At 40.7% G+C, this 63,666-nt stretch overlaps 2 protein-coding genes and 1 non-coding gene across 4 annotated transcripts; 1 reads left to right on the top strand and 2 right to left on the bottom strand.

Annotated features, from left to right (window-relative positions):
• Positions 1 to 15,732: 15,732 nt before the first annotated feature.
• On the bottom strand, positions 15,733 to 37,671 carry CDNF (cerebral dopamine neurotrophic factor). The gene is made up of 4 exons (XM_055429094.2): positions 37,297 to 37,671; positions 24,671 to 24,798; positions 23,440 to 23,581; positions 15,733 to 17,078 (listed from the first exon to the last, which is right to left on the bottom strand). The coding sequence occupies exons 1-4, from the start codon at positions 37,409 to 37,411 to the stop codon at positions 16,900 to 16,902; spliced, it is 564 nt and encodes a 187-aa protein (XP_055285069.2). The 5' UTR covers positions 37,412 to 37,671; the 3' UTR covers positions 15,733 to 16,899.
• Positions 37,672 to 37,781: 110 nt separating this feature from the next.
• Positions 37,782 to 63,362, top strand: LOC129558191 (heat shock 70 kDa protein 14). 2 transcript variants are annotated; one of them, XM_055429084.1, is made up of 14 exons: positions 37,782 to 37,940; positions 39,039 to 39,119; positions 39,195 to 39,277; positions 47,701 to 47,749; positions 47,869 to 47,974; positions 49,005 to 49,095; positions 50,030 to 50,134; positions 51,188 to 51,349; positions 52,922 to 53,077; positions 54,903 to 55,005; positions 59,494 to 59,706; positions 60,111 to 60,284; positions 62,221 to 62,291; positions 63,148 to 63,362. In XM_055429084.1, the coding sequence occupies exons 1-14, from the start codon at positions 37,884 to 37,886 to the stop codon at positions 63,224 to 63,226; spliced, it is 1,530 nt and encodes a 509-aa protein (XP_055285059.1). In that variant the 5' UTR covers positions 37,782 to 37,883; the 3' UTR covers positions 63,227 to 63,362. The 2 variants fall into 2 exon arrangements, with proteins under 2 accessions (XP_055285059.1, XP_055285050.2); XM_055429075.2 differs by lacking the exons at positions 37,782 to 37,940; positions 39,039 to 39,119 and adding exons at positions 41,343 to 42,067; positions 42,544 to 43,045 and having other exon boundaries at positions 39,196 to 39,277.
• LOC129535629 (small nucleolar RNA SNORD22) lies at positions 60,583 to 60,706 on the bottom strand. Its single transcript, XR_008681694.1, has one exon. It is a non-coding gene; the product is annotated as a small nucleolar RNA SNORD22 (small nucleolar RNA).
• Positions 63,363 to 63,666: the final 304 nt, after the last annotated feature.

The following is a 63,666-nucleotide window of genomic DNA, read 5'->3' as shown; positions in this document are numbered from 1 at the left end:
TTTCTAAGATGGGAAAGCCCATGTCTATCTTCTCTTCTGCAGATAAAGAAACTGAGGCCCTGACTTTACATCATTCTTCTCTGGGTTATAGCTATCTCAAGTGGACGGATGCCATAGGCAAGCCCCCTTTATGATACCCTGCGCCCCGCCGCCCACACCTGGCTGGTATGGCCACCCGCACCTCTGAAGCCATCTCCCACGTTCCACCTTTTGCAGCCTGCTGAAGGCTGCTGCTCAGTATTCAGTCAGTGGCTACTAGAGCAGAGAAGGAAGAAGCCTTTATTTTGAGACTCAAGATCTGTCCCCAAGGCAGCAAGAAGTAGCGGAGGGGCCTGCTGTCTCCTGCTATGGCTTCTCTTTGAAGAGAGAAATCTTAGGGACTAGAAGAGCTTGCCTAGTTTGCCCGGGATCACACAGCTAGCAAAAGGCACAGCTGTTATATACACCTAACATTCTGGCTGTAGAGAGCTCCCACTCAGCCACTAGATGATAGCCCCTCACAGATTCATTCAAAACAATGCGGAGGAAGCACTCTCAGCCAGCATGCCACCAAGGCTCAGGGAACCTCTTACCTCTTGACCTGCACTGGTCCATGTGAATCAGAAGCACTGGAGATGAGAAGATGCCCAGGAAGAACAGGAGATGGGTTACGTCTGAAAGAATTAATCAGATACATTGAGGATAATGGGACCCGGGCTTCCCACTGTTCGAGAGGAGAAACCTGGGAAAAGGGAAGACTAGGAGCCTGGTAGGCTGAAATCCATGGGGTCGCTAAGAGTCGGACACGACTGAGTGACTTCACTTTCCCTTTTCACTTTCATGCATTGGAAAAGGAAATGGCAACCCACTCCAGTGTTCTTGCCTGGAGAATCCCAGGGACGGGGGAGCCTCGTGGGCTGCCGTCTGTGGGGTCGCACAGAGTCGGACACGACTGAAGCGACTTAGCAGCAGCAGCAGAATAACTCAAGTGATGTTGGATTATAACTGAAGCCATTGACATGAACACAAGATTTCCAGAATACATAGATAAAGATAATTTATGTGTATGCTAAGTTGCTCTTCATGATCTAATGGATTGTAGCCCGCAAGGCTCCTCTGTCCATGGGATTCTTCAATTAAGAATACTGTAGTGGGTTGCCATGTCCTCCTCCAGGGGATCTCCCAAACCCAGGGATTGAACCTGTGTCTCTTACATCTCCGACATCAGAAGACGGGTTCTCTACCACTAGCATGACCTGGGAGTCCCATAGATAATGTATATGTGTGTATATAGCTCTACCCACAGAGAAGACATGGAATTGATGACACCCTGGTAGCAATGAGCACGTTCAATGTCTAAATCTTGATTTCTAAGTACCATTCTCAGCTAAAAATTAACTAGGGCTTCTTACAGAAATGGATGACTCCAAGGCTGAGGCAGCAAAAGTATCAGACATGCTTGAATTTCTTCTGTGAGGAATAAGAAGTTCTCCAAGAATGATGGGGACTGTCAAAGGTCACAGGACCTTGAAAAGGCTCTCACTGGCGAAATCTGGGCCAGCTTAAGCATCATAATAAATAATACCAGTAGAGGATGATAACTCATTCGATAAAATAGGAATCCATGAAGCCATACTGACATAGATAAATAAGAGAAAGCTCTGCCTTATATTAATAGTAGGATGCCAACGAATGTGTATAGAAGGAATGGTAGCATATATAATTAATAAAAATTAATTCTCAGCCACCTTAATAATAATTGGGTCAAGTAAGAAGCACTTGTAGATGTCACAATTAATGGATAAAGGTTTAATGAGGGATTCAATATTTATATGGTTTTAAACTGAACTGAACTGAACATTGTAATGAATACTTCCGTTCCGTTCCATCGCTCAGTCGTGTCCGACTCTATGTGACCCCATGGACTGTAGCCTACCAGGCTTCTCCATCCATGGGATTCTCCAGGCAAGAAAACTGGAGTGGGTTACCGTTTCCTTCTCCAGGGGATCTTCCCAACCCAGGGATCGAACCCGGGTCTCCCGCATTGGAGGCAGAAACTTTAACCTCTGAGCCACCAGGGAATGAATACTTATCAATATTTATTAATACCCCACCACAAATTACTTATTAACTTTACTGTGGAAACTAACGCAACATTTAAAATCTACTATACTCTAATGAGAAACCACTTCACTGTGAAGAAACCCAAAAGACACCATCTTAACCAAATGATAAAAATCAACATCACCACAGAGGAGAAATGTAGTATGACATCCCTTATAGGTGGAACCTAAAAAGAAATTATATAAATGAACTTGCAAAACAGATTCACAGACTTAGAGATCGAACTTATGATTGCTGCGGGGGAGAATGGTGGAAAGGGATAGTTTGGGAGTTTGGAATCGACAAGTACACACTGGTATATTTAAAATGGATAACCAACAAGGACCTACTGTACAGCTCATGGAACTCTGCTCAATGTTATGTGGCAACCTGGAGGGGAGGCAGTTTGGGGGAGAATGATGCATGTGTATTTATGGCTGAGTCCCCTTCGCTGTTCACCTGAAATTATCACAACATTGTTAATCAGCTATACCCCAATACAAAATAAAAAGTTTTAAAAAATCAACATCATCACCAGTAATAGTTTAAATCAACATCACGTACCTGCTGATAATATGTACTGAGAATACAGAGCCATTTCTGTGATATTCCTGTGATATACTCGAATCTAATGATAACTTGTTCAATCAATGTGCTGACAAAACATCAGACAACCCCAAACTGAGGGACATTCTTCAAAGTAACTGGCTTGAACACGTCAGAAATGTTAAGATAACAGAAGATAGTGAAGTGTGAAAGTCTCTTAGCTGTGTCCAGCTCTTTGTGACCCCACAGAGACTGTAGCCCACCAAGCTTCTCTGTCCATGGGGATTCTCCATGCAAGGATACTGGAGTGCGCTGCCATGCCCTCCCCCAGGGGATCTTCCAAACCCAGGGATGGACCAGGTCTCCAATGTTGCAGGCTGATTCTTTACCAACTGAGCCACCAGGGAATAAGAGGAGACTAATCAACGGATTCCAAATTTAAGACGACTAAAGAGACATGCCAGCAGATGAATGGATAAGAAAGCTTTGGTATATATACACAATGGAGTATTTTTCAGCCATCCAAAAGAATGCATTTGAATCAGTTCTAATGAGGTGGATGAAATTGGAGCCTATTTGGGCTTCCCTGGTAGCTCAGCTGGTAAAGAAGCCGCCTGCAATGTGGGAGACCTGGGTTCGATCCCTCGGTCGGGAAGATCCCCTGGAGAAGGTAATGGCTACCCACTCCAGTATTCTGGCCTGGAGAATTCCATGGACTGTATAGTCCATGGGGTCACAAAGAGTCGGACATGACTGAGTGACTTTCATTTCATACAGAGTGAAGTAAGCCAGAAAGAAAAACATCAATACAGTATACTAACGCATATATATGGAATTTAGAAAGATGGTAACCTTAACCCTGTATACGAGACTGCAAAAGAGACATAGGTGTATAGAACAGTCTTTAGGACTCTGTGGGAGAGGGTGAAGGTGAGATGATTTGGGAGAATGGCATTGTAGCATGTATATTATCATATGTGAAATGAATCACCAGTCCAGGTTCGACGCATGATACAGGATGCTTGGGGCTGGTGCACGGGGATGGCCTGGAGGGAGGATATGAGGAAGAGGGAGAGAGAGCCCCCATCAGGGCTGCATTGTTAGGGAGGCACTGGGGAAAAATGCACTTTGCACCTATTCATGTTGTTGGCCCAATTTGGTTCCTTGAGGTTGTAGGACTGAGGTCTCCATTTCCTTGCTGACCATCAAGTGGGGGCTTCCTTTGCTCTTGGAAGCTTCTCTGGGCTCTGCATGTAATCTACTGTTTTTCAGAACCAGCAATAGCCTATCAAATCCTTCTCATACTTGGACTCTCTCTGACTTCCCCTCCTGCTGCAACTTTCTGACTCCAGCCAAAGAAAGTTCTCTGCTGTTAAAGGCTCATGTGAATAGACTGAGACCACATGGATAATTGGGTATAATCTATTTTGAAATCCCTAATCTCAATTATGTCTGTAAAATCCCTTCACAATCATAAAAAAAAAAAAAAAAAAAAAAGGAAGAGGGAGGTGGGGGGGTTCAAGAAAGGGAACACATGTACACCTGGGGTGGATTTGCGTCAATGTATGGCAAAACCAACCAATATATTAATGTAAAAAGCAGAGACATTACTTTGCCAACCAAGGTCCGTCTAGTCAAGGCAATGGTTTTTCCCGTGGTCATGTATGGGTGTGAGAGTTGGACTGTGAAGAAAGCTGATCGCCGAAGAATCGATGCTTTTGAACTGTGGTGTTGGAGAAGACTCTTGAGAGTCCCTTATACTGCAAGGAGATCCAACCAGTCCATTCTAAAGGAGATCAATCCTGGATGTTCATTGGAGGGACTGATGCTAAAGCTGAAACTGCAATACTTTGGCCACCTCATGCGACGAGTTGACTCACTGGAAAAGACTCTGATGCTGGGAAAGGTTGGGGGCGGGAGGAGAAGGGGACGACGGAGAATGAGATGGCTGGATGGCATCGCCGACTCTGTGGACATGAGTTTGAGTGTACTCCGGGAGTTGGTGATGGACAGGGAGGCCTGGCGTGCTGTAATTCATGGGGTTGCGGAGAGTCGGACACGACTGAGCGACTGAACTGAACTGAACTGAATTTGCCTCCAATAAAAAAAAAAAAAGAGACATGCCAGCTTCCTATAATGCATATCATGAAGTCGCTCAGTCGTGCCCGACTCTTTGCAACCCCATGGACTGTAGCCTACCAGGCTCCTCCCTCCATGGGATTCTCCAGGCAAGAGTAATGGAGTGGATTGCCATTTCCTTCTCCAGGGGATCTTCCCAACCCAGGGCATTCCCAACAATGCATGCTTCTGGATATATAAGGACATCATTGGGATGATCAATGAAATTTGAGTGGGGACCTGTGAACCGAAGATTGTACAATACCAATGTTAATTTCCTGATTTGGTTGGGTGTCCTGTGGCTATGTCAGGAATCTTCTTGTTTTAAAGAAGCACACATTGACGTATTTAGAGGTAACAAGGCATCACACCTTTTGGAACTTAATTTCGAAGGGTTGAGAAAAAATAATATATGTATGTGTAGAGAGAGATGGAAAATATGGTGGAATGTTAACAATCAGTGAATCTGGGGGAGAATATTCAGGACTTCTGTGTGCTATTCTGGAAACTGAAATTTTTTCTGTTAAAAATTATTTCAAAGCAAAACCTACCCCCAAAAGTATATGCTACTGCTGCTGCTGCTAAGTTGCTTCAGTTATGTCCGACTCTGTGCGACCCCATAGACAACAGCCCACCAGGCTCCGCCGTCCCTGGGATTCTCCAGGCAAGAACACTGGAGTGGGTTGCCATTTCCTTCTCCAATGCATGAAAGTGAAAAGTGAAAGTGAAAAGTGAAAGTGAAGTCGCTCAGTCGTGTGCGACTCTTAGTGACCCCACGGACTGTAGCCTACCAGGCTCCTCCGCCCATGGGATTTTCCAGGCAAGAGTACTGCAGTGGGGTGCCATCTCCTTCTCCATATGCTACTGAATCATTCGCAAAATATTAAGTTATCGAGTCATCATCATTCTTACAGCTGGCGGAAAATTTCATCTCAGTTTTGCAATGAGTAGTGGAAGCATTTAAATGAACTTTTAAACATATATTATTTACTCGTAGAAGTCCTTGGTTTAAAATTAAGGTATAAGTAGGCTTTTAACCAAAGCATATTCATTTATTTTCTCAAGGCCTATATTACACACTTTCCCCTCCCTCTAGAAGAGATATATTATACTTTAGGGTGTGTTCCAATATGCATAGGCTAGATGAAAATAGTTGATACTACTCAGAAAATAGGAAAAGAATATCAACCCTTACATTTCTAACAATTTCAACAAGAGAAAAGCAACTTTTCAAATTAGAAGAATAAGTTATAACATTACAGTATATAATCTATTTTGCCTAGTGGAAAAAGGAAGATAGGTGGGAAAGTTACTAACAGTTTAAGTCGTTCAAATCAAGTACAGCTCACAAAGTGCTTCATTTGAGATTGCTGAGTTTCAACAGTTTTTATGGGCTTTCTAGAGACATGCTGATGAGTAAATTTTCCAGGTGTTTCCAGAGAACTGGTAGATGTGGCTGCAATAAAAAGATCCATGAACATACTCATACTTATTTGGGGCGGAGAATTGACCCAAGACAGTTGACCTATATTCTCCTGCATCCTACAAGATGCAATAGCATCATGGAAGGGTGTAACATTAAAGGATGCTCCAGAAACATCAAGTCATCTCAAATAAAAGAGACAACCCACTACTTATTATAGGTGCCATTCTCGAATACATTATGTTCATTATTTACTTGCCATATCCTTTAAGAACCCTGAGGATTGCGGTGTGAGTATTCCTACTTCCCAGTGATTAAAGCCCAGGTTTCCAAATGATCAAACTCTCTCATTCCTGAATTTCTCAGCCTGATATTTACATCCAGTCCAGAAGTCAGGTGACTGAATTCATTTCCTGGCCTCAGGAAACAACTTGCTAAGTGTCTACTTTGCCTCACTTCCTCATCTCTAAAATGTCTTCATGGGAGACACTGATGGTCCAGTGGTTGAAAATCCATGCTACCAATGCTTGGGTTTGATCCCTGGTCAAGCAACTAGGATCCCCCATGAAAAGTGAAAGTGAAAGTCGCTCAGTCATGTCTGACTCTTTGTGACCCCATGGACTATACAGTCAGTGGAATTCTCCAGGCCAGAATACTGGAGTGGGTAGCCTTTCCCTTTTCCAGGGGATCTTCCTGACCCAGGAATTGAACCAGGGTCCCTGCATTGCAGGCAGATTCTTTACCAACTGAGCTATAAGGATCCCACGTGCTGCGATATAGTCTTTTGGCATTGCACCCAGAAAAATTTTTTTAATGTGCTCATGTACAACGGTGTTACAACAAATGAAATCTTTAACAGAAAAGTGCAATTCAGATTCAGCTAGTATCTGCTGAGGTGTCCACCATTAGCTAGGCACTCTATTACATATTTTACCTATATTTATCCATTTAACCTTCCTAATAATGCAATTAAGTAGAACTGGTGCATTTTAAGATGAAAAACAGAGGCACAACCAACCATAGGCAAACTTAGAATTCAAAATCCAATTCAGTACTCTTTCCATCTTATTATTTCTATCTTACAGTCAAGATGCTATTAATAAGATTTTCCAATAGAATGAAATTTGAGGGAACCACCAATAAACTATATTAGAGAAAATAAAGGAAACTAAAGGTCATTTGCAGAGTCTGGGTCTGAACCAAGCTTTTGAGCACATACCACCGAGGGACAAGGTGCTATGACCCTAAACTTTCCAGGGAGGCAAAAACATACAAATATAACTTGAGAGGAGAAAACTCTGATTTCTTTTTTGAAAGAAACATGGAATTTACTCATTTAGAATTCAGGAAGAGTAGAGATATATGAGAAGTAAATATCTGGCTGTCAGTGGAAGACTCAGAAATGAGGAGAAATAAATTCCTGGACCAAGTACACACATTCTTAGGTCATATTGAGCAGGCCAGCAAGTTTGCTGCCCGCTTGAAATTGCATGGCCCAAAGTCCCTCAGAATGTATTTATAGCTGCTCCATCAAGAAGGCGCCAACATTTGATCTGGTCTTTCCAAAATAGGTTTTAAAAAATTCAAAAGGAAAAAAAGGCGAGAGCCCTGCAAACAACGTCTTCTGTAGCTGATTGTCAGAAAGGGCAGTGGATTGCAGCGTCTAAGCAAACTTTCAGTCTGATGAGAGAGGGGGCTTTGGGGAGAGCGAGCTGGGGGCTGCAGAAAGGAGGAACAGATACTCCTTTCAGCTTCTTGGTTACCATGACCTGAAGAGGAGAAACCACTGCTGACCTACCTGTTGGAAAGAAAGACAGCCAGTGAGCACTGGTTCCCTGAGCAGGTGTTTGGTGCTTACCATGCCCCATGCTCCTGGAAGGCATGGGGCCAGAAAAGAAAGAAATAAGGCCCCAGGAGTCCTAACTTTCTGATGCCCCCAGGTGTTTTCAGCTCCTTTATAGAAGAAAGAAGTTCTGTCTATGGGACACTAGTCTATGGGCTGTAGGGGCTTTAACAAAGAAGGCCCAAGTCTTCATTAATGATTGATAAACCCTCAATTGGAGTCACCACAGAGCCACAATCTCTCATCCAGGACCCAGAAATCAAAAAAGCTTTGAAAATACAAAGTTCTTTTTTGTAACTCATCTGACAGGCAAAACCTGGCCGGATTTCTTGTGATGACAAAACCTGACCTAGATTTATGGGAGGGTGCGGCCACAAGCCCAGAGGAAATTATGAAATATATAGTATATGAATCATGCTATCTTTTCTTTTCTTCCGAAAAATTATGAATTCTAAGAATACCCAGCTCCAAGTAGTTTCGGTGATGGATTGTGAGCCTGTATTATGTAGCTTTATGATTTCTTTTGGCTTTCTTGTTTTATTCTGTGCAGTGCCAAGTCTCTTCAGTCGTGTCCAACTCTTTGCGACCCTATGGACTGTAGCCCACCAGGCACCTCTGACCATGGGATTTTCCAGGGAAGAATACTGGAGTGGGTTGTTATTTCCTTCTCCATGTTTCATTCTAAGTGTGGGTTAATTCATCTCTGCTGCCGCTAAGTCACTTCAGTCGTGTCTGACTCTGTGTGACCCCATAGACGGCACCCCACCGGGCTCCCCCGTACCTGGGATTCTCCAGGCAAGAACACTGGAGTGGGCTGCCATTTCCTTCTCAACGCATGCAAGTGAAAAGTGAAAGTGAAGTCGCTCAGTCGTGTCCGACTCTTAGAGACCCCATGGACTGCAGCCTACCAGGCTCCTCCATCCATGGGATTTTCCAGGCAAGAGTACTGGAGTGGGTTGCCATTGCCTTCTCCGAATTCATCTCTAATACAGTATAATTGACTAGATGTCTTCATAAGCAGATATCAGTTCAGTTCAGTTCAGTCGCTCAGTCGTGTCCGACTCTTTGCGACCCCATGAATCACAGCACGCCAGGCCTCCCTGTCCATCACCAACTCCCGGAGTTCACTAAAACTCATGTCCATCGAGTCGGTGATGCCATCCAGCCATCTCATTCTCTGTTGTCCCTGTCTCCTCCCACCCCCAATCCCTCCTAGCATCAGAGTCTTTTCCAGTGAGTCAACTCGTCGCATGAGGTGGCCAAAGTATTGGAGTTTCAGCTTTAGCATCAGTCCTTCCAATGAACACCCAGGATCGATCTCCTTTAGAATGGACTGATACGTTCATAGAAAATACACAGCTTGTCAGATTATATATATTGGCTTGCAAAGTCCACCAGCAGACTAGAAAGAGACAAATGTACAGGTCACTTCCGACACCAAGGAGCTACCTCCACAGGGAGGCAGCTGTCAGAATGGTGTGCAGAGAACCTAAGACAGCCTCCCAGGGAAATCACCCGAGAAGCTTTAAAAAGTACTGTAAGTCAGAAAGAGAAAAACAAATATCGAATATTAACACATATAATATGGAATCTGGAAAATGGTTCAGATGATCCTACTTGCAGGGCAAGACCAGAGACACAGATGCAGAGAATGGACTTGGGAACACGGGGTGTCGGGGCGCGGAAGAGGCGGAGGGGAGGTCTACCATGTGTAAGATAGACGGCCAGTGGGAAGCCGCCGCATAGCACAAGGATCTAGCTCTGTGCTCTATGATGACCTGGAAAAGTGGGACAGGGGAGAGGGGAGATCCACGAGGGAGGGGATATGTATGTATACAGACGGCTGAGTCAAGCTGTTGTAACGATCTTCCTTCTCTCAACGATCACATTTAAAATTTTAATTTATCTGCCTCACACATTAAAATTTTAATTTTAATCCCAATAAACCTTAGAAATTCACCACCAGATGCGCCCGCACAATCCCAGAATCTCAAAAATTTTTGCCACTGAAAAGCATACCAAACACAAACTTAGTAACACCCACTGTTCATTCCCTTTTCTGCTTCTCCTTTGGTGGAACTGTTTTTCTTTCAAACACACTGTGTAAGAATGGGCCCTGATGGTCATTTCTCCTGGATGAGACTCAGCGGATAAAAACAGAGATATCTGCTTTAAAAAGACTCTTACCAACCTGAGCACTGCTCAAAACCACAGGTAGGGCTTCTGGGTCACAAAATGCTCTCTGCTGCTTTTATGGGATCTGATAATCAAATATTTTCTTGTCCTCATTCTATATTTAGCATTTTTTAGTGAAATGTAGATTATACATATCTGCACTCAGATGAAGAACTACAACTTTTAAGTTGTACTTTATCTAGTCTCTTATGTGTATTTAGGAGCCAAATTAAAGGGTCATTTGCTTGGAATTTCTGAAATCTAGAGTAGATTAGGGGTAATGTCTACCCTAGACTGCCACTGATTAGATGAGAGTTTTTAGCAAAGAGTTTTGTTCCTCTTTGAAGTCAGACTGTCTGACTTCTAACATGTGTGCTTATGGATTTGGGGTAAAGACATACCCAAAAAATGCACACACACACACGTGCACATGCGTGCACACACACACAAGAAAAAGAGGGAGGAAAAGCGAGAAAGCCATTTTAACTGAAAATAAAATAGAAAAACAGTAGCCACTTCTTGTCAAACAAAAAAAGAAAGACTGAGCTAAGTACATTTACAATGGAATCAAATAGCAAGGAGGGAGAAGTATTTAAGGTCTGATACAACAACAGTTATATTTGGTCTTCACTGGTGGCTCCAGGGGTAAAGAATCCACCTGCCAATGCAGGAGATGCAGGTTCGATTCTTGGGTTGGGAAGATCCCCTAGAGAAGGAAATGGCAACCCACTCCAGTATTCTTGCCTGGGAAATCCCTTGAATGGAGGAGCCTGGCTAGCTACAGTCCATGGGGTTGCAAAAGTGTCAGACACGACTTAGAAACTAAACAACACAACAACCAGGAATTATAACTAAGATTCACAGGAAGAAAAATGTGTGCTCTGTGGCAGAGAGGTCTTGTGGACACAAACTCTTTCTCCCCCTTCCTCCTCAGTTAAAAAAAAAAATCCTGATTTTATTTGGGCAGCAATAAACTCAATTAAAAGCTGTTATTTCCCAAACTCCCTTGCAGCAGGGCTCAGCATGTGATTAAGTTCTCGTCAGTGACACATAAGCAGAGTATTGAGTGGAACATGGAACTTGGGGACTGGGAGTGAAGGGAGAGGGAAGGGAAAGGCTGCCCTAAAGAACCTGGCTAAATAAAAAGGAATGAAATTGGGCCATTTGTAGTGATGTGGATGAACCTAAAATCTGTCATACAGAATAAAGTTAAGTCAGAGGGAAAAAAACAAATATCGTATACTAACACATATGTTTAGAATCTAGAAAAATGGTACTGCTGGAGCTATTTCCAGGGCAGGAATAGAGACGCAGACATAGAGAAGAGATATGTGGACAAGTGGGAAAGGGGAGAGTAAGACGGAATGGAAGATTAGGACTGATGTGTATACACTGCCATGTGTAAAACAGACAGCCAGTGGGAAGCACAAGGCACTTACAGCATAAGGAGCTCAGCTTGGTGCTCTGTGATGACCTAGAGGTGGGGATATGGCATGGGGGTGGGAGGGAGGCTCAAGAGGGAGGCCGTATATGTATCCATATAGCTGATTCACTTCGTTGAACAGCAGAAATAAACAACATTGTAAAGCAATTATACCCCAAAACAGGAACTGGCTCAGCTTAGAGACAGATCGTTTCTACCTTCTCACTCCTGGAACCAGGTGTTCCAGCAGCCAGCTTGGACTGTGGGTTAAGAAAAGAACCCACCACTAGGAAATGAAGCAGAAAGTTAAGAGCTGAGTTGCTAATAACTTTGTGGAACTGCCGTATTTACTCTGAACTGGCTACATCTGGACCTCATTTATGTTAGAGAATCAACTCTTGTGCCTTTGTTGTTGTTTGTTTTATGGTTATTCTTATATTCAGCTCTCTATCGAAAACCTTAGTGGGTTTAGCAGAAGGAAACAGATCAATCAAACTCAGGACCCATGACTTAGGCCCTTGCCACTCAAAGTGTTGTCCCTAGTAGAGCAGCCTGGGCATCACTCGGGGGCTTGTTAGAAATGCAGAGTCCCAGGTCCCACCCAGTCCTACTGAGGCAGAATCCACATTTTAACAAGATCCTCTGGTGACCTGTGGGCTTCCCTTGTGTCTCAGCTGGTAAAGAATTGCCTGCAATATGGGAGACCTGAATTCGATCCCTGGGTTGGGAAGATCCCCTGGAGAAGGGAAAGGCTACTCACTCCAGTATTCTGGCCTAGAGAATTCCGAGGACTGTATTGTCAATGGGGTCACAAAGAGTTGGACACCACTTAGTGACTTTCACTTTCACTTTCCGGTTGACCTGTATACACACCTGGAGAAGTTTGAGCGGCGCTGCCTGATAGTAAATGCCCTTCGAAATATCAGACTGAACATCATGGGTCTGAATGATCTGCTGCACAGTGCTCTTATTACCTAGATTTATATCCTAAAAAAATAAGACAGATATATGACCCAATTTTAAGACCAGATTATCTTCAAATTAGTTTCTCAAAAGGTTCAAAATGCACTAAAGAAAAACAAACATGAAGGCTGTAAAAAGCCCAAAATTAGGCTTTTATAATTAATAATAAAGTAGGGTGGTTTACACATAATGACAAAAATCCAGAAACAGTAACCATTTTGGTTATTTATCACACCAAAGCTTTTTTATTCTCATTTTTTAATTACTAGCCGCTAATCCAAAGAATTGATGCTTTTGAACCATGGTGTTGGAGAAGACTCTTGAGAGTCTCTTGGACTGCAGGGAGATCCAACCAGTCCATTCTCAAGGAGATCAGTCCTGGGTGTTCATTGGAAGGACTGATGCTGAAGCTGAAACTGCAATACTGTGGCCACCTCATGCGACAAGTTGACTCACTGGAAAAGAGTCTGATGCTGGGAGGGATTGGGGGCAGGAGAAGAAGGGGACGACAGAGAATGAGATGGCTGGATGGCATCACCGACTCGATGGACATGAGTTTGAGTGAACTCTGGGAGTTGGTGATGGACAGGGAGGCCTGGCGTGCTGTGATTCATGGGGTCGCAAAGAGTCGGACATGACTGAGCGACTGAACTGAACTGAACTGAATCTCTGACAAGTTCAGTTGTATCCTAATTGCCTAGATGAAAACACTTTTACCTGTGCAGCATTTAAAAGTGTAAATTATATTTTAATGTATTCTTATAGTCTGGAAATTTTCACTCCACTCCGCAAAAGAACTCCTAGTAAGTAAATGCAATTCATTTAAAATTTTTATTTTATTGAGGTTTAGTTGATTTAGAGTATTGTGTGAATTTCTTCTGTATAGCAGAGTGACTCAATTGTACATATATATATATTCTTTTTCATATTATTTTCCATTATGGTTTGTTACAAGATATTGAATATAGTTTCCTGTGTTATACAGTAGGACCTTGTTTATCCATTCTATATATAATAGTTTGCATCTGCTAATCCCAAACTCCCTTTCCTTCCTTCACCAATCTCCTCCCCCTTCGCAACCACAAGTCTGTCCTCTATGTCTGTGAGTCTATTTCTGTTTTTTGGATAAGTTCATTTGTGTCATATTTTAGAGTCCACGTATAAGCAATATCATATGGTATCTGTCTTTCTCTTTCTGACTTACATTACTGAGTATCATAATCTCTGGGTCCATCCATGTTGTTGTACCTGGCATTATTTCTTTCTTTTTTATGGCTAATAATGATAACCAGTAGTTTGTTCTTTATATCTGTGAGTCTGTTTCTTTTTTGTTATGTTCACTAGTTGTTTTTTTAATTTCTTAGATTACACATATAAGTGACAGCATACAGTATTTGTCTTTCTCTGACACTGTCACTGAGCATAATACTCGTGTGGTTACTAATGGCAAAAAACGTCATTCTTTTTTAGGGCTGAATAGCATTCCATTGTATATATACATACCAGATCTTCTTTATTCATTCATCTGCCAGTTGACATTTAGGTTGTTTCCACTGGCTTTTGCAAGTAGTGCTACTATGAACGCACATGTATCTTTTCAAATTATAGTTTTGTCTGGATATATGCCCAGGAGTGGAATTGCTGGATCATTTGGCAACTTGAAGCAAATGCAATCCCTAAACAAATAAGATGTTTTGAATCAGCTGACTTTAGTTAATTTTCAAATAATTTTTCTACAGCAGTATTTAAGGTATAATTTACATACAATAAATTTTACCTTAAATACTGCTGTAGAAAAAGTATTTGAAAATAAAATGCCAAGATCTTAATTATACTGCTAGATGAACTGGACAATCATATTCACCCATGTAACCATCACCCTGATCAAGATATAGGACATTTCCATACCCTAGAACGTTCCCTCTAACTGCCCTTCAGTTTCCCTCTTCCACCTGCCACACAGAGCCAGCCACGTCTACAATGGGTACCATATTCTTATGTGACCAGAAAATGGAACCAAAGATGATTTTACAATTTAAATCTGATAAAATAGCACTAAGACCCATTAAGCTCCATGTTGCCTGCAGCTGGTCTTAATAAGTTTCTATCCTTTATCAAAAACTTGTCTAGAGACTTTCTGGGTAGTCCAGTAGTTAAGAATCCATGTTCCATTGCAGGGGACGAGGGGTCGGTCCCTGGTCAGGGAACTAAGATCCCACATGCCTCTGGGCAACTAGGCCTGCATGCTACAACTGGAGAGCCTGCACACCTCAATGAAGACCCAGCACAGCCAAAATAAATAAGCTTGTCTAATATGTGATAGGAAGAAAGGCAAAGGACCTTGAGCTTGTTTCAATTAACAGTGTGAGTGTAGATGTGTGTGTGTGTGCGCTCAGTTGCTCAATCATGTTCAACTCTTGGCGACCCCATGGACTATAGCCCTCCAGGATCCTCTGTCCATGGGGTTCTCCAAACGAGAATACTGTCCATGGGATTCTCCAGGCAAGAATACTAGAGTGGTTTGCCATCTCCTACTTCAAGGGATCTTCCCAACCCAAGAATCAAACCTGTGTCTTCTCCGTCTCCTGTATTGGCAGGTGGATTCTTCATCACTGAGTCACCTGGGAAGCCCAAGGAGGTAAAGTAATTTACAGTTAAATACAAAGTTTACTGTTTAAAAAGCTTCTGATTTTACCAGGTCATCATTTGAGTTGAAGTTGGGAATTAGGTAAGCTAAACATCTTTTCTTTTGTCCTAATCCAACATTTTTTTTATTGGAGTATAGTTGTTTTGCAATGTTCTGTTAGTTTCAGGTATTATAGAAAAGTGAATTAGTTATACACATACATATAGCCACTTTTTAAAAAATTCTTTTCCCATATAGCCCTTTATAGAGTAATTGAGTAGAGTTCCCTGTGCTACACAGCACGTTCTTCTTGGTTATCTATTTTATCCATAGGAGTGTGTATCAATCCTAATCTCCCAATTTATCCTTCCCCCCTCCCCCCACCCTCAGTAACCATAAGACTGTTTTCTACATCTGTGACTCTGTTTCGTAGATAAGTTCATTTGTGCCCCTTTTTTTTATATTCCACATATAAACAATATACAAATGTCATATAATATTGCTTATATGTGGATATATAAATAAATATATAAAGAAAAGGGGGCCTGGAGAATTTCAGGACTGTATAGTCCATGGGGTCGCCAAGAGTCAGACATGACTGAGAGACTTTCACTTTTCACTATATGATATTTGTCAAAGTGAAAGAGGAGAGTGAAAAAGTTGGCTTAAAACTCAACATTCAGAAAACTAAGATCATGGTATCTGGTCCCATCACTTCATGGGAAATAGATGGAGAAACAGTGGAAACAGTGTCAGACTTTAATTTTTTGGGTTCCAAAATCACTGCAGATGCTGATTGCAGCCATGAAATTAAAAGACGCTTACTCCTTGGAAGGAATATGACCAACCTAGATAGCATATTAAAGAGCAGAGACATTACTTTGCCAACCAAGGTCCATCTAGTCAAGGCTATGGTTTTTCCAGTGGTCATGTATGGATGTGAGAATTGGACTGTGAAGAAAGCTGATCGCTGAAGAATTGATGCTTTTTAAGTGTGGTGTTGGACTGCAAGGAGATCCAACCAGTCCATTCTAAAGATCAATCCTGAGTGTTCATTGGAAGGACTGATGCTAAAGCTGAAACTCCAATACTTTGGCCACCTCATGTGAAGAGTTGACTCACTGGAAAAGACTCTGATGTTGGGAGGGATTGGGGGCAGGAGGAGACGGGGACAACAGAGAATGAGATAGCTGGATGGCATCACCGACTCGATGGACATGAGTTTAAGTGAACTCCGGGAGTTGGTGATGGACAGGGAGGCCTGGCGTGCTGTGATTCATGGGGTCGCAAAGAGTCGGACACGACTGAGTGACTGAACTGAACTGAACTGAATGCAACATATTTAATTAAAAATGAGTATACAGATAACTTCTGAGCACTCTCTTCCTACTTAGAATCAATTTACTCCACTGATTTTTCAGTGGTTCACTTTTCCCAGTTTAAGGAGATAAGCAGTGGTAATTCACATACAAGAAAATTATGAGAAAGGTACTTGTAGGTTTTGGTACACTGCAGATTTAAGAAACCACTAATACTAACAGTTCTACTCATAAACCCAGGTAACCAATTCTGAAGTGTCATATCCAAACAAAATGTCTGAGACCACACATATTGAAATTCCTGGTTCCTGTCAATGCATCCATATCCTAAAGAGGCATTTTGTCTCTAATTACAGCCAAAGGTGCGCTGGCTTCCAGGAATCAGAGTTCTGTTTGGGGGTGTGTCGCTGCATACTTGGGTGCCAGTTCTTTGATGAGATTCACGTAGTCAGTTTTTTCTGCACAGGCCCTGCATTCTTCTCCCCAGCCATGCAGTATCTGCTTCAGCTCTGCTACTCTCCTCTTGGACAGGTCCACTGATGCCAAGTCCAGCTTCTTTTCTTCATGACAAAAAGGAAAGGCATCCATTAAAAAAAAAAAACAACCCAAAAACTAAGAAAAGCAAATGGTGTTACTTATCTTGGTACTGTCTACCCTGTGATCCAAAGTGGGGAAGAGTTCCAAGGTCTATGGAAACCAAGACATACCTAAGAAAAATGTATCATATACAAAGCTATTAGGATAACTCATGATCTATCAGATTTCCTCTCCATGGAATCATACTTGCTGCAAAACGAGGACCTATGCGGTGTTCGTAAAACGAATAGCACCGCATCCTAATTGCTACTTTCCCTACTTTTAAGGCAAAAAGAAGGGAATCAAGAGGGTGGTGCCTTGGGATGGCCTTGTGTGTGTGGCCAACTGAAAGCCATGGATTGTAATTTACTAGAAAGTTATGGTTCACTTTTTCTTTTTTTTCAGTTTTTTTTTTAATGTGGACCATTTTTAAAGTCATTATTGAATTTGTTAAAATATTGCTTGTTTCATGTTTTGTTTGTTGGCTGTGAGGCATGTGGGATCTTAGCTCCCCAACCAAGAATTGAACTTGTACCCCCTGCATTGGAAAGTGAAATCTTAACCACTAGGCTGCCAGGGAAAGCGCATGGTTCAGTTTTTATAGAAAGATATGTCTGAGGTAAAATGGATAAGCATATATATTACAAAGCACTAATACAAATTAGTCTTTAATACAAATTTAAAGAATTTAAATACAATTTTAAAATATAAATTTAAAGAATATAAATACAATATAAAGAATTTAAGCTAGTTTTTAAATACAAATTTAAAGAAACCCAAACACATGAATGAAATTAGGAGCATTCTCACCAATCCTTAGCTATTTTGGATCTCAGCTTAAACTCACCTGATCCCCCCTCACCTACCGAGATTACCAAGCCACACAGAGTTGATTTACAATCCTTTGGGGTATACCAACTTCTCTAATGCTGGTGCTTCTGTGCCAGCCAATCTGGTTCCTAACATTCTTGCCAATAGTATCTGTCACCAGCATCTAACTCCTCTAGCAAGACTATTGTTTTCCTGTTTACAGATTATCTTCAGAGGATGTCAAGAATTCAGCTACTGCTCTATTGCCAAGCCCAAAAATAGAAAACAAAAATTAAGCTCATCTATAATATACTCATGACTATGATTTCTGTCTCAGAAAGGGGCAGTTTTTCTCTTTCAAAGGAAAGTGTCCTCCCCACCTACCCAGCCACTAGGTGCATGCTTGCTCATAGCTACAGCACTTCAGATGACTTCTTCAACTATTAGTTCTGGGACTTCTCTGGCTGTCCAGTGGTTGAGACTACACACTTCCACTGCAAGGGGCATAGATTTGATCCTGGGTCGGGGAACTAAGATCACACATGCTGCATGGTGTAGCTAAAATATTTTTTAAAAATTAGTGGCATCCTAGGACTTTTTCAGTTGAACATCTCTGAAGCATTTCTTTTTGACCCCTACATAAAAGAACATGGCATTTAAAAGCCTTTTAATAACCTAACATAGCTGTCAAGTGACTTATCAAAATTTTCCAGTAAGTGTATCCTAATTTAAAAGTTGAATTTTAGACTTAGGAATAAACTTAATCAAGGAGGTCAAAGATCTGTACACAGAAAATGACAAGACTTTGATGAAAGAAATTGAAGAAGACACAAACAAATGGAAAGAGATCCCATATTTATGGTTTGGAAGAATTCAGAATGTCCATACTGGGCTTCCCTGGTGGTACAATGGATAAGAATCCACCTGCCCATGCAGGGGACACAGTTTCAATCCAAGAAGATTCCACATGCCACGGAGCAGCTGAGCTCTTGGGCCACAACTATTCAGCCTATGCTCTAGAGCACATCAAGTGCAACTATCAAGCCTGTGCACTGCAATTACTGAAGTCTGCATGCCTAGAGCCTGTGTTCTGCAATAGGAGGAGTTGAGTATTTGACTATGGCGTGCTTAATCATGTCTGACTCTTTGTGACCCCATAGACTAGCCCACCAGGCTCCTCTGTCCATGGGATTTGCCAGGCAAGAATACTAGAGTGGGTTGCCATTTCTTACTCCAAGAGATCTTCCCCACCCAGGGATCGAACCCACGTCTCCTGAGTCTCCTTCATTGGCAGTTGGATTCTTTACCACTGAGCCACCTGGGAAGCCCTCTGCAACAAAAGAAGCCACCGCGATGGGAAGCCTGCACACTCCAACTAGAGAAAAGTCCAAATAAAGCAAGACCCACAGCACAGCCAAAAATAAATAACATGAAGGTTTTTTTTTAAATTAATTGTCTATACTATCCAAAGCAATCTATAGAACCAATGTAATCCCTGCTAAAATGCCAGTGGCACTTTTGCAGAGATAGAAAAAAAAAAAAGTCCTAAAATTTGTATGGAATCACAAAGGACCCCGAATAGTCAAAGCAGTCCTGAGAAAGAACAAAATGGTGAAGACAGTTAATAATGCTGTATTGTATATTTGAAACTTGCCAAGAGGGTAGAGCTTAAATATTCTCATCACAAGAAAGGAAGGATAATTAGATGATATAATGGAGCTGTTCGCTAACCATCACAATTGGTAATTACATGATTATGATGGAGATATTAGCTAACGTGGTTATCATATTACACTATATAAGTTTATCAAATCAACATATTTTACACCTTAAACTTACACACTTTTATATGTCAATTATATCTCAGTGAGGCTGGAAATAAATCAAAGTTGTATATAAAGACTTTTTTATTTGGAGGGTCACTACACTCTGTGCTCCAGAGAATTCTTACATTTGTGTGTGTGTGTGTGTGTATTTTGAATTTAAACTTTTTATTTTAATTGGTGTGTAGCCAATTAACAATATTTTGATAGTGTCAGGTGCACAGGAGAGGGACTCAGCCATACATATGCATGTATTCATTCTTTCCCAAATTTCCCTCCCATCCAGGCTGCCACATGACGTTGAGCAGAGTTCCCTGTGCTATACAATGGGTCCCTGTTGGTTATCCATTTTAAATATAGCAGTGTGTAAATTTCAATACCAAACTTCCTAACTATCTTTTTCTGCCACCCTTCCCCAACTGGTAACCATAAATTCGAGAATCTTTACAATTTTTAATAATGATTCCTATTCTTTTAAAAAACAGAGAAAGCAGAAACATCCTCTCAGGTTCGAAACCAAATAACACCTTCCTGATTGAAAACATTCCAAATCTACACTTACCTTATTTTAATTTCATGGCTGATATGACAGAATACCTTTAAGAGTATAAGCTTTTATAGCCCAAATTTTAGTATTCCACAGCTCAAAGGCCCTTGTTCAATATCAACTTTTTCACCAAAAAGAAGCTGGGAAAAGTTTAGAACTAGTGGTCTATTCAAGATAAATGGTTGAAGGAGAAAATTACTTTCTTTTAGGTGCTGGTAGTTTCTTCAGGTTATTCTGGAGAACTTATCATTTGATATCAATTTAAAAAGAAAATTCTCTATGGCACCCTAAAGCTACAGGGGAAAGGTTGATATCAAAAGTAAATCCAGTCCATGGCTCCCCAGGGGCCTCTAGTGGTCAGCATTGCTGAAACATTAGTTAAGTATTAATTTCTTCTCAATAATATCTGATGAATTTTTCTATTATTCAAGGAGCCCAGTAAGGTACCTTGCTCATAGCAGAAATTATTCAAAAGTAATGTGCTAAATGAAAGAATTACTACAGTTTTGTCCCTTTGGGGACTGTTTTTTCTACAGACTCAGTGATTCCTCCTTCTTCTTCATTATTTGGAAGCCAAGAAAAAGATGCTAGTTCATCATCACCACCCTGGAAGTTAGGGCTTGCCCTTGCCCAGCTGAGAAACAGGTTGTCTTTGATATCTTCCAAACATTAAACCTTTTTAAAGCCAGATGTGTAGCTATGGAACACAGGCATATTACACAGCTATGTTGGACTTGGGTGCTAATTACTTAGGTAGTTTAAAATACTATGCCATGTATGTAACGTGAAACAATGACATAAACAAAAGAAATGGACTTTTCCTGGTGGAACTGCAGGGGTTAAAGGATAGGCTAAAGGCGAAATTCCCCGGCCTTCTGTAAGCCCTATCCATCTACCCCAAAGGCTGGCCCAGATACAAGTTATCTGTATAAGAATAGATATATGTATGTAAAATTTATAAGGCCAAGGATAACATTTTAAATAGGACATCTTCCATTTCTGGCTGTTTATTTTTGGCACCCTTGATAAGTCTATTTCATCAGGCAAAATCTGATTTGATGTGATTAACCTATTTCCTAAAAGTTAAACCTGGCAGAGTGATAGACCTCAGAAGAATGTTAGAGCCCCATTTAAAACTTCAGGGTCCTTACGTTACCTTTGGGTAGATGCACCTTTGGTCTTATTAGGTTCAGTTCAGTCAGTTCAGTTCAGTCGCTCAGTCGTGTCCGACTCTCTGCGACGCCATGAATCACAGCACGCCAGGCCTCCCTGTCCATCACCAACTGCCAGGGTTCACTCAAACTCATGTCCACAGAGTCAGTGATGCCATCCAGCCATCCCATTCTCTGTCGTCCCCTTCTCCTCCTGCCCCCAACCTTGCCCAGCATCAGAGTCTCTTCCAGTGAGTCAACTCGTCGCATGAGGTTGCCAAAGTATTGCAGTTTCAGCTTTAGCGTCAGTCCTTTCAATGAACACCCAAGATTGATCTCCTTTAGAATGGACTGGTTGGATCTCCTTGCAGTCCAAGGGACTCTCAAGAGTCTTCTCCAGCACCACAGTTCAAAAGCATCAATTCTTTGGCGATCAGCTTTCTTCACAGTCCAACTCTCACATCCATACATGACCACGGGAAAAACCATAGCCTTGACTAGACGGACCTTGGTTGGCAAAGTAATGTCTCTGCTTTTTAATATATACTATCAAGGTTGGTCATAACTTTCCTTCCAAGGAGCAAGCGTCTTTTAATTTCATGGCTGCAATCAGCATCTGCAGTGATTTTGGAGCCCAAAAAAATAAAGTCTGACACTGTTTCCACTGTTTTTCCATCTATTTCCTATGAAGTGATGGGACCAGATGCCATGATCTTTGTTTTCTGAATGTTGAGCTTCAAGCCAACCTTTTCACTCTCCTCTTTCACTTTCATCAAGAGGCTTTTGAGTTCCTCTTCACTTTCTGCCATAAGGGTAGTATCATCTGCATATCTGAGGTTATTGATATTTCTCCCAACAATCATTCTTCCAGCTTGTGCTTCTTCCAGCCCAGCGTTCCTCATGATGTACTCTGCATAGAAGTTAAATAAGCAAGGTGACAATATACAGCCTTGACGTACTCCTTTTTTCCTATTTGGAACCAGTCTGTTGTTCCATGTCCAGTTCTGACTGTTGCTTCCTGACCTGCATACAGGTTTCTCAAGAGGCAGGTCAGGTGGTCTGGTATTCCCATCTCTTTCAGAATTTTCCACAGTTTATTGTGATCCACACAGTCAAAGACTTTGGCATAGTCAATGAAGCAGAAATAGATGTTTTTCTGGAACTCTCTTGCTTTCTCCATGATCCAGCGGATATTGGCAATTTGATCTCTGGTGCCTCTGCCTTTTCTAAAACCTGCTTGAACATCTGGGAGTTCACGGTTCACATATTGCTGCTGCTGCTGCTGCTGCTAAGTCATTTCAGTCGTGTCCGACTCTGTGTGACCCTATAGACGGAAGCCCACCAGGCTCCTCCCATCCCTGGGATTCTCCAGGCAAGAACACTGGAGTGGGTTGCCATTTCCTTCTCCAATGTGTGAAAGTGAAAGTGAAGTTGCTCAGTCGTGTCCGACCCTTAGCGACCCCACAGACTGCAGCCTACCAGGCTCCTCCATCCATGGGATTTTCTAGGCAATAGTACTGGAGTGGCTTACCATTGCCTTCTCCTCACATATTGCTACCAAGAGCTAATTCACCATGAATAGCTCCCTTGATTTTTTTTTTTTATTGGCCATACCACATGGCATGTGCGATCTTAGTTTCCTGATCAGGGATTCAACCCATGCCCCTTGCATTGAAAGGGCAGAGTTTTAACCACTGGACCGCCAGGGAAGCCCCTCCCTTGATATTTTGAACTTTTCCTTGACATATGTAGTTGAAAATGTCTTGGTGATTTAAGAGTTTAAATTTTGCCATTTGGGTGGGCAGTTTCACCTAATGCTGATTGTGCCAGAATTCATTTTTCTCTCCTGAAAGAAGCTCAGACAACACTGGATACCATCCAGTAGCCCAGCATCCTATTAGCAAGTGTAGAATTCCTTTTCTTCTAACACTGATTGTTTACAAACCTGGCCCCATGTTTAGGGAATTGCCAATACATTGGACATTTGGGGGAAAAACATTAAACTCCATTATACCATATTTCAGCTCACAGATCTGACTGTCCATCTTCTTCAGCTTCTCACAAATCTTTGCTGCAGGCATGTGCACACTCATCGGGCGAGTGACCTCACTTAGGATCTTAGTAGCAGCATCTTTTGTTGCTCCTAGATAGTAGCACTGAAGGGGAACGAAGAGAATTTAGGGTCCCAGACACTGGAAAAAGCAAGCAGTATAATTTCAAGAAGTGAGAATGAGGTTAACCTAGTTTTCATGGCCCAGGTCTTAAATTTAACCCCTACTCACCAAGACAGGAGAAAACAATGACTCCATTCCCATGATCAGCCTAATTAGAAGTGCCCTGAAATTCACATTAAACTTAAAGACTAATGATAAAAGATAACAGTTGCTAAATGTTTTGTCTGTGTCAGATGCTGCTCTCAGGGTTTTAAAGGTATTGATGTATTTAATTCTCATAACAAGCCTGTGACATTAGTACTAGAACTTTCCCTATTTCACACCCAAGCCAACTGGAGGTCACCCAACCAGCAAGTAGAAGAGACTGAATTAATTAAAAAATCTAGCCTTCTGGCTCTGGGGTCCATGCCCTGTTCCATCATGTTGTACTGCCTTTCAAGCTACCTGAAAAGCATTTTACACTTAAAAATATAAACCTTAATGGTGCAGACAAATGCTGAGATTTTTATAGTGTGTCAGTGGTGAGCAGTTAACAAGGCAAATTTAACTGACAGATTCAATACAACAATTTTAAGCAAAGCAAATTAGCCCAAGATTGTCTTTAGTCTATAAAGACAGTATATTTGAACAAGTCTTTTGTGTTTACCCAGGAAACACCTTTTCAAGATAATAAAAAATACTTATTAATTATTCATAAATAATGATGTAAAAATATTTTGATAGGTTTCACTAATTGTCTTCATTAGAAATTAAAAGTCTACCCACACTTAACTCAGGACAGTAAATAAATTCTCATTAGGAATTCAATTGTATAGTAAATAATTTCATTTAAGAAATCATGGAATTGGTTGCCTGTGTTTTTTTCAAAAAGCCAAATGAAGCCAGACATATTCTAGGTGAAAATACATTGACTCCATTTTCCTGAAAGATCAATTTTTGCTGGGCTTCTACCGGGAACATGCTTGGGGCAAGCATTCAAACAGGAGAACATTAAACTCAAGATAAGAAATGAAACAGTTAGCAGTTTTCTCCAAGCACAGGGGAGAAATGAAAGGTTAAAATTGACCATACCAGGCGGTTTTCTTTTCCTTTGACATCCAAGCAAAAGTTGATCAATTCTTTTTCTATGGTGTCCAGAGAAAAGTTGACTCCTCTGGCTATCAAGGAGTTGTAGAATCGACTCAAGAATTCTTGACATACTATAAGGAACAAAGAAATTATGTATTTGTGTATTTATGTATAATATCACCACTACCACACCTATGTACATGTCCCTCCCACCAAATAAAAAAGTATGATTCAATGCATTGTGACAACAAATTCATATTATAAGTAAGAATGGTTTGGGGTCTGTACCAATTAGCTTAGTATTGGGCCTTGAATAACATAAGCTTGTTGAATCAATCCAGTCTATGAAATCAAGTTCCACTCTCAAATATGAGAATTTCCCACCTAATATGAGAATGTCACTAACCCTATAGGAACATATATCCAGCCTCCTCTGGGACATGATGCTAGGGACAGCTTTGGTAAAGCACAGAGAAGAACCAGAGTATGCATCTTGAATGAAGCTCCTTGGTAGTCTGCATCTGTGTCTTTGTTCCAGTTTGAACCCCTATCTAGACAAGCATATTCAGTCCTAGGGTCCAAAGTCAGTGAAGAGGTGACGATCAGAAGAGGCACAGGCAATAAAAACAACCCTAGTTACTGGCTGTTGGCGCCATTCTGAGTACTTTATGTGGATGAACTCATTCCAGTCTCAGAACAGAGCTCTGATGTAGCACATTTCTACCCCTGTTTTACAGATGAAGAGGCTGAGTCAGAGAGAGGCCAATGAACTTGCCCAGTAAATGGTGGAGGCAAACTGATCCCAGGAGGTCTTACTCTGGTCCACAGCCTCATCCACTAGGTTATTCTGCAACAGGAGGAGCTGCTTTCCCATGTTGCTGGCTCAAAGGGGCAGGTATGTGGTCCAAGCAAGCTGAGAAGGAGATGGAGACCAGAGCTTATGCTGGAACAAAGCAGCCCTAATATTAGAAAGAGAATTTTAGGGGAATATCATAAGGAAGGGCAGCAAATTCTATGGTTGTTATTTAGTCACTTAGTCGTGTCCAGCTCTTTGCAACCCTATGAACTGTAGTCCACCAGGCTCCTCTTTCCATGGGATTTCCCAGGCAAGAATACTGGAATGGGTTGCCATTTCCTTCTCTAAGGGATCTTCCCAAACCAGCAATCAAACCTGTGTCTCCTGCGTCTCTTGCATTGCTGGCAGATACTCTACTGCTGAGCCATCAGGGCTCATTAAAAATTCCAAAAAGTTTTGTCAAATCAGATTTGACGAACTGACCCAAAAATACATATGAAAAAACAAGAGCAAATGAAAGCCAAGAAATTTCTGAAAAAGGAGCATGGGGAGTAGATCTTACTGATATCAAGACAATTCTAAAGCTATAGCATTTAAAACATGGTGGGACTGGCACAGGAAAAAAAAGCCGCTGGACAAAAGTGAGACTAGAAACAAATGCAGAAATCTAGAGGAGCTTGGTGTAGGATGGAATCTATGTTAAAAATCAGTGGGGGAAAAAATGCACAAGTCAATAAATGATATTCGGACCATTTACCATGGGAGAAGTTCAACTTAGATCCCTATCGGAAACTACACAAATGTGAATCCCAGGAGAATAAAGACATATGAGAAAAGCCACAAAACAAGTTTTGGAAGAAAGCATCTTCTTCATGGCATCGGGATACGGAAGAATTTCTTAAAGATACCAAACCAGGGACTGTACATTTAATTACATCAAAATTAACCACTTTTGTAAATGCAAAATGAATCATAAGCAAATGATAAGACAAGCCACAAACTGGAGGAAGGTATTTACAACTTACATAACTGACAAAGTATTAATATTCCAAACACATTTTTGCTGTGGTCATACCCTTAGGTCCAGTCATTACCAGTGACTATAACTTCTCTGTATTCTCCGTGGAAATATTTCGTTGTCTGATCTTCGCCCCCATCTGCCCAGCTCACATCCTCTAACATCCCAGCACCAGCGATTCTCTGACCCCGCCAGGTCACATCGATTCTGCTGCTTCTCTACCATGTTTCCGCACCCAGCTTAGATTCTGTGGCTCAACATTATGATTACTCCTTTTCACACAAATTCAACTCCCTTGCATTTCTCTCCTTTGTTGGACTCACCCAGCAAAATAACGCTGGTTGAAACCTCTTTCCACCCGCTTGACACCTACACTCACTTAACATGGCTGGGGGAAACTGTACCACCAGGCTCACTGGTCTCGCTGTTAATTCATGACTGCTGATTTCAATGAGCCACCAGTGCTGCCAACGATCCCACTGCTTGGACCTCACCCATACTCTATCCCACTCCCAAAAGGGCGACTACACAGCAGCTGTCTAGCAAGCCTTGCCTAACACCTCCACTCCATCGTCATGGTTGATCCTGCGTCCCATTTCTTTGAGGGGCTAAAAAAAGCAACAAAAGAGAACTCTCATTTGCCTCTGTCACCACCTCGACTACACAGCAGAGTCTACTTTAACTCTATGAATGAAGTGTGACAACTCTCCCACCTGCTACGTAGATCCTATCAGCTCCCTGATCCTGCACCTCTGCCCTCCCTCTTTCCTGTATTGTTCCCATGAACATGTTGTTAAGTCTCACATCTTAAAAGCAACAAAATCTCCCTCAACACCCCTCCCCAACACCAAACACCATCCCATTTCTTTAAGAAAATTACTCTAAATTTTATACTTGTTTCCAAGTCTCTATTTTTAGTTTAAAATATTTATTATAGGTTTTTCTGTAGAAAAGCAAGATTTAATTCTTTTGCCCAAACCCATCTCCTGTAAAAAAAGCATTTGGTTGGGTATTTTTATGTAGCCTTAAAATCTTTGTAAGGACAGGGAAGCCTCCATGCTGCAGTTCATGGGTTCGCAAAGAGTCAGACACGACTTAGCAACTGAACAACAGCAACAATCTTTGTCTTCTAACTTGAGTATTTACAACTTAATACTTAAAAAATATAATAATGCCACCTGCAGGAAAAGAGCTACAACATTTTTTTTAAAGATAAAGTTTAAAATCTGGTTAGTGAAATTATTAAACTGCCCGTAAACTAGGAACATTGTTTTCAGCAGTTCCATCCACACCTTCTAGAACTGAAGTTGGTTCCACATTACCTGCTCCTCTTGATTTTGGATGGAAAAAAAGACACCAGATTAGCCTTGCTGGTGTCAGGACCAGGAAGAATTGCTACCTAGGAATAAGATACACGTTATAATGTGTTGAGACTTTAAGAATAACCAGAAGTTCTTGAATAAATGTAGGCTAAACTTCATCATTCTAATTTTATTTTTACTATTGCCTTAAATAAATTAGTTCCCAACTCCATACTCAGAGGTGGTTTAGTAGTGATTCAGTGCTTGGGCTCTGAAGCCAAACTTTCTGGGTCCAAATCCTAGCTTTACTATTTAATATTTATTAGCTGTGACTTCAGACCTTTCAACGTTGAATAATCTGACAGTCTAATTGCCATTCCTTTGAAGTTTTGTCAGTCTTCTTTTTCTGTGCTTAAGATTTTCCTTTTGTGTTTTTCAGTTTCCTTCTTATGTGGTTAGATGTGGAATTATTTTTATTTATACTGTTTGGAATATGCTGGACTTCAAAATCTGCGGATGGGTGATTTTCATCAGTTTGGAAAAATGAGTTATCATCTCTTTTGCTCCATCCATAGCTCTTTCTTCTCCTTCTGGAAGTCCAGTTAAAATACATGGGAATTTTTCTCTTGATCCACATTGTACCTTTATCTCTGTTTTATACTTTTATTCTTGGAATCACTCAGTGTTTCCTTCTTGACAATTTCTTCAGTCTTCAACTCTCTAATTCTTCTCCTCAGCTCTGCCGAATCCACTATTAATCCCACTTATTTCTTATTTATTTGTTTGACTGTGCCAGGTCTTCGTTGCTGCATGTGGGTGTTCTCTAGTTTCAGTGCATGGGCTTCTCACTGCAGTGGTTTCTCTTATTGCAGAGCACGGGCTCTAGGTACACAGGCCTCAGTAGTTGCATTCGTGGGCTTCGTAGTTGTGGCACATGGGCTCAGTTGCTCTGAGGCATGTGGAATCTTTCCAAACCAGGGATCAAACCCATGTCCCCTGCTTGGGCAAGTGGACTCTCCAACACTGAACCACCAGGGAAGTCCTCATCCTACTAATTTCTGTTTGTGCATGCTTATTTGGTTCTTTTCCACATATGTTGGAAATATTTCTAATAGTCTTCTGCCCTTTATTCATATTTTCTATCCCTTCATTTCTTTACATATAATAAACATATTTTATATTCTGTGCCTGATAATTCTAATCCCTGAAGCCTTTCCAGGTATGCTGCCTCTGTCTCTTGTCTCAACTGGCTGACACTTAGGATGCTCTTCTTCCCATGTGTTTGTGACTTTTCTAATTGTGAGCTTTCTTTCTGAGAACTTTGTTGGAATTATTAGAATTTTGTGGGACTGGGTTGAAGGTAGATTCCTATCAGTGAGATTAACATTTGCTCATACCTACTTGAAATCCCTTTAAACTAAATTCTCAGTTTGAGATGTTTTGCATCACCCAGGTTGGCTGTGTACATTTGGACTTCAATGCCTATGTGTGGTAGCTTGTGAGTATGAGTGACTAGGAGGCATTTTTTGTTTTCCCTTTTATTCAGTAAAAAAGTTCAAGTACTACAATTCCCTTTAGTCTCTAGAGATGGTGGTCGAGTTGTGGTTATTTCCAGGTCACCTTTTATAATGAAGGTCTAGCTCTCTAGGGTTTCAAACTAATTGGAGGAGGATCCAGTTATTATGTGCCTAACTTGAGAAGGTTCTGGGCTATATCTTTATCCTTCTTTTTTATTTTATTCATTCTATTTTATAGCCATGAAAAATCTAACTTCCTATTGCCTGGGTGGCAAATACTCTCAAGAAAAATCCCAGCCTCAGGGGTCCCTTTACCTCTTTTGGTTCCCATTTTCACATTGTTTTTGGCCTCTGAGTATGCCTTCCTGGGCTTCCCTGGTAGCTTAGTGATAAAGAGCTCACCTGTCAATGTAGGAGACACAGGCTCTATCCCCAGGTTGGGAAGATCTCCTGAAGGACATGGTAATCCACTCCAGTATTCTTGCCTGGGAAATACCATGGTCAGAGAAGCCTAGCAGGCTACAGTCCATGGGGTTGCAAAACAGTCAGACATGACTTAGCAACTAAACAACAAACAAGAAGGTCTTCCTAACTTACACTTCATATCTTTCATTTTATCCAGTGTTTTTAGTTGTTTTCAGCTGAAGGACCAGAAATGTCCATTTTTAGAACATGATTTTTATGCTATTTAATAAGAACAGAACACTAAATATAATAGCCATGTCGTGGTTTTAACAAACATTTATTGAGCAATTAGTAAGTGCCTGACAGTATTCTATAGGCTGTTGGAAAAACAAAGTTCCTACTCTCAAGGATTATATTCTAGTAAATAAATAAAAGTCTCTTGTGGCTATGAAGGAATATCAACTTGGTAAGGAGGATAGAGGGTGACAGGGTAATAGTATTATTTTAAATGGGGTGGTCAGGTAAGGTCTCTCAGATAAAGTTGTGTTTGAGCAGAAAACCTAAGGAAATGGGAAAACAGATTAAGTGGACTGCTGGGGAGAAACTCTCCAGGCAGAGGGGAAAATGGGGCAGGCGTGTCCTTGGCAGCACCAGGAACAGTCAGGGAGCGAATACTGGGGAAGCAGAGTGATGAAGAGGGAGGGTAGTAGAAAACGAGGTCAAATAAACAGCAGGATGCCAGGTCACCTAGGGCCTTGGGGCCTTGGTAGGGGCTCCGGGTCCTGCTCTGAGAAGGGATGCCAATAAAGGTTTTGAGAAGAGTACAGTGGTCTGACATGACTTTTAAATTATGCCTCTGGAGGTTCTTCAGAGAATAGCCTGCAGCGGGGCAAGAAGGAAAGGAGGCAGAACAGTTTGCAGGTTCTTAAAATAGCTGCCTATCTTGGACCAGCGTAGGAACCTTGGAGGTAATGAGATGCTGGATGTATTTTGAAGGAAAAGCCAAAAGAATTTACTAATGGATTAGATGTGGCATGAGAGAGTCACAGAGGTGTGGGCAGAGACAGAAGTCGAGAATGACTTCAAGGATTTTGGCCTGAGATACTGTAAGAGTGGAGTTTGCCATTTGCTAAACTGGGAAGCTCAGCAGGAATTCAGTCTTTTTTTATGTATTTTTTTGTGTGTGTATAATAAAGTTTTAATAAAGTATAAAGGAGATAGAGAAAGCTTCTGACATAGACATCAGAAGGGGGCAGAAAGAGTACCCCCCTGCTAGTCTTCAGCTGGATGTTATATAGTCACTGCTGCTGCTGCTGCTAAGTCGCTTCAGTCGTGTCCGACTCTGTGCGACCCCATAGACGGCAGCCCACCAGGCTCCGCCATCCCCAGGATTCTCCAGGCAAGAACACTGGAGTGGGTTGCCATTTCCTTCTCCAATGTGTGAAAGTGAAAAGTGAAAGTGAAGTCGCTCAGTCATGTCCGACTAGTAGCGACCCCATGGACTGAAGCCCACCAGGCTCCTCTGTCCATGTGATTTTCTAGGCAAGAGTACTGGAGTGGCTTGCCATTGCCTTCTCCATATGTATTTTTATTTATTTGATTGCATCGGGTCTTAGTTGCAGCATGTGGGATCTAGTTCCCTGACCAGGGATCAAATCTAGGCCTCCTGCACTAGGAACGCAGAGTCTTAGCCACTGGACCCACCAGGGAAGTCCCAGGCATTAAGTCTAGACATACTTCAGTGAAGTTTGAGATAATTCTAGACAACTGTGACAACCAATTTTATATGCATCCACTTGGAGAGTGTTTTTGAATGAGATTAACATTTAGATCCATGAACTCTAGGTAAACGGATTGCCCTCCATGATGTGGATAAGCTTCTTCCAATCAGCTGAAGGCCTGAATAGAACAAAAATGATTGCCCTTCCCAAACATGAGGGATTTCTCCAGTAGACTGTCTTATGCACCATCAACTCTCCTGGGCCCCCAGTTGGGGCCACAATACAGACTTTAGATATCTGTCTCGATAATCAGGAAAGCCATTCCTTATAATACATCTATCTGTATGTATGTATCTATCTATCTTCTTGGTCTGTTTCTCTAGAGAATGCTAGAGAAACAGCGTTTGACACCGCAAACAGTAAGGAGCAGCTAGGTGTGTCCATCTGGAGTTATATGATTATATTCTTTGCAGCCAAAGATGGAGAAGTTCTATACAGTCAGCAAAAACAAGACTGGGAGCTGACTGTGGTTCAGATCATGAATTCCTTATTGCCAAATTCAGACTTATATTGAGGAAAGTAGGGAAAACTACTAGACCATTCAGGTATGACCTAAATCAAATCCCTTATGACTGTACAGTGGAAGTGACAAATAGATTCAAGGAATTAGATCTGATAGAGTGCCTGAAGAACTATGGGTGGAGGTTCGTGACATTGTACAGGAGGCAGTGGTCAAGACCATCCCAAAGAAAAAGAAATGCAAAAAGGGAAAATGGTTTTCTGAAAAGGCAAAAAGGCCTAACAAATAGCTATGAAAACAAGAGAAGCGAAAGGCAAAGGAGAAAAGGAAAGATATACCCATTTGAATGCAGAGTTCCAAAGAATAGCGAGAGACAAGAAAGCCTTCCTCAGATTTCAGTGCAAAGAAACAGAGGAAAACAATAGAATGGGAAAGCCTAGAGATCTCTTCAAGAAAATTAGAGACACCAAGGGAACATTTCATGCAAAGATGGGCACAATAAAGGACAGAGAAGGATCATCAAAAAAGCAAGAGAGTTCCAGAAAAACATCTACTTCAGCTTTAATGACTATGCCAAAGCCTTTGACTGTGTGGATCACAACAAACTCTGGACAATTATTAAAGAGACGGGAATATCAGACCACTTGACCTGCCTCCTGAGAAATCTGTATGCAGGTCAAGAAGCAACAGTTAGAACTAGACATGGAACAACAGACGGGTTCCCAATTGGGAAAGGAGTATGTCAAGGCTGTATGTTGTCACCCTGCTTATTTAATGTATATGCAGAGTACATCATGAGAAATGCTTGACTGGAGGAAATACAGGCTGGAAGCAAGATTGCCGGGAGAAATATCAATAACCTCAGATATGCAGATGACACCACCCTTATGGCAGAAAGTGAAGAACTAAGGAGCCTCTTGATGAAAGTGAAAGAGGAGAGTGAAAAAGTTGGCTTAAAGCTCAACATTCAGAAAACTAATCATGGCATCTGGTCCCATCACTTCATGGCAAATAGATGGGCAAACAGTGGAAACAGTGACAGACTTTACTTTGGGGGGCTCCAAAATCACTGCAGATGGTGACTGCAGCCATGAAATTAAAAGATGCTTGCTCCTTGGAAGAAAAGTTATGACCAACCTAGACAGCATATTAAAACTTTGTCAACAAAGGTCTGGCTAGGTAAAGCTGTGGTTTTTCCAGTAGTCATGTATGGGTGCGAGAGTTGGACTATAAAGAAAGCTGAGTGTGGAAGAATTGAAGCTTTTGAACTGTGATGTTGGAGAAGACTCTTGAGAGTCCCTTGGACTGCAAGGAGATCCAACCAGTCAATCCTAAAGGAAATCAGGCCTGAATATTCATTGGAAGGACAGATGCTGAAGCTGAAACTCCAATACTTTGGCTACCTGATGCAAAGAACTGAGTCATTGGAAAAGACCCTGATGCTGGGAAAGATTGAAGGCGGCAGGAGAAGGGGACGACAGAGGATGAGATGGTTGGATGGCATCACCGACTCAATAGACGTGAGTTTGAGTAACCTCCGGGAGTTGGTGATGGACAGGGAGGCCTGGAGTGCTGCAATCCATGGGCTCACAAAGAGTCGGACACGACTGAATGCCTGAACAATAAAATGATGTTAAAGGATGAGACCACAGGATAGGGAGAGATCCTAGGTCTCAGTGTGATGCAACTCCATTGTGTAGGAGTTGAAAAGATGTAAAGATCCAGAAAAGACTGAAATAAGAAGCCAATAAGGTAGGATGAGAACAAAGGAGTGTGTCCCAGGAGACAGTGAAGAAAGTGTTAAAAGGGAGAGAATGACTGATCAGCTGTGTCGAATGTTACTGATAGAATGTGGAAAACATGCATTTTGGTAAGTTTAATTAGCAAATAGACCAAGTATGCAAAAGAGATACCTGCTGTAGTGATCAATGCAGAAACCATCTTTAAAGCTTCCTGGTGACCTCTGATTCTCCTCTTCCTGCAAAAGAAACCCTGTGTTCTGATGCCTCAAAGCTCCTTCTCTATTCTCAAATACACCTTCAGATGATATCCACACTTCAACTGTTGCTCTGTCAGTGTATTACCTAGATGATGGAAGTTGGGAATTCTAACTTGCACTTTGAATGATATACTTTTGACTCACTAAAAGCTATATAACCTGTTATTGAAGCACTATATAACGCTTGTTCAACAGAATTGAACTATGCACCGTGGTAGCTGCTGGAGATGATGTGGGAAGAGAAACGGTCTTGACTGTCAAGGAAGGCACACATGGAGGAAGCCAAAATGATTTCTCAACACTATGAGACATGTACTAGACACAAAAGGGAGGCACCTCCCTGGAGGAAGTTGGAAGATCAGTTAAAGATACTACGTATGGGAATTATATGATTACTACCACACTAGGGGAAGGATGCAATTGTGGCTGCTGAAAATGGGGAAGGTTGGTAACAACGCACTGGAGCGGGGCAGAAGAAAGGAGCAGAGTCAATCAGAAGGTAGAATCAATAGCCCTAGTGTTTGATGGGTTTAGGGGGTCAGGGAGAGAAGTCTAGTCTAGTGGACTAGTTATATACTGGTGTCAGAGCATAACAGACTTAGGGGACTAAGAAGGAGAGGAGAAAATAATTTTGGTTTGTGACTCTGTTGAGTTTCAAGTAGAAGATATCTAAGTAGAGGTGTTCAGTTGTCAATTGAATGTAAGGTCTGGGACTCCAGAAAGGAGATGGGGTAGGTATAAACATCTGGGATTAATCAGACTGTGGGTAGGTCAATTCCAATTGCACAGAAGAGTGTGTAGACTGAGAAGAGAGGAGGGCAGAAAGCAGAATTCTGGAAAATTCTAATATTGAAGCCATGGCTAGAGAATTAGAAACTTACAAAGATACTGTCAAACAAATGAGCACAGAGACAGGAAGCAAAAGCAGGGGTAAAGCAGTATCATAGCCATGAAGAGAAGAAATTTTAAGGACTTCCCTGGCGATCCAGTGGTTAAGACTCAACCATTCCACTGCAGGGGGTGCAGGTTCCATCCCTGGTAGAGGAACTAACATCCACATGCCACCTGGCATGGCCAAAAGAGAGAGAAGAAATTTTCTGAAAGAGTCAGTGGTGTCCCATGCCAAAGAGAAGTCACAGTAAGAATGGAAATGATTCCTTGGGCTTACATGAAGAGAGTGAATTTCACTATAAATCAACTAACAAATTAGTTTAAGGATTCTGGCATGTATTTAACCAGATAACCATACTCCTTTTTCTTATGCTGTAGGGTTTCATTTATTAAAATTAGTCCCATAAGTGAATATATAATTATTTCAAAGTAAAAAAGAATTTTAATAGTCCCATAATACTATCGTTTAAATGAGATTCAGAAATATTTATTTTTTTTCAGTAAGCTTCACGTGACCTAAAACAATCAGAAACTTAAATATTCTCATGACTCAGGCAAATAAAATGAATGGATAAACCAATCCAAGTCTAGGAAAAACGAAAACCTAGAGAATATGAGTCCTTTCTGAAAACAGCAGCCACAGCCAATTCTCACTATATGGACAGATGGGCTAGTCTTGACCGGTAACCTGGTTTTCAAGATAAATCAGAAATCTGAATTTTTTAATATGACATCTCCCAATTTCAAAATAAAGCCAATTAATTTTGATGTTTTGTCAGTTTTTCTTATTGATAAAAGAAATCAGTAGTGTCCCATGCCACAGAGTAGTCATGATAAGAATGAAAATTTGCCCTACATTATATGTAGTATAGGATTTTAATTTTATACATTGATGGGAAGTTAATTGGCTAATGATAAAGACTCATAAGCAGAAACAGACCCAGATCTAGACTTTTTCGTTTTGTTCTAAAACCAGTATTTCCTTCACTATGATTCTACAGTGTTAACAAAAGGGAACACACACCCAGGTTAGTCAGACATGCCAGTTAATAACCACAAAATGCTGTAATAAATTCAAGTTAGAAGCTTCAGATTTAATTAATCCATATGCTCTGGCTCTTCTGAAATGTTTGTAAGTAGAAACTCCAGAAACTAAACTGCTGATGATTAATCCAATGAATTGTTTATGCCTTGTAAGTTATACTTTATACGTGTAGGACCTAGTTAAGTTATACGGGACCTTTAAATAAAGTTACGATATTTAGCTGAGTAACTAACTACCTGTATCTAAAGTTTGATAATAACATCATGTAGGTATTTTAAATTTCTGGAGAAAAGCTTAATTATTGCAGGGTCGACAGAAAACTGGACTCCAATTGTGAAGACTTCTATTCACTTATATGGTACAGTCTGTAGTTACCCATTCATTCAACATGTATTGTGAAGCTACCATTTCCTGTTATGTGGGAAAAGATTTTCAGGCTTCGGGATGAGTGAAGGATATACATCTAAGGTAATTATTTCAATGAATTAAACACGAGGTAAGTGCTCCAGTAGTCCAGGAGGAAGGAGCTGAAAATGAAAGTGAAAATCGCTCAGTCGTGTCCGACTCTTTGCGACCCCATAGACTATACAGTCCATGGAATTCTCCTGGCCAGAATACTGGAGTGAGTAGCCTTTCCCTTCTCCAGGGGATCTTCCCAATCCAGGGATCGAACCCAGGTCTCCCGCCTTGCGGGCAGATTCTTTACCAGCTGAGCCACAAGGAAAACCCAGACAGGGAGGAGCTAGCACCGCTAATTATCTTCTTTGATCTTATTCACAGCCCTCTGAGATAGGTATTATCACGTTGATTTTTCAAGTACCAGTTACAGTGCCAGTTGGAGCCAGAAGGCTGAGTGGGACGTAGACCCATATATTCTAGCTGCAAGTCCACAGAGGAGATTCTGTGAACAGAAAATCACTCGTTATTCTGTATTCCTCCTCTTTCTAACGAGTTAAAGTACTCCTTTGTAAAGCACCTTTTCCCTGTGAAGTCCTAACAAATGTTAATTCTGTCCTCAGATTTAAGCCATTTCACCTCAATTACAGTTTGTCACGTTTTGTCTTTTTGGGAGTTACAAACTAATTTGAACTTGAAAGACTTCTGTGCAAATACAAGTGTTGCCAGTTAGGGCAGCACGTACCTCTGCAGATAGACGTGTGTGCACAAAATCGAGTCCAAATCTAAACGCACTGCGGCGGTTTAATAGAGCAAGACCAAGAACGCAATCTGAAGGCGTCTCTGGGCCCAGCTCGAACTTTTGCCCAGGCTTGGACGAAGGCGATCAGAAACCAGGGCCAGGGCCCGCATTCCTAAGTGCAGTGTTATTTATAGCCAAGGCTGGGAGACGCCAAAGCTAACAACAGCTGAGCTGTGACCTGGTGCCACCGCCATGCAAGCAGGTCTCACACCGCTCACCTTCACAGTCGGCGCCCGGGATCCCCCCGGCCTCCTGGCCCTGCGCCCGCCCCGGGTTAGAGACCCAAAGTCCGGCGCAAAAGGCCACCATTGCGGCTGCGCCGCCGCACCACATGCTGAGCCAGCAGTTTCAAACTCCTCGCTACCTGCGAAAAGAACAGCTGCGAGAGTATAGCCCGCAGGACGAAGCAGCGCGGAGCCTGGAATGCAATGAATCTACCCGGAGTTGCTAAGACAAATGACGCTACTCAACCGTGAGTTTCCATTGGCTCTCAAGAAAAGAGGGTGGGACGAAGGAGCCGTTTCGTTCGCCCATTCTCCGACCTGCGCGTGCGCAATATCGCTCAAGCTGTGCTGCCCCAGCGGGGCGGGGAGAGACTCACAATAGCTAATCGCCGACTGCGCGACAGAAAAGGCGGGACCTTCACGCTGATTGGCGGCGACGCGGGCGGCCTCGGCGCGTGCAGGGGCGCAGTGGGTGGGCGGGAACGTGAAGTCTCCGCGGTGCCTGATGGGGCTGCGCCGCGGCCCGGCGCTGTTGCTGCTGGGAAACCACCCGTTAGTGCTGCCGGCGTCTCTGCCGCCTCATGGCGGCCATCGGGGTTCACCTGGGCTGCACATCAGCTTGTGTGGCCGTCTATAAGGTGAGAGGCTCGGGGAGCCGGGTTGCGGGTGCAGCGTCCTTTGGGTACGAGGCCAAGTCCTTTGGTCTGCGGGGTTGTGAACGGAGTGTCGCCGGCCTAGGGACCTCTCACGGAGAGGCGAGTCTGCGAGGAAGTCTCGGGGCTAAAGGCTGAGCGGACTCGGCCTCTTCGCCCGCGGCCCCTCAGGAAAGGCATCTGCGGACCCAGCACATCCTGGGCGCAGGAGGTCCCGGGGACATTCCGTGTTCGGAAGTCCCCGACCCCGGGGGCGGACTCAGGGACTTTCTGGGCGCCGGAGGCCCCAGGGGCGAGGGCGGACCCGGGAACGTGCTGGGCGCTGGAGGCCCCGGGGGTTTGGGGGGCGGACCCAGGGACACGTTGGGAGCTGGAGTCCCCCCCGGGGGTGGAGACGGACCTGGCCACGTCCTGGACGCTGGAGGCCTAGAGGAGGAAAGCGGACCTGGGGACCTCATGGACGCAGGAGGCCGGGAGGGGGACCCGAGCGTCTGGTACCCGGAGGTTTCTGGACGTTTGCCAAGAAAGAGCAAGGTGGCCGCAATCTGGAACTGGACCTGTTAATACCGAGAAGCTTGCGAGGCCAGTTGATGGTGTGTGGTCTATTCACTTGTCCTATCTGGAAATGAGTGTGCGACTAGGGGTTTAGGGCTTCTTCTCGTCTGTGGGGAGGCGGAAGGAGCAATAATAAGGGACAGCACTGATACTCGTCTCATGGTTAAACCTCAAATGATTTGTAGGGAAAAGCCGAAGGATTGTTGCTAATTCATCATATGTTAAAAGAGGGAAGAAAGATGAGCGTTTACAGGGAAAAAGAAGAGAGAAAGGTTAATGTATTAAGACGTTATTTTATATAGAGAAGTTGTTATTATTATGTCTCTTCTGTTATCAACTATGCAGAACAGACTGAAAAATGAAGCTGGTTGTAGAATTCTGGTCTTATTAAGATCTAGGAAATACAGTAAAGCAGTTTTTGTTTCCACATATATGTCAGTCACAGGGCCCCACATATGTCTGAATGTATCTAAGGAGACTGTATATTTCATTTCAAAAGAACTAATACAGTTGTGTATTTACTTCCAGGATGGCCGGGCTGATGTGGTCGCAAATGATGCAGGCGACAGAGTTACTCCAGCCATTGTTGCTTACTCAAAAAATGAAGAGGTACCATTATCCTCATTTTTGTACGTTGAAATAAGTATAAAATGACATGTGTTGTAATAGATTGCTCTTTTTCAGGTTGTTGGATTGGCAGCAAAACAAAGTAGAATAAGGAATATTTCAAACACAGTAATGAAAGTCAAGCAGATCCTTGGCAGAAGGTATGGAGTAAAATAATACTTTCACCTATGGTAGCAAAAAACATGTTTATAATTTGAATGTAAGCGTAATTTGAAATGAAACTAGAAACACCAGTGTGTTTTTCGTTGTTTTTAATGACTGAGTCATTTCACAAAATTCCCCAGTAGGCTGTTATCTTTTGATATTAGTGCTGAATTTTCTGAAAGATGGGATTCACAGAGACATTTGCTTCTCACTTACGGGTCTGTTAGTATTGGTAGATGCCAGTGTGCATTTAGTTTTGATAATTTGTGTCATTCAGAGGTGGCAGTTTGAACTTAACACGTTTTTACAGTACTCTTTTAAAAACTGGGAGATTGTGTGGGAATTTGAAGATTTCTTTGCACTATAGTTGAATTTTGTGAAGTCTCTTGTAATTGGTGAATATATAGAAGCTATTGATTTTCTTCTTCAGATCTCTTTGTGACACTTTCTGGGAACTAACTTTTCCAGTTGGCTTACACATTTAATCATTAGGGAAAACAGCTTAATTAATGTCTTAAGAATCAGGTTAATTATCTGCTATAACTTTAACTAAAAGATTAAAGAGGCCTGCTTCCCCAGACTTCTGTCTCCTCAAATTATAGATTACCTCAAATTATAAATTAGGGGTTTTCATTTTCATTGGAGTTGTAATACTTGATATAGTGTTTTTAAATATTCAAAGTGCTTTCACATCTATTATTTAATCCACAGAAATCCCTGTAAGATTGGTAGGGCATATTTTATACCTCCTCATTTCTGGATAAGAAAATCAAAGCATGTAGAAGTTACAGTATCCCTAAATTAGTTTAGGGGGGTGAACTCTACAGCACTGTGGTCCAGGACACCTAACTCTTAACCTCAGGTTCTTTCCTTTCTACCTTATTCAGGTGAGAATTTAAGTAGAAATTTCCTTGTGTTGTTTTTAGGTTTGGGAAGTCATGGATTAAATTTGATATATATATATATATATATATATATATATTTGTTTTTTTGCTACCTTTTACCTATATTTAGGTAAGTTGAACTTAATGCTCTTTTTTTTTCTTTAGAATATCTGTGATTAAGTCAAAACCTATAGTGTTTTGGAGAGAATTCAAATTATTGTGAAGATACATACACTCCCATATCCATTTATCTGTTGACTAAACTTAGTACTGAGCATATTGAAAATAAATTAAATTGCTGTCAAAATTTTTCAAATTATAAACTGAAAAAAAAGAGGCAGGAAGTAAGCAGCCAATAATATATATTTTTAATTAAACATTTTTTTTTAGATAATGGTAGATTCACATATTGTTGCAAGAAGTAATACAGAGAGATCCAATCTATTTCTGGATTTACCATTTTCTCCCAACTGGTAACATATTGAAAAACTATACTACACTATCACAACCAGGGTGCCGGCATTGACACGGTCAAAATCCAGAATAGTTCCATAGGTGCATCTCTTTGGGAGCCCTTTTTGCGTTTTGTTGATATTTGGGGGGCAGGTGGTGGAAATAAAGATGTGGATGTCTTCTGCCATATTAGGCAAAAAGCTTTGTATTAGTGAGAACAACTTTAGCTTGCTTTTCTGGCCCTGGAAGTTACCTTTTAACAAAGCAGTGCAGTGGTGATAGTCAGATGGGTAATACATAGCATAGCATGCCACCCAGGCCGAGGTTAGTGAGGAATGAGCCCCAGCAGACTCATATCGCTGCACCATGGTCCTGCTAGCCCTTCTCCAGAGTGATATGCCCCCGGGGTCCAGGCATCCCCGCCCCCTCTGGTCTATCTACTTACAAGACAATGGTGATTTTTACAGATACACGGTGGTTCCAGGTCTCAGCCTTGGAAGCATCCTGCCTTTTGTGGAGAAGCCAGTCCCCTTGTTGCCAAGCCAGTAAGGCCCTTTGTAGCCCTTGGTCCAGTCCCCATCCTGAGCAAACTCCCAGAGTTGGGCTTTTCTCAACCCTGGCACCGTTTCTCTTTGCAACCTACTTACAGGTAGCACCACTTAACCTACTGCCACAATTATCCTTACACCGTTCCTGTAACTTTCATTCCCCTGTGGCCTTCCAGCCAGAAATGCGGTCCTTGGACCTGGCTTCTCAGCAATTAGCCCAGAGAGGGAAGAAGCGGCTGGCTCCTGGAGATAGACTGGAGCACACAGAAATTCCTCACACCTTCAGGTCGGCACCCTCCTGCCCAGGAGCCTCCTCCAGCTAGCCTTTCTCCCCAGTCCGCCATGGCCACTTCCAATAGCAGTGCGGGCATCCGGTGGTCCAGACAGGAGACACGGACGCTTCTCTCCATACTAGGCGAGGCAGAGTACATTCAGCGCCTGCAGACCGTGCATCACAACGCAGATGTCTATCAGGCCGTGTCCAAGCGGATGCAGCAAGAAGGCTTCCGCCGCACAGAGCGTCAGTGCCGCTCCAAGTTCAAAGTCCTGAAGGCATTATACTTAAAGGCCTATGTGGCCCACGCCACAAGTGTGGGCGACCCACCACACTGTCCCTTTTATGATACGTTGGATCAGCTTCTCCGAAATCAGATAGTGACTGATGCAGACAACTTAATGGAGGACGCTGCTTGGGCCAAGCACAGTGACCTGAATTTAGCAGCCCCTGACACCCCAGGGGAGGAGGGGACCAGCATTCTGGGAGCAAAAAGGACTCAGGCAGCAGAGCATCAGCCTATTTTGAAAACAGTGAAGGAATCAGATGATTGTCAGCTGAGGGTCAGTGACCAGATGCCAGAAACCAGTGACCTTGAGGACTCCTGGGATGAATCCTCGGGTGCAGGTAACCCCCAAGCGTGTGACGGGTCGGGGTCCCAGAGTCATTTGGTTTTCATCAGTGTGTGTTTGGATGGCGACCTCTTCAGCATAGTCGCTATTTCAGCCCTTGCCCTCTCGTGTAAACCTAATGGTGAGAGAAAGGGCTCCAGATTTTTAAAAGCTGTAACCCTAGGTATGTATGATATTAGAACTCTTTTAAACCTCAAAGTACTCTTTAGAACCAAACTAGTTTGGGCATTATTTATAATGGGGACTTAGGAACTTGTGGCTGTAGAAAGGGTTGGATAGCTCCGTGGAAGGCAGAGGGGGATGTTTTGGACATACTATTGTAGCAGACCAAAATATCTGCATGAGAAAATGAATTCTTCCCTACCCCCTGCAGAGAGATGCCTTGGTTTTGTCCTCTCAACTCTGCGGCTGGCTCCGAGCATTCCCATAGCAGGAATGTCCTCTCTGCAACATTGTTGCTTTGTTTTTCAGGGTGCTCTCAAGGGACCCCCAGCTACAGCAGCTCCCATCACCTTTTCAGAGGTGCAGCTGCCCCCTGTCAGAGCATCCCCATGACCAGACTGGCTGTGTCCGGTGAGCCCAGCCCCTGCTCCAGCTCCAGCCGAAACATTCACGGGGTGGCCTCCATACAGCGGCCTCCAGCCTCCTCCTCCTCCGGGGCTCCTTTTGTTTCTGGTGGGGATAGACCTTTGACCAGTGAGCCCCCTCCCAGGTGGGCCCGGCGAAGAAGGCGGTCAGTGGCCAGGACTATTGCAGCCGAGCTGGCAGAAAACAGGAGGTTGGCACAAGAACTTTCAAAGCGGGAGCAAGAAAAACTGGATCGGCTGATTGCCATTGGCGAGGAGGCCAGCGCTCAGCAGGACACTGCCAACGAGCTCCGCAGGGATGCGGTGGTCGCAGTCAGACGCTTGGCCACGGCAGTGGAAGAGGCAACCGGGGCTTTCCAGCTAGGACTTGAAAAGTTGCTTCAGAGGTTAATTTCAAACACCAAAAGTTAGGAGCTGATCATGCAAGGGTGCATTTCCTACATTGGCAGAGCCTGGGTCCAACCGATGGCCTCCTGTTACCCTGGCTCCTTTTCCGTGTCCTCAGACAAAACAGAGTGGATGGACGGTTAATGTGTAGAGTGGTAGGAACATACGCGCTAGTGGCTGCTCCCAGGTGTCTCCACTAGTTGAAAGACCCTTTAGAAACGCAAGGGGTGGCCCAGTAGAAAAAGGATGCAGCCAAGTCCACAGAGCTAGCTAGCCCTGGCTTTGTCACTGATGGGAGACACTTGAGTTTACCTCTCTACACCAGCTTCCTCAGCTGCTAAACCTGCCTACCTCACAGGGTTGTTGTGAGGATCAGATGGCTGAAATAGATGTGAAAGGGTTTAAAGCACTATACACATGTAAGTTATTAAAGCATATGACCTTGGCTGAGAGAGGGCTGGGGTGAGGCACAGTAGTTGACAAGATACAGAATTAGGATTGTACACCACGACCTCATTGCTTAAATCTCTACTAGTTTAACTTGACTGTTTCCTGGAGTTTACAATCTTCATTTCTTAAAACCTCTCTGTAGTTCGTTAGGCTAATGTAGACACAACATATATTGGTCCCTTTTTATATTTGCTGTGTCTGTGACATAACTACTAGCAAGCACTTAATAGTCAAACCATTTTTCCCTCCATTTTACTTGTCCTTAGTCTCTTACCTCTATGGATATGATTCAGAACTGATAGGAAGCCACAATCGTGTGTTTTGGTTCATGTTGATAATCTTTGATGAGAAATTGGCTGTCTTATAAAATACTCCCTATAAGTAAATTCTTTGCATTCCATGTTTAGGTTTCTTTATATTCATAATTACATAGCTTTAGGTTTGGTTTGTCATTTGGACATCATGGAAACAATTTGGATTATATAAGCTTCCCAAATACTTGAAGCTAATTTTGTTCTTCTCTGCGTCTTTGTTTTCTGTCTAGTATGTTGCAGAAGGCAAGCCTGAGAAAATGTTTCTTCTAGGAAACTCTCCAAAGTCACTTTTTCTCACAAGGTGTAGACAAAAGTTCACCTTGTTAATGGCATATATTAGACGAGAATAGCTTTGGGAACAATAGAGGGTGGTATGAATAAGGACAGCCTGCAACAGATAGCTATTTTTAAAAGCACCAGCCCTTCACAGATACATCCCCTTTCTCTCTGAAACACACACATTTCCTAGAGGAGATAAGATGGTACTGAGCCAGGCTTCCTAGAAGGGAAGCCATAACTGACCATCGTTAACCTGACTTAAAGCTCTTAGTGATTATTTGGGCTTCTCAAGTGGCTCAGTAGTAAAGAACCTGCCTGCTGATGCAGGAGACGTAAGAGACGTGAGTTATTTCAGGAAATATAAAAAGACTTGGAATTTAAATAGCTTTCCTATATCTAGTGGTGGTGGTGGTGGTTTAGTCTCTTGACTCGTGTATGACTCTTGTGACCCCATGGACTGTAGGCCACCAGGGTCCTCTTTCCATGGGATTATCCAGGCAGGAATATGGAGTGGGTTGCCATTCCTTCTCCAATGATCTTCCAGATCCAGGAATCAAACCTGTGTCTCCTTCATTGCAGGCAGATTCTTTATCACTGGAACCACCAGGGAAGCCCTCCTATAATCTAGAGAGTGAAATAAAAAGTGCAGGCCTGTTGGGAGAGGTTTTGTTTTATATTTTGCAGCTCGGTTGCTTACCTAAATGCTGGCAATACAATTAGGTGGAGAAATGGTCCAAACCACAGTGGGAACATCCCTGGAACCAGGAACAGATGGCAGGCAGGCAAGCTGCTCTGGTGAACGAGCGGTTATGGAGGAGGAGTGAGGTAGACTACACTTGAATAGAGTTAGAACTCCTGGGTTCTGATGCTGTCACGCTTTGTTACATTGAGCAAATCACTTGTCTTTTTTTGTGCCTCCGTTTTTTTATCTCTAAAGAGAAGTTTGTACCAGATGGCTTTACTCATACCTTCCAGAAAATTAGACAAACAGCATAACAGAAGACAAAGTGAAATTTTGATTGTCATGTTTTCAGTCACAGCAGCATATTAATGTATGTTTGAAGTACTGCTAACAGTTGTATTTTAAGGAAAGATTCTACAGTATTGATATTTATGACTTCTCGTGGACTTGTATTAACTTCACACCCAGACATAGATTCCTTGCTTTAAAAAGGCCTGGAAATGGAGATAATTTTTTTTTTCTGTGTTGTTTTAGGCCCTTATTTAGAGGGATCCATTTCAGTTACAACTGGATAACACTACTGTAGATAGTTAGATTTTCTGAAAAATTAAGGAAGTACTTGAAAGAGTTAGGCCCATACTCTATCAATCACTTAATGGTAGCAAAGTACTCCGTCAGGGATTTATTGGAGATAAGAGAAGTGCTAAAGCATGAAGGTCAAGTTGAACTTTGGAGGCAGTAGTGTGCAGACCTGATGGGTGAAGTAACTTGAAGGTGGGAATAAAACTAAAGGGAAAGATCTTAAAGAAGTCAACAGAAAAACAGGCCAAAGCCTGTTAAGAGGAGGAAGTTGTAATAAGGGGAGACTGGAGGGAAACAGGCCCAGATATCCTGCTTGAGCTCTAAGCCCAACCTCCCCATCCGTCCACAAGCAGGTCACTTTACCGTTCTGTACCTCAGGCCCCTCCCCTCTGCAGTGGGAGGCTATCCCAGCTACCTCACAGGAGCTGCATGAGGACCCAGTGGACAGGTGGCTATAACAGGCTCTGTGCTGGGACAGTGTGGGGAACAAGCCCAGTAGCATGTTAGTGTGGGGCGAGGATCTGCCTATTGCAAGGGGCCCTTCGAGAAAGGAGGATGAATCCCAGGGTACCCTGGTAGGAGTGATGCTCTGCCTCCTGAAGCCTGCAAAGTAAATGGTGCTGTGTATACCAGCCTCCCACCACCCTCTGTCTCTCTGTGGAGTGACTCGATTCTGGTGTGGACAAATAAAGTTGCTATCTGTACACAGCTGTGGGTCAGTCCACTACTTTCTGACGCTACTGTGAACATTTGTCCATCATCTCCATTCTCTGTTTTCTGCTTATCCACTGGCTAACCTCCAGGACCTTACCTCTTTGAGACCTTCAGAGCTACATGTGTGTTCTGTCTTCAATGAACGAGACCCTCAGTTGAGAAAGAATTTTCCATTTCTAAAAGTTATTTAAATCCCATTAATCCTATCAAGTCCAAAACTGCCATTTCTAAGAGTTCATTAAATTCCATTTAAAGTCATTAAAATACCCTTTTGTGGCAAATTATCTGAGTGACAGAGAAATCATCCTGGTTGGCTTAAATTCTGTTCTAAAGGCAACAGAACCACTACATGTCAGGCCAACATTACAGCATCGATGGGGGAAAAAGTTATCATAGGCACACTTAGTCTTTTTATTCTTATCCTTAAAATATTTGTCCAGGATACGGTATAAATACTGGGTTTAGAAAAGAGGGGAGGAGTTAGTGGGAAGAATACTAAACTTTATATGAAAGATCTGGATTCCAGCCAGTTGTGCTATTAATTAGCCATGTGACGTCAGACAAACTGCTTACCTGTGATAGTGGAGGTGATAGGAGGAATCTACAAGTATTGCCAACAAAGTTCTAAGCCAAATTAATTCCATTTTAAGCCCCTTTCATTTCCCCCTTGTTTACAGATTAGGGCCCTCATGTTCGGTAACCCTTCAGTGAAGAGCCACTGTTAATTTTCATCTCCTCCTACTAAATAGTTAAGACTGGTCTCTGGACAGAATAGCTGCAAGAAAGGTTAAGTGGAAGGATTGACCTCATCTTCATTTCTAGATGAAATTAGGCCAACCATCAGACTTTATCCCTGCTCAAGGCAAAAGTACCTTAGTTGTTCACTGTCTTCACTGCAAGGCAGTCTATCTAGCCTGGTAGAGAAGACCTGGTATCAAGTACTGACTCTTCCCCTTATCAGCTTGTAAGTTGTTGACTGTCTATAAATCTGTTACTCCTAAATACTACCTGCCAAACTAACCCTGCTTAAGTGCTGGGAAGCTCCAGTGGAAACATTTTGTAGTCTGCACTGCTGCTGCTGCTAAGTTGGTTCAGTCGCTAGTCTGCATTAATTTGTATTACTATTTTGAGCAACTTAACACCCATTGTCTGTTTTTTTCCTTGCCATATGCATTTGTTGAGTACCTACTTTGTATAGGACAGTATCTATCTACTTGTGGTACTCTGTACTTTTACATAGAATAATATTCATACTTTTGCTCAGTGCTTTCAGGTTTCAGACATTATTCATGTTCAGAAACCAAGCAACAAAGATGGTGTTAGGTATTCTGATTTGAAGTTTTACCTCCTTTTGTTCTTTTTAACCTCAGTGGTTTGGCTCTGAGATATGATCAAAGATATGATACTATAGGACTTAAAGTAATTGATACTATGAAAATATTCTCAAATGTATAACATCTATTGATAGTAAGATCAAAACAAGTAAGAGTTATTTACTTTCAAATGTGAAGATTAACGCTTTCATGGAATTACTGTAATTATATTTTATACTTGTTGGTTTGAAGAATATAATCTTTAAAACTTACATATCAATGATTATGATATAAATATTTATATTTGTCTTTATGGACAGCTCTGATGATCCTCAGTCTCGGAAATACATCATGGAAAGTAAATGTTTAGTGAGTATGCTTCTATTATTACTTCCCTGTTACACAAAGTAATTGCCAAGGTCATGACCAATTATATTGATTTGAAACTTTGTATTTTGTTAAAATCATTTAACACACTTCTTTCACAGGTCATTGAAAAAAATGGGAAGTTACGATATGAAATAGATACTGGAGAAGAAAAGAAATTTGTCAGCCCAGAAGATGTTGCCAGACTGATATTTAGTAAAATGAAAGGTATTGAGCAAAGGAAAAGATCTTTTTAAAAGTTGACCTTTTAAAAAAGCTAGAGGTGTTTTTTGATCTGGAGCGAAGCAGGGTGATTGAGCAGATGTGCAATGAGGAGGTCTAAATTATACTAGACCTGACTGGCCTGCTAACTGGCCATGTGACCTTGATTAGATGACTTCTTTTCCTTGACTGGGGTTTACCCAGAAGAAATGTAAATGGATGGGACCAAATCAGCGTTTTCAAAACTTCTGAAGATGAAGTGGCCAGTAAGCTGGTGAAAAGTGAATTATTATGTCTCCCTCAAGATAGTACAATCTCCACAGTGTTTAGGCAGATTAGGTAGGTCTGGCTTTATTGCTGCTGCTGCTAAGTCACTTCAGTCGTTTCCGACTCTGTGTGACTCCATAGACGGAAGCCCACCTTCAGGCAAAAGCTTGGAGCTGAGCAGCTTCCTGTGGAACCACTTGAGGACTTCTGGAGTAGATGTTGATGAGGCTCTCTTCAGCTCTGGAGTCTGCTGAAAGTAATGGGACCGGGCAGCCTTTTATGGTAGTCGGCCTGCACCTGTGTGCGTCAGAAGCCCGTTCTCAGTGTAGTCGGCCTGCGCCTATGTGCATCAGAAGCCCATTCTCAGTGGGGCCCATCTCATTTGGGAGGTGGTTGAGACTTGGAAGCCTGAGAACCGCACGCTTTAGAAAGTACCTCATCACATGTCCACAAACTATACCAAAACCATAGAAAGTAGTGCCCAGTTTAGGAGAGCAAGAGGAGAAGATCAGTGGGGTGGGACAGCCTCACAAATTGGAAAATCTTTATAATAAAAAGATCTTTGGCACAAATGAATAAACATCAGTATCACTTGTGTATCATTTTTGTATATTGTCAGAATTTGTTTTTCTTTCAGTTTTATTGAGATATAATTAACATACAGCACTATATAACTAAGGGGTATAGTGTAATAATTTGACTTATGTATGTCATGACATGATTACCACATTAAGTTTCATGAACTTAAAAAATTTATTTTCATATACAGAAACGGCACATTCTGTCTTGGGCTCAGATGCCAATGATGTAGTCATTACTGTTCCATTTGATTTTGGAGAAAAGCAAAAAAGTGCTCTTGGGTAAGTATAATATGAAGTTTCTCTTAAATACAAATTTCACAACATTGCTATATAGTAAAAGGTAAAATTGTATGTGAAAATATCTTACAGAAAATGTTGTGTTTGTAAATCATTTATATATTTATATATGTAAATCCTGTGGTAAAAGTGTGGTAATAATCATTAATAGTTCCTATATTTTATGAAGTGTCAAAAGAACCTGAAACTGCATGTATTGATATCTTCCTCGTTGTTTTGATTGGAAACATTTGATGACCAGATTAAGTTGACATTTGTGAATCACTTTGCCTTAGTGTATTGTAATTAAGGCTTATGTAGGAATTGTATAAAAATAAGCAATTTTAGAGAATATTTGAGGTTTTTTTTAACCTAGATAAATATCTAAACAAAAAATTGTATCTAGTTTTCATTGGTTGTTATGCAAATGTAATGGCAAGCACCCAGTCTTTTGTTCTGTGGATAGAGTTCCCTGTAGGGCTTTGCTGAACATCTGAGTTGCTTCTGGGCCACAGAAATGCTTTGTTTACTTGTACTTGTGGAGTGTTAAAGCTGCGAATCTAAAGAAATTGGAAATGTATTATAAATATGTATTGTATTAACTCTAAAATGAGTTATAAAATATGTCCTAATCTCTTTCTGAAACTTGTAAGCTCAAGCATTTAGAGAGCTTTCTTTTCCTTAATATAGGCACATGTTATCTTCTTTGTCAAGAAAATAGACTGAACATTATTATTTTAAAGAGAGATTGATCTCTACACTTAAAGACTTAGGTCTCTTTCTTGTGTTCTGTTATCTTGCTTCTAAAAGATCATTACCCTTCATGTTCTGCTTGTGAAATCTTACCTGCTATTGCATAAAATCTTTAGCAGAGCATTTCTGAAAATGTAGACTTGAACATGTGATACCAAATTTATTAAAAGCACACTGTCCACAGGGAAGCAGCCCGAGCTGCTGGGTTTAATGTTTTGCGGTTAATCCACGAACCATCTGCAGCTCTTTTGGCTTATGGAATTGGACAAGACTCCCCCACTGGAAAAAGGTAAAAACCATATTTTCAGCTTTAAGTTTTTCAGTGCAGAAAACATTTTAGATGATAGCAATTATTTCAATAGAGATTGTTATGTAGTGCAGTCATTCCAAGCTTTTATAGATGGAAAGACATCAAAATTCTCATCTAGAGTTTTTCAAATAGATGAGAAAGATGTCCTCGAAAGCAGAGAATAGATATAACAGGAGGGAAGATTGTGCCCTTCTGCCCTTCTCTTATCATCTAACACTTTGTCCCTTTAGTGAAGGAAGATTTGCAGCCAAGTTACAACTGAAGCTCTGGGACACTGTTAAGTTTACTACCAATTCGAATATTAAACATGCTTAGAAAAACAGTGAGGACTTTCATGTACATTTGTCTTGGCAGGAGATAACAGAAAGGCCAGCATGGGAATTTAAGATTTCATTTGATAATGAAATAGTAAAATGTCCTCCTAATTTAATTGTAAAACTGGTCCTAATAGATCTGACACATTATGCAACTAGGGATGTCAATTCAGATGTGTTACTTTTCCCTAATTGTTTCTTCTCATTCATATCTCACAAAGAAACTAATATAAATCACTAGGAATTTAAGTAATCCAAAGTGTAGAATATCAGAAATTTTGGATTTTGATTCATAGGAAATTAATACTTAGTTTTGCATATGTTTTAACTTTTATAGAACATGGATATTGCAGTAGTAACTAAGAGTATTAACAAAGTTTCTATATTTAATGCTCTTAGACTTACTTTAATTGCAAATCTCTTTTTTATTTACTTTGAAAAGTTAGTGTCTTGAACTCCAGTTAGTGAGAAAGAATACAATTTTGCCAGCAGGATTAAATAAAAAATGAGCTTTGACTTAAAATCAGAAGATCTGGTTTCTAGGCTTGATTCATTCCTAAGCAATAACCATGGACAACTCAGTTCCTCCTGTAAGAGCTTCAGTTTCCTCATTTGTGATTTATAGGAGTTAAACTAAATGACTTCTTAGAAATCAAAATTGGGTTTACAGTACTATGGTTCTTTCATAACTTACTCGTGTTTATTTTTATTTTTTTAGCAACATTTTGGTGTTCAAACTTGGAGGAACATCCTTATCTATCAGTGTCATGGAAGTTAACAGTGGAATATACCGTGTTCTTTCAACAAACACTGATAATAACATTGGAGGTACCCACTTCACAGAAACCTTAGCACAGTACCTAGCCTCTGAGTTTCAGAGGTGAGTATTAATGGACTTGATATGTTTGATGATAAACCTGAAATTTAGCTTCAGGTTTAACTTTTTTTACCCAATTTATTTGAAATTGTCCTTTCAAAGGAGGGCATGGTTTTTCCAGGGCGCTGGATATTTTCATGTCTGAAATTATAAAATCTATCCTGACAAACAGGCGAAAGCAGAGACCCAGCTCCCTAGTGCAGTATACCTAGAGTTTTCACTCTGTAAGGGACCACCAGACACTGAACTGCATGAATTTGGATCTCACTTCCTAATTCGTCAGTGGTTGCTTTTATGTTTGGGTGAAGGAGAGTAAAGGCAGTAAGGTCTCACTACCTTCTGAACAGTTTTTACAGGTGTAAAAGATTATGTTGTAGTTAGATTTCAGTGAACCAGTCTTATAGGGTATCTATTACCAAAGGAATATTTTAGTTTTGTTGCTGGATGTAATTATTCCATTCAAAATTCTAATCCTGTTTGGCACATCATGAGTCAGATATATAAAGGTTATATTTGGGACGTCACTGCTCTAAAAAGTAGTGTTTTCATCAGTTTGACTACAGTGGGTTAAAAAAAGTCCTGAAAAAGTGGTAATTTCTCATTTGTTCAATGAAGACCTGTGCTGCTTTTTGTTATAAAGGTGTTCCAACTCAAGGAAAGTGAAAGAAAGTGAAAGTTACTCAGTTGTGTTTGAGTCTTTGCGACCCCATGGATTATACAGTCCATGGAATTCTCCAGGCCAGAATACTGGAGTGGGTAGCCTTTCACTTCTCCAGGGGATCTTCCCAATGCAGGGATCGAACCCAGGTCTCCCGCATTGCAGGCAGATTCTTTACCAGCTGAGCCACAAGGGAAGCCCCTCCAACTCAAGGAAGGGCACTGTTAATTTTATTATGGGTTTTAAACATGTTTAAAAACAGAACCATCAGTCACCACTTAGCAAAGCAGTTTTAACAGTTAACTCACCTTGGAGGTAGAAGAACTGTAATTTTACATATTTTATATGTTTCAAATTTCTTTGAGGAAGCATTTTTAGTTCTTTTTTTTTTAATGCTGGACAGATAATTCTATGCTATTCAACAAGAATCATGCTACGGTTGTAAAGGGTGAGGTATGAGACTTGACCCAGTTGCATGAATGTCCTTCAACGTCCTTTTGTCTCATCTGCAAAAAGATGACGGCTCCTGTACTTCTTCAGTGCAGTCCATAACTTGTTAAACAATCCAGCAATTCAGTCTTAAGGATATTGGTTATTCATTTTTCCTGAGACCCCTCTTCAAATTCTCTTTCCTTATATATTCTGAAAAAATAAAATCTGGTATTGATATTGATTCTTGAGCTTATTTATTTATTTTTTTACTGGCAATGTGGCACAGCATCCAGGATCTTCCCTACCAGGGGTGGGAACCTGCACCCCCTGCAGTGGAAGCACAGAGTCTTAACCACTGGACGCCAGGGAAGTCCCTGATTTATGAGCTTACAGTTATCCTAATGGGGATTATTCAGATTTTAGTTACAATAAATTCTAAATAACCTAGTAATTTTTAAACTTCAAAAACTGTATTTCTTGTTTAGATCCTTCAGACATGATGTGAGAGGAAATGCCCGCGCCATGATGAAGCTGATGAACGGTGCTGACACTGCAAAACATTCTTTGTCAACCTTGGGAAGCGCCAATTGCTTCCTTGACTCATTGTATGAAGGTCAGGATTTTGACTGCAACGTGTCTAGGTAAAACTGCAGTTCGAAAAACTTCAAAAAGTTCCAAATGTATTCATAATTAGGTATAATTTTCTCCCTTCAGATTTTTCATTTTCTCACTTGAGGTTTTTAGCCCACTATAAAAGGAGAGCTTTTCTGTCTTTGCTTCCAGAGTTTTCAGCTCTTGTCAGACTAAATGACTGTTCCCAAAGCAATCATGTCAGTGGTGACTGCCCTGTTACGTTATACCTACCAGGAGCAGTGTATGACAGAAGCATCCCAGGCCTTTGAAAGAATGATGAGAGGAAACTTGAAAGTTTGAGATTTGTAAATTTCCTTTCTTGACTAGCAGTCCCACCTGTATCGTCCCTAGTTCTTTGTGGAGCTTCCACATGCATCAGTGGTTGTTTACTATTTCATTGTTACCCCTGTGTGGCAGGCTGTATTCTAAGTTCTTTCTTATGTATCAACTCTCAAATTCTCATAACAACCCAATGAGGTAAGTGCTGTTATTTTCCTTACTTTACACAGGAGGTTTCATTTCTTGTCCAAGGTTATTCAGCTAGTAAGTGACAGACCTGAGATGCAAACCCAGCTAGTTTGACTCCCGAGTTCATGCTCTCATTACCTTTCACCTTACTCTGAGGATTGATCTCTGTCTTGGTTTTATTTGCTTTGTCATCTATTGGCAACATATTAAATTTTAATAGCTTTTGTGACATTTAGTAAACACAGGTTTAATGTGCATAAAATTGTTTTTAATGCTCATATCTTTTCCATAATCCAAAACATTGGTTACAAATGATTGCACCTCCACCCAGGAATGGGTAGGGGAGGCCATTGTCCTCTCATTGTGTGTTGTGTGTTACTCACCATATTAATAGCTGCCATGAGTTAGCACTATTTAAACCTCCCAACAAGCTAACAGGTGACTTGGAAGCATAGTGAATATCCAGAATACAGTATTACATTATTTTTAGGCTTTCTACTCTGGTTAAATTCTCTCTTTGTCTGGCCCTTGTAGCCTGCTCCCTCTTTCTCCTTGGGTTTTCCCCGATTCAGGTCAGCACTGCCACCAGTGGCTATTTAAAATTTTTAGTTAATTAAATAGGTAAATAACATTAAAAATTCTGTTCCTCAGTGGCATTAGCCAGAGTTAAGTGCTCAGTAGTCTCAAGTGACCAGTGGCTCCAGAACGTTCTCTATATATTTTAAGAGATTTCAAGCTACAACCTAAAAGAAAGTTGTTCTATTAAATTTTAATCTCTTGTGGGCAAGAGAGTCTTTATATTTTTTCTCTTTCGAGAATATTTAACTAAGTGCTAAGTTTGTCCAAGTACTCAGTAAATGTTTGCTTATTTATATTAGTTATTAAGAAGGAAATAGAATTTGTCATTTTATTTGCTAGCATTCAGGCTTCTCAGGGGGTGCAAATAACTAAACTTAAGTACAGCAGAGGCTCAGAACATAAAGAAAAGTAGTGAGACACAGTTTTTAAAACAAAACATAGAAACAGCAAAAATTTCCAAATTATGGTTTGATTTGAATCAATAGATTTATTGGTAGAAATGCCATACACTGAGAATTTATTTTTAGGTTTTTTGACAGCTTATAAGCAGGCTATGGGTATGATAATTTTTCTATGTGAATTTAATATTATATACATTTGTAGATGAATAACCTAGACTTTTTCCTCCCATGATATTGCTCTGCTGAGTGTTTAATATCCTGTTCTGATCATAAACCTACTCTTAAGAGATCTATCACAGTAGGTTTTGACATTACCCTTTACAAGAAAAAGATGTCTTGTTTAACTTATTTCTGCTGTCTCTTCTGTGTTTATGTGTTTTTACAGAGCAAGATTTGAACTTCTGTGTTCTCCACTTTTTAATAAATGTATAGAAGCAATCAGAGAAGTCTTAGAACAAAGTGGATTTACAGCAGATGATATCAACAAGGTAATAACTTTTATATTTTTCTTATTTATGTTAGGAATAGTTTTTGACTGGGAATTTAGGAAATGATCCCTTGGTATTGAAAGGGTATTTTTATACATGTAAATATTTTCTTATGTTACATTGGGAAATAAGGAAATTGATAAAATTTTGATTAATGGCTCTAATGAACTCACAGTTCTGTATGTTTATTAGCAAAAAAGATTAAAATTCTTTTTCAGTGTATTTTTTGTATATAAGCAAAAACTGACAAATATTAGAGTGTTTGTTAGGTGTCAGGCACTGTTTCTGAGTGTTTTACATGAATTAACTTGCTGTATCTTAACCAGGAACTCTATGAAGTAGGTGATATTATTTACCTCCATTTTATAATTGGAGGCACAGAGATACAGAGGTATAAGTAGCTTTATGGTGATTATGTGGCTAGTGGAAGAACCAGGATTTAACTCAGTGTGGTTCCCAGTTCTGTTTTTAACCAGTACAACAGTCTCCTTCTCTCTGCTTGCTGAGAAATATTGCATATTTGCTTGCATAAGAAAAGATTTAGAGACTTTCAAAAATATTCCAGCTGGTTTGTAGTTTTTTCCCCAAGATTATTTCTACTCTTTTACAATATATATACATTTTTCATTGTTGTTGAAAAAGGAATTTTCATATAAGAAAACTCAGAAAATAAGACCAGTGTCTTACTTTATAATAAACTTGTCAAATTTGTTACACAATTTTGAATTTTATGTTCCTTATACAATATTATAACCAATTTCTTTGTCCATATTACTATATAGTCTTCATCAACACAATTTTAAATAGACTGTTGGACTTCCCCGGTGGCTCAGTGGTAAAGAATTTGCCTGCCAAATCAGGAGACATGGGTTCAATCCTTGGTCCCGGAAGATCCCATCTGCCACCGAGCAAGTAAACCGTGCACCACAACTATTGAGCCTGTGCTCTAGAGCCCTGGAATCACAACTGTGTAGCCAGTGCACCCTGGAGCCTGCGCTCCACAACAAGAGAGGCCTCACCTGTGCACCACAGCTAGAGAGTAGCCCTGCTCTCCGCAACTAGAGGAAAGTGTATGCAGCAGCACAGACGTAGCACAGCCTAAATAAGTAAATAAAAATTTAAGAAATAATTTTAAATAGGCTCTTAATATCCTAGAAAAGGAAGAGCACCACAGATTATTTCATTGTTCTTTTGAACTCCTAGATCGGGTCTTCCCCTCCCCAGAAAAGTGATGCCCATCTCTTCCTATATTTAAGATTATTCTTTGGGATAGGTTTCTATAATAAAAATGTTGAGTCAAAGAATATAAATAGCAGAAGCCTATTTTTGCCTTCAGTTACTTTTCAAAAGAGCTGAATTAACTCATACTTTCATCAGCAGTGTATGAGAATAGACATTTTAGTATAACATTGCTGACACTGAGTTTTATCATTTAAAGATAAATCTTCCATTAAGTACTTGAAAAGAGATAAGTTTTTACTTTATATTTTATTGACTATTATGATTCTTTGAAAATGTATTATCAATGTTACCAAATAGTAAATGTTTAATTTTGTATCTCCTTATGTGTAAATATTTCATATTCTTTGCCTGTTTAGTCAATTAAATCTTATGGATTTTTAAAATTTATTTGTGTAAATGCTCTGTATAATCAGAAAATTAACTGCTATTTACTGCAACCTTCTTTTGAGGCATGTAGTTTACTATTGAATTTTGGTTCTATTAGGGAGGATGGGAATTTGACACACTGAGGTTTCATTTATTGATCTATTTAAATCTGTTGGTCTGTTACTTTAATTTCTTCAGCTGCTTCTGAATTTACCAATTCCATCTTTGTTCAAGTGTTTGACAAGTATTTATTACTGTTTTCTTTTAATTTGCTGTAGTTTGAAAGTATTTTTGTGTATATTGTAACATGAAAGTTGCATTCTTTTGTCTGTTTGTAGAGGTTTTAGTTCAGTTGGGTTTTGTGTTTTTTTTCTCTTTTTTTTTGCATACATACGTTGTGCATTGTGGTACGTGAGTGAAAGGGAGGCTTATAAAGATGAAAGCACATGGTATAAATGATACAAGGCAGTGGTGGGAAGGGTATGAGCTTAGAGACAGATCCAGCTGAATTGGAAAGCTCACAGTTCTAATAGTTCCAGAATAGACCAATCACTTAATTTCCTGAGCCTTACTGTCTTGTCTCTTTTTATTAGGAGGGTGATAATATTTAACTTTCAGGTAAGTATTATAACTTATCCTATAGGGTCGTTATGAGGATTAAATTAAAACCATGTATGGCACGGGGTGTGATGGACCATAGATGATCAGTTAATGTGAGTTCTCTTCCTTCATTAACTGGTCATACAACCCTGACATTAGATGTCACAAATGGTACAGTCCTCAATTGTTTGACTAAAGATCAAGTGCATTCTTAGAATTAAGGATTTTTTTTTTTTTGGTGTATAATTGCTTTACAAAGTTGTGTTAGTTTCTGCTATACAACAAAGTGAATCAGCTATATGTATACATTTATCGCCTCCCTCTTGGGGAGGCGATCACCCCTTTAGGACATCACAGAGCACTGAGCTGAGCTCCCTGTGCTATACAGCAGCTTCCCACTCAGTCAGTTCAGTTCAGTTCAGTCGCTCAGTTGTGTCCGACTCTTTGCGACCCCATGAATCACAGCACGCCAGGCCTCCCTGTCCATCACCAGCTCCCGGAGTTCACTCAAACTCATGTCCATCAAGTCGGTGATGCCATCCATCCATCTCATTCTCCGTCGTCCCTGTCTCCTCCTGCCCCCAATCCCTCCCAGCATCAGAGTCTTTTCCAGTGAGTCAACTCGTCGCATGAGGTGGCCAAAGTATTGGAGTTTCAGTTTTAGCATCAGTCCTTCCAAGGAACACCCAGGATTGAGCTCCTCTAGAATGGACTGGTTGGATCTCCTTGCAGTCCAAGGGACTCTCAAGAGTCTTCTCCAGCACCACAGTTCAAAAGCATCAATTCTTCGGCGATCAGATGTCTTCACAGTCCAACTCTCACATCCATACATGACCACGGGAAAAACCATAGCCTTGACTAGACGGACCATTGTTGGCAAAGTAATGTCTCTGCTTTTAATATGCTATCTAGGTTGGTCATAACTTTCCTGCCAAGGAATAAGCGTCTTTTAATCTCATGGTTGCAATCAGCATCCGCAGTGATTTTGGAGCCCCAAAAAGTAAAGTCTGACACTGCTTCCACTGTTTCCCCATCTATTTCCCATGAAGTGATGGGACCAGATGCCATGATCTTTGTTTTCTGAATGTTGAGCTTCAAGCCAACCTTTTCACTCTCCTCTTTCACTTTCATCAAGAGGCTTTTGAGTTCCTCGTCACTTTCTGCCATAAGGGTGGTGTCATATGCATATCTGAGGTTATTGATATTTCTCCCGGCAATCTTGATTCCAGCTGTGCTTCTTCCAGCCCAGAGTTCCTCATGATGTACTCTGCATATAAGTTAAATAAGCAGGATGACAATATACAAGCTTCCCACTAGATACTTCTAAAATAGAAACTTTTGAGAATTTAGAAATATAGTGTTGTCTCTGTAGTTTGTTGACCTTGTGTCAGTAATGAACAACCCCCAAGTCTCACTGGTTTTCTGTAGTGAACAGTTTTTCCTTGCTTGTGTTCCACATGAGCAGCTGAAGGTGATCGTGTGTCTACTGCTTTCGCATTTTTCTGTGTGCTTCTCATTCCACGACCCAGGCTAAAGGTGTGGCAGAGGGAAAGAGGAAAGGAGCTGGCAGAACATGCAGGGCTTTTAAAACTTCTGCTTAGATATGTTGTACTCCAGTGTATTCACATTCACCTGGCTAAAGCTAGACCCATGGCCAGTCCTGAGTATGGAGCAGAGAAATAAAAGGGAGGGGTTGCAGTGTCTGGGCAGTGGCTGTGGGTGGGGATGTATAATCCTCTTACAGGGATAGAGGGAGAAAATGATGGGCTTTATGTTCACTGAAACATTTAATCCTGGCAATATTCACTGAAACATTTAATCCTGACAAAGGATCAGGAAATTGGCTCTCCATTTACGGATGAGGAAACTATAGGGTTGGCCAAGAAGTTCCTTTTTGTAAGCTGTTATGGAAAAACCCGAGCAGACATTGTGGCCAACCCAATAAAAGATTTCCAGAGAGGGTAAGGACTTTCCCTGAAATAATGCTGGCGTGTAAGTGATAGAGCCAGGATTAGAACTCAGACACTCGGCCTCCATAACCAGCGCTCTTTTTTACTCTTACGTCATTTTAAACTTTGTCATTATAAGTAAAGAATATGTTAAATATTAACTGTACTAAATCCATGTTTATATGTGTATATTTTATATGATAAGTTTAATATGCTAAAATAAGGCTTATATTTTACCATTTTATGTGATGAAGATGGCCTGTTACATCTAATTTTGAGAAACAATCATTGTTCTAAAAGTAAAAAACTGAAAGTTGTTTTTATTTTCTAGGTTGTCCTTTGTGGAGGGTCTTCTCGAATCCCAAGGCTACAGCAAATGATTAGAGATATTTTCCCAGCTGTTGAGCTTCTCAATTCCATTCCTCCTGATGAGGTCATCCCTATTGGTGCAGCTATAGAAGCAGGAATCCTTATTGGGAAAGAAAGCCTTTCAGTGGAAGATGCTCTTCAGATAGAGTGTTCGGCCAAGGATATTTTAGTTAAGGTATGTTTAGCTTGTCTTTACTTTTCCATACATAGTATAAAGTTATTACCACAGGTTTACATACATACGGTTTTTAAAATAAAACCTTGTATACTGGTAAAAATTTTAAATTTAGGTTTATAATTTTACTTGTAATGAGTTTCTGATATTCTTTCAGTTGAAATTAATCTCTTTCTTAAGTTGCTATCGTTTTAATCATAAGCTTCTAATACGGGTTGAGAAGTGTATGTTTCAATTTATTTTTAAAGTGGGTTGGGATTAAGGATCGGTCCTATTTTCTTCTCTTTGCTGCTTTATAGTGTTGAGATTATCAACAAGGACTATATCATCATTTCTAATGGGAGTGATTTTTTTCTCACTGTAATGATATCAAAGGATGTGCATATCATTTTCCTGCTTATTAGGGAGTTGATGAATCAGGAGCCAACAGCTTCAAAGTACTGTTTCCATCGGGGACTCCTTTGCCAGCTCGAAGACAACACACATTACAGGCCCCTGGAAGTATATCCTCAGTGTGTCTTGAACTCTATGAGTCTGAGGGGAAAAATTCTGCAAAAGTAGAAAACAAGTTTGCACAGGTGAATATATCAGATTATACTATGAATTAATCACATGAAACCGTTTAGCTTTTCCTTCTGGTTTAGGCTCAGTTTAACATTAATTCATAAACTGTGAACAAAACTTATTTAGACAGGCTGAAATGATTATATGCTAATTTGAACAGGTAATCTGTACAAAAAATTTTCATTTTTTATTTCCTTCATGTTGGATTCCATCATGTGTGCTTTGTTCTTTCTTTTCACCCCCCAAAAAAATACAATCTACTTTTCAACTAGTCATTTATTCCCCTCTTTGCCTTGTTTAGAAATCCTTAGAATCACTCAGACAGTTCCTTCTGGAATGAGCTTTCCTCTTCTCCCCCAGCCAACCCCAGTGGGTTCACCTTTACAGGCTCTGGGACTAGGACAGGAAATAAGATATGAATGTTTCTTCACTGGGATTAACACATTTTTATGAATGGATTAATTGTACTTATTCATTTTGGAAAGAGAAGAAACAAGCTATTTCAATTTGAAAGAGGAAAACAAAAACACAATATAGTTGTGTTTCTACTGCTTCTCTTTGTGCTCTCTACCCTCCTTGACAATAAGGTCAGTGGCAGGGGAAATGACATTTATTTGTTTGCTAAATGCCAAGTGTGCTGTACTAGGCAATTTACAAACATAATCCCAAGTGCTATGAGATAGACATGATTGTGTGCATTTTATAGTTGATTAAAAAACAGGCTCATGATAGTAAATACCTTTTGCTTGATTGAGCTGAGATTTATCCTCAGGTTGGTTTTACTCCTGAGCCCATGCTCTTGCCATTGCACCATGCTGCCTCTGATATAGGATAAGTTTGCTTTTTCAAATACCACATGCTTAGATCATATGATATGGTCCTCTACATCCTTTAAAAAGTATCAGGTGGAGCCATGTAATTTGCTTAGAAACATGCCCAAGAAATAATGGACTTCCCAAGTGGCACAGTGGTAAAGAATCTGCCTGCCAGTGCCAGAGACACAAGAGACCTGGGTTCAATCCCTGGGTTGGGAAGATCCCCTGGAGTAGGAAATGGCAACCTACTCCAGTATTCTTGCCTGGGTTCGTTCAAGCTAGTAAAGGTTTCAGAGCTCCTTCATATGCTTCTGCAATGTATCACTATAAAAGTACTTGGCTGTGTGCCAGGCCCTAAACTCAGATGGAAGTCTAGTATTCATCTCATGAATCATTGCATTTCTTACATTTTCTCTGGACACACATTTTCTCTGAGACTCTGCAGCTACCAGATGCTGGAAAGGAAAAAACTAGTCACATAATACTGAATTTGGAAGAGAATCTTCTACAGATTCCATCTCTTCTAACTGCCTCAGTTTACAAATAAGTAAACTTGGTATTTACCTGAGGTCATAAAATTTCATGTTGGCAAAATCTGAAAAGTCACTTTCAAACTTGATCTGTTGGTATGCCTTTCTTTAGGAAACTGAGGAATTTTATAGTAAATCCATTAATAGTTCTTACTTACAAATGTAATCATAGTAGTACAAAAGAATTTGACATGTATTTCTTTTAAATGGTTTTTTCAAGTGCATTTAAAATATTTGAATTTTTTAAAGTATATATCAAATGCTTGCCAAAATGTAATGTATGCATTACTGTAATAGTGTAATCACCAAAAAGAAAAACAGTCTTTATTTTCTGAGACAAACAGTATCATATTAATCTAGGACATGACATTTAAGAGGGACAAATAATATTAGTTATCTTCCATGCCCTCCTTTTAGAGTAGACATGTCAGTTAAAGCTTAATTCTATGCTCTGGATTATGATAAATGGTAAAAGAACTGAAAACAGCCCTGTTTTAAAAGGTTTTTTCAGTAATGAATAAGATTTAGTCCATTGGAATAATTGATGCATCAATTTATTAATGTCAAAATACTGAATCATCTTTGTATTATTTTTGCCTAAACAGGTTGTGCTCCAAGATTTAGATAAAAAAGAAAATGGATTACGTGATATATTAGCTGTTCTTACTATGAAAAGGTAAAAAATTAATGTACTTCTGATGTTAAGAAAATTTGCTTTGAGATTCTACCTTTTTTTCAATTGATTCTTTATCTGTTGTCACTCTGAGAAAATCATTAAAAGGTTATAAAGATCTTATCAGTAACTTAAATTTTTCCCTGTAAAATTAACTGTATTTACCAAGAAAAGTATATCTCAAGTCATTAGCATTCTGAATTTTTTGTGACTTCTTTTATTATTATGGTTGTAGTCAACCTAAAAAACTGGTCCATGCAAGTTTGAGACGTAATTTTTATCGACTTTAAATATGATTTCCTAAGGTTTACATAATTGATTTTTGTCCTATGAAAGGGTGAGTTTATTTCAGTATTTCAACAGGAAATCTATAGGACATATACTACAAATTAAATTCAGCTGTTATCATTTCTTTAACAATAGTCCATCCATAATACTGTGTCTTACAAGTAAATCAATTTCCAAATCAACGTTAAGGGCAATTTATTCCATAAATCATATTTAGCCAGAATGTAGAATTCATTAGGGTAGATCTGTCATGGCCCGGGATTGAAAACAACTCGATGTATCTTGAACTTGCATAAAGTTTTCAACTCACGGTCTTTATCATCATCGGTTCTCAAGGAATACAACCTTCATCATAGTGACACAGAAGGAAATTTTTAAAGAACAACTACCTAAGTGTGGCATATGATTCTAAATGTAAAGACATGAAGTTGTTTTTCAGTTATTTATCTCTCAGTACTCTTCTTTCAGCAGGTAAAATGATCTCTTGTTTACCCAAAGTCCTCAAGTAGTTTCTTACAAACTTTCTGCTTTTATTGAGTTTATGAAGTGTTACTATTTTTTGTTTGCATAGGGATGGATCTTTACACGTGACGTGCACAGATCAAGAAACTGGCAAATGTGAGGCAATCACTATAGAGGTGGCATCTTAGTATTTTAGAGGAACCATGAATTTTTTAAATCTAAAATGTCAGCATTATTTCATTTTGTTTAAGAATGTTTATATTAAAATGCTTTTCAAATCACCTGTATGATCTATGTTTCTATTAAACTATAGTATATTGGTAAGTGTTGCAAATTTTTTTGTTGTTTTCCACTTAAGATTTCCATTATTAGTGGGAAATACAAGGAACTTTTTCTCTCATGAACCTACCTAGAATAAAATCAAGCGGCTTGAAGGAAACTATCGGAAGTTTAATGTTGCCGTTAAAAATGTTTTCTGTCTTTATAATTTCTAATTTTAAGAAATTCTTATTAATCAGCTAAGAACAGTTTAAAAATCTTTGATATTAAATGAAAGAAACCACAGAGCCATGTGCAAAGTAAGATACCATTTTTGCTTAAAAAAAAAACACAATTGTTTATAAATCCA

The sequence above is a fragment of the Moschus berezovskii genome, chromosome 15 (assembly GCF_049115385.1).
Source record: "Moschus berezovskii isolate FMDL1 chromosome 15, NW_MosBer_1.0, whole genome shotgun sequence".
NCBI lineage: Eukaryota > Metazoa > Chordata > Mammalia > Artiodactyla > Moschidae > Moschus > Moschus berezovskii.
This window is presented reverse-complemented; position numbering and strand designations above follow the sequence as displayed.

Coding starts and splice junctions, on each gene's coding strand:
- CDNF (XM_055429094.2), bottom strand. CDS start 37,411: ATGTGGTGCGGCGGCGCAGCCGCAATGGTGGCCTTTTGCGCCGGACTT. Junction 24,799..37,296: donor CCCGGGCGCCGACTGTGAAG/GTGAGCGGTGTG, acceptor TGTTCCTTATAG/TATGTCAAGAATTCTTGAGT. Junction 23,582..24,670: donor AAGGAAAAGAAAACCGCCTG/GTATGGTCAATT, acceptor GTTCCCCTTCAG/TGCTACTATCTAGGAGCAAC.
- LOC129558191 (XM_055429075.2), top strand. CDS start 41,509: ATGGCCACTTCCAATAGCAGTGCGGGCATCCGGTGGTCCAGACAGGAG. Junction 42,068..42,543: donor GGATGAATCCTCGGGTGCAG/GTAACCCCCAAG, acceptor TTTGTTTTTCAG/GGTGCTCTCAAGGGACCCCC. Junction 49,096..50,029: donor AAGCAAAAAAGTGCTCTTGG/GTAAGTATAATA, acceptor CACTGTCCACAG/GGAAGCAGCCCGAGCTGCTG.